Consider the following 71,771-nt stretch of genomic DNA (forward strand, 5'->3'; position numbering starts at 1 on the left):
TCATGTCTATCTGTATCTGGTCACTGAGGTGGTCATGTCTATCTGGTCACTGAGGTGGTCATGTCTATCTGTATCTGGTCACTGAGGTGGTCATGTCTATCTGGTCACTGAGGTGGTCATGTCTATCTGGTCACTGAGGTGGTCATGTCTATCTGTATCTGGTCACTGAGGTGGTCATGTCTATCTGGTCACTGAGGTGGTCATGTCTATCTGGTCACTGAGGTGGTCATGTCTATCTGGTCACTGAGGTGGTCATGTCTATCTGGTCACTGAGGTGGTCATGTCTATCTGGTCACTGAGGTGGTCTGTCTATCTGGTCACTGAGGTGGTCATGTCTATCTGGTCACTGAGGTGGTCATGTCTATCTGGTCACTGAGGTGGTCATGTCTATCTGGTCTGAGGTGGTCATGTCTATCTGGTCACTGAGGTGGTCATGTCTATCTGGTCACTGAGGTGGTCATGTCTATCTGGTCACTGAGGTGGTCATGTCTATCTGTATCTGGTCACTGAGGTGGTCATGTCTATCTGGTCACTGAGGTGGTCATGTCTATCTGGTCACTGAGGTGGTCATGTCTATCTGTATCTGGTCACTGAGGTGGTCATGTCTATCTGGTCACTGAGGTGGTCATGTCTATCTGGTCACTGAGGTGGTCATGTCTATCTGGTCACTGAGGTGGTCATGTCTATCTGTATCTGGTCACTGAGGTGGTCATGTCTATCTGGTCACTGAGGTGGTCATGTCTATCTGTATCTGGTCACTGAGGTGGTCATGTCTGTATCTGGTCACTGAGGTGGTCATGTCTATCTGGTCACTGAGGTGGTCATGTCTATCTGGTCACTGAGGTGTCATGTCTATCTGTCACTGAGGTGGTCATGTCTATCTGGTCACTGAGGTGGTCATGTCTATCTGTATCTGGTCACTGAGGTGGTCATGTCTATCTGTATCTGGTCACTGAGGTGGTCATGTCTATCTGGTCACTGAGGTGGTCATGTCTATCTATCTGGTCACTGAGGTGGTCATGTCTATCTGTATCTGGTCACTGAGGTGGTCATGTCACTGAGGTGGTCATGTCTATCTGGTCACTGAGGTGGTCATGTCTGTATCTGGTCACTGAGGTGGTCATGTCTATCTGGTCACTGAGGTGGTCATGTCTATCTGTATCTGGTCACTGAGGTGGTCATGTCTATCTGTATCTGGTCACTGAGGTGGTCATGTCTATCTGGTCACTGAGGTGGTCATGTCTATCTGTATCTGGTCACTGAGGTGGTCATGTCATCTGGTCACTGAGGTGGTCATGTCTATCTGGTCACTGAGGTGGTCATGTCTATCTGGTCACTGAGGTGGTCATGTCATCTGGTCACTGAGGTGGTCATGTCTATCTGGTCACTGAGGTGGTCATGTCTATCTGTATCTGGTCACTGAGGTGGTCATGTCTATCTGGTCACTGAGGTGGTCATGTCTATCTGGTCACTGAGGTGGTCATGTCATCTGGTCACTGAGGTGGTCATGTCTATCTGGTCACTGAGGTGGTCATGTCTATCTGTATCTGGTCACTGAGGTGGTCATGTCTATCTGGTCACTGAGGTGGTCATGTCTATCTGGTCACTGAGGTGGTCATGTCTATCTGTATCTGGTCACTGAGGTGGTCATGTCATCTGGTCACTGAGGTGGTCATGTCTATCTGGTCACTGAGGTGGTCATGTCTATCTGTATCTGGTCACTGAGGTGGTCATGTCTATCTGGTCACTGAGGTGGTCATGTCTATCTGGTCACTGAGGTGGTCATGTCTATCTGTATCTGGTCACTGAGGTGGTCATGTCTATCTGGTCACTGAGGTGGTCATGTCTATCTGTATCTGGTCACTGAGGTGGTCATGTCTATCTGGTCACTGAGGTGGTCATGTCTATCTGTATCTGGTCACTGAGGTGGTCATGTCTATCTGGTCACTGAGGTGGTCATGTCTATCTGTATCTGGTCACTGAGGTGGTCATGTCTATCTGGTCACTGAGGTGGTCATGTCTATCTGGTCACTGAGGTGGTCATGTCTATCTGTATCTGGTCACTGAGGTGGTCATGTCTATCTGGTCACTGAGGTGGTCATGTCTATCTGGTCACTGAGGTGGTCATGTCTATCTGTATCTGGTCACTGAGGTGGTCATGTCTATCTGGTCACTGAGGTGGTCATGTCTATCTGGTCACTGAGGTGGTCATGTCTATCTGGTCACTGAGGTGGTCATGTCTATCTGGTCACTGAGGTGGTCATGTCTATCTGGTCACTGAGGTGGTCATGTCTATCTGGTCACTGAGGTGGTCATGTCTATATCTGGTCACTGAGGTGGTCATGTCTATCTGGTCACTGAGGTGGTCATGTCTATCTGTATCTGGTCACTGAGGTGGTCATGTCTATCTGGTCACTGAGGTGGTCATGTCTATCTGGTCACTGAGGTGGTCATGTCTATCTGGTCACTGAGGTGGTCATGTCTATCTGTATCTGGTCACTGAGGTGGTCATGTCTATCTGGTCACTGAGGTGGTCATGTCTATCTGTATCTGGTCACTGAGGTGGTCATGTCTATCTGGTCACTGAGGTGGTCATGTCTATCTGGTCACTGAGGTGGTCATGTCTATCTGTATCTGGTCACTGAGGTGGTCATGTCTATCTGGTCACTGAGGTGGTCATGTCTGTATCTGGTCACTGAGGTGGTCATGTCTATCTGAGGTGGGTCATCTGGTCACTGAGGTGGTCATGTCTATCTGTATCTGGTCACTGAGGTGGTCATGTCTATCTGGTCACTGAGGTGGTCATGTCACTGAGGTGGTCATGTATCTGGTCACTGAGGTGGTCATGTCTATCTGGTCACTGAGGTGGTCATGTCTATCTGGTCACTGAGGTGTCATGTCATGTCACTGAGGTGGTCATGTATCTGGTCACTGAGGTGGTCATGTCTATCTGGTCACTGAGGTGGTCATGTCTATCTGGTCACTGAGGTGGTCATGTCTATCTGTATCTGGTCACTGAGGTGGTCATGTCTATCTGGTCACTGAGGTGGTCATGTCTATCTGGTCACTGAGGTGGTCATGTCTATCTGGTCACTGAGGTGGTCATGTCTATCTGTATCTGGTCACTGAGGTGGTCATGTCTATCTGGTCACTGAGGTGGGTCATCTGGTCACTGAGGTGGTCATGTCTATCTGGTCACTGAGGTGGTCATGTCTATCTGTATCTGGTCACTGAGGTGGTCATGTCTATCTGGTCACTGAGGTGGTCATGTCTATCTGGTCACTGAGGTGGTCATGTCTATCTGTATCTGGTCACTGAGGTGGTCATGTCTATCTGGTCACTGAGGTGGTCATGTCTATCTGGTCACTGAGGTGGTCATGTCTGAGGTGGTCATGTCTATCTGGTCACTGAGGTGGTCATGTCTGTATCTGGTCACTGAGGTGGTCATGTCTATCTGGTCACTGAGGTGGTCATCTGGTCACTGAGGTGGTCATGTCTATCTGGTCACTGAGGTGGTCATGTCTATCTGGTCACTGAGGTGGTCATGTCTATCTGGTCACTGAGGTGGTCATCTGGTCACTGAGGTGGTCATGTCTATCTGGTCACTGAGGTGGTCATGTCTATCTGGTCACTGAGGTGGTCATGTCTATCTGGTCACTGAGGTGGTCATGTCTATCTGTATCTGGTCACTGAGGTGGTCATGTCTATCTGGTCACTGAGGTGGTCATGTCTATCTGGTCACTGAGGTGGTCATGTCTGTATCTGGTCACTGAGGTGGTCATGTCTATCTGGTCACTGAGGTGGTCATGTCTATCTGGTCACTGAGGTGGTCATGTCTATCTGTATCTGGTCACTGAGGTGGTCATGTCTATCTGGTCACTGAGGTGGTCATGTCTATCTGGTCACTGAGGTGGTCATGTCTATCTGTATCTGGTCACTGAGGTGGTCATGTCTATCTGGTCACTGAGGTGGTCATGTCTATCTGGTCACTGAGGTGGTCATGTCTATCTGGTCACTGAGGTGGTCATGTCTATCTGTATCTGGTCACTGAGGTGGTCATGTCTATCTGGTCACTGAGGTGGTCATGTCTATCTGTATCTGGTCACTGAGGTGGTCATGTCTATCTGGTCACTGAGGTGGTCATGTCTATCTGTATCTGGTCACTGAGGTGGTCATGTCTATCTGGTCACTGAGGTGGTCATGTCTATCTGTATCTGGTCACTGAGGTGGTCATGTCTATCTGGTCACTGAGGTGGTCATGTCTATCTGGTCACTGAGGTGGTCATGTCATCTGGTCACTGAGGTGGTCATGTCTATCTGGTCACTGAGGTGGTCATGTCTATCTGGTCACTGAGGTGGTCATGTCTATCTGTATCTGGTCACTGAGGTGGTCATGTCTATCTGGTCACTGAGGTGGTCATGTCTATCTGGTCACTGAGGTGGGTCTATCTGGTCACTGAGGTGGTCATGTCTATCTGGTCACTGAGGTGGTCATGTCTATCTGGTCACTGAGGTGGTCATGTCTATCTGTATCTGGTCACTGAGGTGGTCATGTCTATCTGGTGGTCACTGAGGTGGTCATGTCTATCTGGTCACTGAGGTGGTCATGTCTGTATCTGGTCACTGAGGTGGTCATGTCTATCTGGTCACTGAGGTGGTCATGTCTATCTGTATCTGGTCACTGAGGTGGTCATGTCTATCTGTCTGGTCACTGAGGTGGTCATGAGGTGGTCATGTCTATCTGTATCTGGTCACTGAGGTGGTCATGTCTATCTGGTCACTGAGGTGGTCATGTCTATCTGGTCACTGAGGTGGTCATGTCTATCTGTATCTGGTCACTGAGGTGGTCATGTCTATCTGGTCACTGAGGTGGTCATGTCTATCTGTATCTGGTCACTGAGGTGGTCATGTCATCTGTCACTGAGGTGGTCATGTCTATCTGGTCACTGAGGTGGTCATGTCTATCTGTATCTGGTCACTGAGGTGGTCATGTCTATCTGGTCACTGAGGTGGTCATGTCTACTGAGGTGGTCATGTCTATCTGGTCACTGAGGTGGTCATGTCTATCTGGTCACTGAGGTGGTCATGTCTATCTGTATCTGGTCACTGAGGTGGTCATGTCTATCTGGTCACTGAGGTGGTCATCTGGTCACTGAGGTGGTCATGTCTATCTGGTCACTGAGGTGGTCATGTCTATCTGGTCACTGAGGTGGTCATGTCTATCTGGTCACTGAGGTGGTCATGTCTATCTGGTCACTGAGGTGGTCATGTCTATCTGGTCACTGAGGTGGTCATGTCTATCTGGTCACTGAGGTGGTCATGTCTATCTGTATCTGGTCACTGAGGTGGTCATGTCTATCTGGTCACTGATCTGGTGGTCATGTCTATCTGTATCTGGTCACTGGTCACTGTCAGGTGGTCATGTCTATCTGTATCTGGTCACTGAGGTGGTCATGTCACTGAGGTGGTCTATCTGGTCACTGAGGTGGTCATGTCTGTATCTGGTCACTGAGGTGGTCATGTCTATCTGGTCACTGAGGTGGTCATGTCTATCTGGTCACTGAGGTGGTCATGTCTATCTGGTCACTGAGGTGGTCATGTCTATCTGGTCACTGAGGTGGTCATGTCTATCTGTATCTGGTCACTGAGGTGGTCATGTCACTGAGGTGGTCATGTCTATCTGGTCACTGAGGTGGTCATGTCTATCTGGTCACTGAGGTGGTCATGTCTGGTCTGAGGTGGTGTCTATCTGGTCACTGAGGTGGTCATGTCTATCTGGTCACTGAGGTGGTCATGTCTATCTGTATCTGGTCACTGAGGTGGTCATGTCTATCTGGTCACTGAGGTGGTCATGTCTATCTGGTCACTGAGGTGGTCATGTCTATCTGTATCTGGTCACTGAGGTGGTCATGTCTATCTGGTCACTGAGGTGGTCATGTCTATCTGGTCACTGAGGTGGTCATGTCTATCTGTATCTGGTCACTGAGGTGGTCATGTCTATCTGGTCACTGAGGTGGTCATGTCTATCTGGTCACTGAGGTGGTCATGTCTATCTGTATCTGGTCACTGAGGTGGTCATGTCTATCTGGTCACTGAGGTGGTCATGTCTATCTGGTCACTGAGGTGGTCATGTCTATCTGTATCTGGTCACTGAGGTGGTCATGTCTATCTGGTCACTGAGGTGGTCATGTCACTGAGGTGGTCATGTCTATCTGGTCACTGAGGTGGTCATGTCTATCTGTATCTGGTCACTGAGGTGGTCATGTCTATCTGGTCACTGAGGTGGTCATGTCTATCTGTATCTGGTCACTGAGGTGGTCATGTCTATCTGGTCACTGAGGTGGTCATGTCTATCTGGTCACTGAGGTGGTCATGTCTATCTATCTGGTCACTGAGGTGGTCATGTCTATCTGGTCACTGAGGTGGTCATGTCTATCTGGTCACTGAGGTGGTCATGTCTATCTGTATCTGGTCACTGAGGTGGTCATGTCTATCTGGTCACTGAGGTGGTCATGTCTATCTGTATCTGGTCACTGAGGTGGTCATGTCTATCTGGTCACTGAGGTGGTGGTCATCTGGTCACTGAGGTGGTCATGTCTATCTGGTCACTGAGGTGGTCATGTCTATCTGGTCACTGAGGTGGTCATGTCTATCTGGTCACTGAGGTGGTCATGTCTATCTGTATCTGGTCACTGAGGTGGTCATGTCTATCTGGTCACTGAGGTGGTCATGTCTATCTGGTCACTGAGGTGGTCATGTCTATCTGTATCTGGTCACTGAGGTGGTCATGTCTATCTGGTCACTGAGGTGGTCATGTCTATCTGTATCTGGTCACTGAGGTGGTCATGTCTATCTGGTCACTGAGGTGGTCATGTCTATCTGGTCACTGAGGTGGTCATGTCTATCTGGTCACTGAGGTGGTCATGTCTATCTGTATCTGGTCACTGAGGTGGTCATGTCTATCTGGTCACTGAGGTGGTCATGTCTATCTGTATCTGGTCACTGAGGTGGTCATGTCTATCTGTATCTGGTCACTGAGGTGGTCATGTCTATCTGGTCACTGAGGTGGTCATGTCTATCTGGTCACTGAGGTGTCATGTCATCTGTCACTGAGGTGGTCATGTCTATCTGGTCACTGAGGTGGTCATGTCTATCTGTATCTGGTCACTGAGGTGGTCATGTCTATCTGGTCACTGAGGTGGTCATGTCTATCTGGTCACTGAGGTGGTCATGTCTATCTGGTCACTGAGGTGGTCATGTCTATCTGGTCACTGAGGTGGTCATGTCTATCTGTATCTGGTCACTGAGGTGGTCATGTCTATCTGGTCACTGAGGTGGTCATGTCTATCTGGTCACTGAGGTGGTCATGTCTGTATCTGGTCACTGAGGTGGTCATGTCTATCTGGTCACTGAGGTGGTCATGTCTATCTGTATCTGGTCACTGAGGTGGTCTATCTGGTCACTGAGGTGGTCATGTCTATCTGTCACTGAGGTGGTCATGTCACTGAGGTGGTCATGTCTATCTGGTCACTGAGGTGGTCATGTCTATCTGGTCACTGAGGTGGTCATGTCTATCTGGTCACTGAGGTGGTCATGTCTATCTGTATCTGGTCACTGAGGTGGTCATGTCTATCTGGTCACTGAGGTGGTCATGTCTATCTGTATCTGGTCACTGAGGTGGTCATGTCTATCTGGTCACTGAGGTGGGTCATCTGGTCACTGAGGTGGTCATGTCTATCTGGTCACTGAGGTGGTCATGTCTATCTGGTCACTGAGGTGGTCATGTCTATCTGTATCTGGTCACTGAGGTGGTCATGTCTATCTGGTCACTGAGGTGGTCATGTCTATCTGGTCACTGAGGTGGTCATGTCTATCTATCTGGTCACTGAGGTGGTCATGTCTATCTGGTCACTGAGGTGGTCATGTCTATCTGGTCACTGAGGTGGTCATGTCTATCTGTATCTGGTCACTGAGGTGGTCATGTCTATCTGGTCACTGAGGTGGTCATGTCTATCTGGTCACTGAGGTGGTCATGTCTATCTGTATCTGGTCACTGAGGTGGTCATGTCTATCTGGTCACTGAGGTGGTCATGTCTATCTGTATCTGGTCACTGAGGTGGTCATGTCTATCTGGTCACTGAGGTGGTCATGTCTATCTGGTCACTGAGGTGGTCATGTCTATCTGTATCTGGTCACTGAGGTGGTCATGTCTATCTGGTCACTGAGGTGGTCATGTCTATCTGTATCTGGTCACTGAGGTGGTCATGTCTATCTGGTCACTGAGGTGGTCACTGAGGTGGTCATGTCTATCTGTATCTGGTCACTGAGGTGGTCATGTCTATCTGGTCACTGAGGTGGTCATGTCTATCTGGTCACTGAGGTGGTCATGTCTATCTGTATCTGGTCACTGAGGTGGTCATGTCTATCTGGTCACTGAGGTGGTCATGTCTATCTGGTCACTGAGGTGGTCATGTCTGTATCTGGTCACTGAGGTGGTCATGTCTATCTGGTCACTGAGGTGGTCATGTCTGTATCTGGTCACTGAGGTGGTCATGTCTATCTGGTCACTGAGGTGGTCATGTCTATCTGTATCTGGTCACTGAGGTGGTCATGTCTGTATCTGGTCTGGTCATGTCTCTGGTCAGGTGGTCATGTCTATCTGGTCACTGAGGTGGTCATGTCTATCTGGTCACTGAGGTGGTCATGTCTATCTGGTCACTGAGGTGGTCATGTCTATCTGGTCACTGAGGTATCTATCTGGTCACTGAGGTGGTCATGTCTATCTGTATCTGGTCACTGAGGTGGTCATGTCTATCTGTATCTGGTCACTGAGGTGGTCATGTCTATCTGGTCACTGAGGTGGTCATGTCAGTATCTGGTCACTGAGGTGGTCATGTCTATCTGGTCACTGAGGTGGTCATGTCTATCTGTATCTGGTCACTGAGGTGGTCATGTCTATCTGGTCACTGAGGTGGTCATGTCTATCTGTATCTGGTCACTGAGGTGGTCATGTCTATCTGGTCACTGAGGTGGTCATGTCTATCTGGTCACTGAGGTGGTCATGTCTATCTGTATCTGGTCACTGAGGTGGTCATGTCTATCTGGTCACTGAGGTGGTCATGTCTATCTGGTCACTGAGGTGGTCATGTCTATCTGGTCACTGAGGTGGTCATGTCTATCTGGTCACTGAGGTGGTCATGTCTATCTGGTCACTGAGGTGGTCATGTCTATCTGTATCTGGTCACTGAGGTGGTCATGTCTATCTGGTCACTGAGGTGGTCATGTCTATCTGGTCACTGAGGTGGTCATGTCTATCTGGTCACTGAGGTGGTCATGTCTATCTGGTCACTGAGGTGGTCATGTCTATCTGGTCACTGAGGTGGTCATGTCTATCTGTATCTGGTCACTGAGGTGGTCATGTCTATCTGGTCACTGAGGTGGTCATGTCTATCTGGTCACTGAGGTGGTCATGTCTATCTGTATCTGGTCACTGAGGTGGTCATGTCTATCTGGTCACTGAGGTGGTCATGTCTATCTGGTCACTGAGGTGGTCATGTCTATCTGTATCTGGTCACTGAGGTGGTCATGTCTATCTGGTCACTGAGGTGGTCATGTCTATCTGGTCACTGAGGTGGTCATGTCTATCTGTATCTGGTCACTGAGGTGGTCATGTCTATCTGGTCACTGAGGTGGTCATGTCTATCTGGTCACTGAGGTGGTCATCTGTCACTGAGGTGGTCATGTCTATCTGGTCACTGAGGTGGTCATGTCTATCTGGTCACTGAGGTGGTCATGTCTATCTGGTCACTGAGGTGGTCATGTCTATCTGTATCTGGTCACTGAGGTGTCATGTCATCTGGTCACTGAGGTGGTCATGTCTATCTGTATCTGGTCACTGAGGTGGTCATGTCTATCTGGTCACTGAGGTGGTCATGTCTGGTCACTGAGGTGGTCATGTCTATCTGTATCTGGTCACTGAGGTGGTCATGTCTATCTGGTCACTGAGGTGGTCATGTCTATCTGGTCACTGAGGTGGTCATGTCTATCTGGTCATGTATCTGGTCACTGAGGTGGTCATGTCTATCTGGTCACTGAGGTGGTCATGTCTATCTGGTCACTGAGGTGGTCATGTCACTGAGGTGGTCATGTCTGGTCACTGAGGTGGTCATGTCTATCTGGTCACTGAGGTGGTCATGTCTATCTGGTCACTGAGGTGGTCATGTCTATCTGGTCACTGAGGTGGTCATGTCTGGTCACTGAGGTGGTCATGTCTATCTATCTGGTCACTGAGGTGGTCATGTCTATCTGGTCACTGAGGTGGTCATGTCTATCTGGTCACTGAGGTGGTCATGTCTATCTGTATCTGGTCACTGAGGTGGTCATGTCTATCTGGTCACTGAGGTGGTCATGTCTATCTGTATCTGGTCACTGAGGTGGTCATGTCTATCTGGTCACTGAGGTGGTCATGTCTATCTGGTCACTGAGGTGGTCATGTCTATCTGGTCACTGAGGTGGTCATGTCTATCTGTATCTGGTCACTGGTCATGTCTATCTGGTCACTGAGGTGGTCATGTCTATCTGTATCTGGTCACTGAGGTGGTCATGTCTATCTGTATCTGGTCACTGAGGTGGTCATGTCTATCTGGTCACTGAGGTGGTCATGTCTATCTGTATCTGGTCACTGAGGTGGTCATGTCTATCTGGTCACTGAGGTGGTCATGTCTATCTGGTCACTGAGGTGGTCATGTCTATCTGTATCTGGTCACTGAGGTGGTCATGTCTATCTGTATCTGGTCACTGAGGTGGTCATGTCTATCTGTATCTGGTCACTGAGGTGGTCATGTCTATCTGGTCACTGAGGTGGTCATGTCTATCTGGTCACTGAGGTGGTATGTCTATCTGTATCTGGTCACTGAGGTGGTCATGTCTATCTGGTCACTGAGGTGGTCATGTCTATCTGGTCACTGAGGTGGTCATGTCTATCTGTATCTGGTCACTGAGGTGGTCATGTCTATCTGGTCACTGAGGTGGTCATGTCTATCTGTATCTGGTCACTGAGGTGGTCATGTCTATCTGTATCTGGTCACTGAGGTGGTCATGTCTATCTGGTCACTGAGGTGGTCATGTCTATCTGTATCTGGTCACTGAGGTGGTCATGTCTGGTCACTGAGGTGGTCTGTCTATCTGGTCACTGAGGTGGTCATGTCTATCTGGTCACTGAGGTGGTCATGTCTATCTGGTCACTGAGGTGGTCATGTCTATCTGGTCACTGAGGTGGTCATGTCAGTATCTGGTCACTGAGGTGGTCATCTGGTCACTGAGGTGGTCATGTCTATCTGGTCACTGAGGTGGTCATGTCTATCTGGTCACTGAGGTGGTCATGTCTATCTGGTCACTGAGGTGGTCATGTCTATCTGTATCTGGTCACTGAGGTGGTCATGTCTATCTGGTCACTGAGGTGGTCATGTCTATCTGGTCACTGAGGTGGTCATGTCTATCTGTATCTGGTCACTGAGGTGGTCATGTCTATCTGGTCACTGAGGTGGTCATGTCTATCTGGTCACTGAGGTGGTCATGTCTATCTGGTCACTGAGGTGGTCATGTCATGTCTATCTGTATCTGGTCATTGAGGTGGTCTATCTGGTCACTGAGGTGGTCATGTCTATCTGTATCTGGTCACTGAGGTGGTCATGTCTATCTGGTCACTGAGGTGGTCATGTCTATCTGTATCTGGTCACTGAGGTGGTCATGTCTATCTGGTCACTGAGGTGGTCATGTCTATCTGGTCACTGATCTGGTCACTAGGTGGTCATGTCTGTATCTGGTCACTGAGGTGGTCATGTCTATCTGGTCACTGAGGTGGTCATGTCTATCTGGTCACTGAGGTGGTCATGTCTATCTGGTCACTGAGGTGGTCTGTATCTGGTCACTGAGGTGGTCATGTCTATCTGGTCACTGAGGTGGTCATGTCTATCTGGTCACTGAGGTGGTCATGTCTATCTGTATCTGGTCACTGAGGTGGTCATGTCTATCTGGTCACTGAGGTGGTCATGTCTATCTGGTCACTGAGGTGGTCATGTCTATCTGTATCTGGTCACTGAGGTGGTCATGTCTATCTGGTCACTGAGGTGGTCATGTCTATCTGGTCACTGAGGTGGTCATGTCTATCTGTATCTGGTCACTGAGGTGGTCATGTCTATCTGGTCACTGAGGTGGTCATGTCTATCTGGTCACTGAGGTGGTCATGTCTATCTGTATCTGGTCACTGAGGTGGTCATGTCTATCTGGTCACTGAGGTGGTCATGTCTATCTGGTCACTGAGGTGGTCATGTCTATCTGTATCTGGTCACTGAGGTGGTCATGTCTATCTGGTCACTGAGGTGGTCATGTCTATCTGGTCACTGAGGTGGTCATGTCTATCTGGTCACTGAGGTGGTCATGTCTATCTGGTCTGGTCACTGAGGTGGTCATGTCTATCTGGTCACTGAGGTGGTCATGTCTATCTATCTGGTCACTGAGGTGGTCATGTCTATCTGGTCACTGAGGTGGTCATGTCTATCTGGTCACTGAGGTGGTCATGTCTATCTGTATCTGGTCACTGAGGTGGTCATGTCTATCTGGTCACTGAGGTGGTCATGTCTATCTGGTCACTGAGGTGGTCATGTCTATCTGGTCATCTGGTCACTGGTGAGGTGGTCATGTCTATCTGGTCACTGAGGTGGTCATGTCTGGTCACTGAGGTGGTCATGTCTATCTGGTCACTGAGGTGGTCATGTCTATCTGGTCACTGAGGTGGTCATGTCTATCTGTATCTGGTCACTGAGGTGGTCATGTCTATCTGGTCACTGAGGTGGTCATGTCTATCTGGTCACTGAGGTGGTCATGTCTATCTGGTCACTGAGGTGGTCATGTCTATCTGTATCTGGTCACTGAGGTGGTCATGTCTATCTGGTCACTGAGGTGGTCATGTCTATCTGGTCACTGAGGTGGTCATGTCTATCTGTATCTGGTCACTGAGGTGGTCATGTCTATCTGGTCACTGAGGTGGTCATGTCTATCTGTATCTGGTCACTGAGGTGGTCATGTCTATCTGGTCACTGAGGTGGTCATGTCTATCTGGTCTGAGGTGTCATGTCTATCTGGTCACTGAGGTGGTCATGTCTATCTGTATCTGGTCACTGAGGTGGTCATGTCTATCTGGTCACTGAGGTGGTCATGTCTATCTGTATCTGGTCACTGAGGTGGTCATGTCTATCTGTATCTGGTCACTGAGGTGGTCATGTCTATCTGGTCACTGAGGTGGTCATGTCTATCTGTATCTGGTCACTGAGGTGGTCATGTCTATCTGGTCACTGAGGTGGTCATGTCTATCTGGTCACTGAGGTGGTCATGTCTATCTGTATCTGGTCACTGAGGTGGTCATGTCTATCTGTATCTGGTCACTGAGGTGGTCATATCTGTATCTGGTCACTGAGGTGGTCATGTCTATCTGGTCACTGAGGTGGTCATGTCTATCTGGTCACTGAGGTGGTCATGTCTATCTGTATCTGGTCACTGAGGTGGTCATGTCTATCTGGTCACTGAGGTGGTCATGTCTATCTGGTCACTGAGGTGGTCATGTCTATCTGTATCTGGTCACTGAGGTGGTCATGTCTATCTGGTCACTGAGGTGGTCATGTCTATCTGGTCACTGAGGTGGTCATGTCTATCTGGTCACTGAGGTGGTCATGTCTATCTGTATCTGGTCACTGAGGTGGTGGTCTGTATCTGGTCACTGAGGTGGTCATGTCTATCTGGTCACTGAGGTGGTCATGTCTATCTGGTCACTGAGGTGGTCATGTCTATCTGGTCACTGAGGTGGTCATGTCTATCTGGTCACTGAGGTGGTCATGTCTATCTGGTCACTGAGGTGGTCATGTCTATCTGGTCACTGAGGTGGTCATGTCTATCTGGTCACTGAGGTGGTCATGTCTATCTATCTGGTCACTGAGGTGGTCATGTCTATCTGGTCACTGAGGTGGTCATGTCTATCTGGTCACTGAGGTGGTCATGTCTATCTGTATCTGGTCACTGAGGTGGTCATGTCTATCTGGTCACTGAGGTGGTCATGTCTATCTGGTCACTGAGGTGGTCATGTCTATCTGTATCTGGTCACTGAGGTGGTCATGTCTATCTGGTCACTGAGGTGGTCATGTCTATCTGGTCACTGAGGTGGTCATGTCTGTATCTGGTCACTGAGGTGGTCATGTCTATCTGGTCACTGAGGTGGTCATGTCTATCTGGTCACTGAGGTGGTCATGTCTATCTGTATCTGGTCACTGAGGTGGTCATGTCTATCTGGTCACTGAGGTGGTCATGTCTATCTGGTCACTGAGGTGGTCATGTCTATCTGGTCACTGAGGTGGTCACTGAGGTGGTCACTGAGGTGGTCATGTCTATCTGGTCACTGAGGTGGTCATGTCTATCTGTATCTGGTCACTGAGGTGGTCATGTCTATCTGGTCACTGAGGTGGTCATGTCTATCTGGTCACTGAGGTGGTCATGTCTGTATCTGGTCACTGAGGTGGTCATGTCTATCTGGTCACTGAGGTGGTCATGTCTATCTGTATCTGGTCACTGAGGTGGTCATGTCTATCTGGTCACTGAGGTGGTCATGTCTATCTGGTCACTGAGGTGGTCATGTCTATCTGTATCTGGTCACTGAGGTGGTCATATCTGGTCACTGAGGTGGTCATGTCTATCTGTATCTGGTCACTGAGGTGGTCATGTCTATCTGGTCACTGAGGTGGTCATGTCTATCTGGTCACTGAGGTGGTCATGTCTATCTGGTCACTGAGGTGGTCATGTCTATCTGGTCACTGAGGTGGTCATGTCTATCTGGTCACTGAGGTGGTCATGTCTATCTGGTCACTGAGGTGGTCATGTCTATCTGGTCACTGAGGTGGTCATGTCTATCTGTATCTGGTCACTGAGGTGGTCATGTCTATCTGGTCACTGAGGTGGTCATGTCTATCTGGTCACTGAGGTGGTCATGTCTATCACTGAGGTGGTCATGTCTATCTGGTCACTGAGGTGGTCATGTCTGTATCTGGTCACTGAGGTGGTCATGTCTATCTGGTCACTGAGGTGGTCATGTCTATCTGGTCACTGAGGTGGTCATGTCTATCTGTATCTGGTCACTGAGGTGGTCATGTCTATCTGGTCACTGAGGTGGTCATGTCTATCTGGTCACTGAGGTGGTCATGTCTATCTGGTCACTGAGGTGGTCATGTCTATCTGGTCACTGAGGTGGTCATGTCTATCTGTATCTGGTCACTGAGGTGGTCATGTCTATCTGGTCACTGAGGTGGTCATGTCTATCTGGTCACTGAGGTGGTCATGTCTATCTGTATCTGGTCACTGAGGTGGTCATGTCTATCTGGTCACTGAGGTGGTCATGTCTATCTGGTCACTGAGGTGGTCATGTCTATCTGGTCACTGAGGTGGTCATGTCTATCTGGTCACTGAGGTGGTCATGTCTATCTGTATCTGGTCACTGAGGTGGTCATGTCTATCTGGTCACTGAGGTGGTCATGTCTATCTGGTCACTGAGGTGGTCATGTCTATCTGTATCTGGTCACTGAGGTGGTCATGTCTATCTGGTCACTGAGGTGGTCATGTCTATCTGTATCTGGTCACTGAGGTGGTCATGTCTATCTGGTCACTGAGGTGGTCATGTCTATCTGGTCACTGAGGTGGTCATGTCTATCTGTATCTGGTCACTGAGGTGGTCATGTCTATCTGGTCACTGAGGTGTCTATCTGGTCACTGAGGTGGTCATGTCTATCAGTATCTGGTCACTGAGGTGGTCATGTCTATCTGGTCACTGAGGTGGTCATGTCTATCTGGTCACTGAGGTGGTCATGTCTATCTGGTCACTGAGGTGGTCATGTCTATCTGGTCACTGAGGTGGTCATGTCTATCTGTATCTGGTCACTGAGGTGGTCATGTCTATCTGGTCACTGAGGTGGTCATGTCTATATCTGGTCACTGAGGTGGTCATGTCATGTCTAGGTGGTCTGTATCTGGTCACTGAGGTGGTCATGTCTATCTGTATCTGGTCACTGAGGTGGTCATGTCTATCTGGTCACTGAGGTGGTCATCTGGTCACTGAGGTGGTCATGTCTATCTGTATCTGGTCACTGAGGTGGTCATGTCTATCTGGTCACTGAGGTGGTCATGTCTATCTGGTCACTGAGGTGGTCATGTCTATCTGGTCACTGAGGTGGTCATGTCTATCTGGTGACTGAGGTGGTCATGTCTATCTGTATCTGGTCACTGATATCAAACATATCCAATAAAAAAAATCATCAATCTCCACATAATCACTAGTTAACTACACATGGTTGATGATATTACTAGTTTATCTAGCTTGTCCTGCGTTGCATATAATCGATGCGGTGCCTGTTAATTTACCATTGAATCATAGACTACTTCGCCAAATGGTTATTTAACAAGCGCATTTGCTAAAAAAAGCAGTGGTTGCACCAATGTGTACCTAACCATAAACATCAACGCCTTTCTTAAAATCAATACACAAGTATATATTTTTAAACCTGCATATTTAGTTAAAATTGCCTGCTAACATGAATTTATTTTAACTAGGGAAATGGTGTCACTTCTCTTGCAACAGAGTCAGGGTGTATGCAGCAGTTTGGGCCGCCTGGCTCGTGGTCATGTCTATCTGGACAATGACCCTAAGCATACTGCTAAAGCAAAGGCCGAGTGGTTAAAGGGGAAACAATGAAATGTCTTGGAATGGCCTAGTCAAATCCCAGACCTCAATACAATTGAGAATCTGTGGTATGTGTGAGCTGACCAAGTAATTTGGTGTCACTCTAAAGCGGAAAGGTGGAATAAACGAGTCAGGAAAAGGTTCTCTTGATTGAACACAGTTCTCTATTGAGAGTGTCATGTTTTGTCATAGATTGTCATGTCTTGTCCCTGTGCTTTCTCTTCTATTCGTTTCCCCCTGCTGGTCTTATTAGGTTCTTTCCCTCTCTCTATCTCTCTCTATCCCTCTCTCTCTCTCTCCCTATCTTCCGTTCCTGCTCCCAGCCGTTCCTCATTCTCCTAACTACCTCGTTTACTCTTTCACACCTGTCCCTTATTTTGCCCTCTGATTAAAGTCCCTATTTCTCCCTCTGTTTCCGCTTCTGTCCTTGTCGGATCCTTGTTTGCTGTACTGTGTTCTTGTTCCGTCCTGTCGTGTTTTTTGCCTTCATCAGATGCTGCGTGTGAGCAGGTGTCTCTGTCAGCTACGGCCTGCGCCTACCCGAAGCGACCTGCAGTCTGTGGCCGCTTCTCCTGTTATTCCCCTCTACAGACTAGAGGATTTCTGTTATTCCCTGTTTGGACATTTTCTGTTAAGGATTCAGGATTTGTCATTTTCTGTTTGGACTTGAATAAACTCTGTTTCTGTTAAGTCGCTTTTGGGTCCTCACTCACCTGCATAACAGAGAGATTTCTGACAATACAAACACTCCAACACAATCAATGAAAAACATACAGCTTCTTCTTTAGATGACACAGAAACACAAGACGATTATCTTTAAACTATAACACAGGTTTGTCACCGTCTTAATGGTTGTTCGTGGTTAGCTCCCCTCTCTTGGTGGCCATTCTCCAGAGATAGTTTATCTTCTTCTCCTCACCTTCCAAAAGATACCTCCTCTCCTTTGGTGGAGCAACCACTCTTATACTTTCTTTTCCCTCCTTCCCTGCTGGTTCACTCCTCTCTCTTGTAGGGGAAAGAGACATTAGTACCATCAGCTGTGCTTAATTGCCTCTGGTTACCATGTCTCAAATGCCTTGTTGGGCTGCTATCCGTGAGCCCAGCCTGCCCTCTGGTGGTCCTTCCTCATACCTTCCCCCTCAGGACCGAACCGGAGGGAGGGTTGTCTTGGTCGCGTCGGGACAGCGTGTCTGAGTTCCAGTTCCTCGATCCGGCCATGTGGATGACATGGAAAGAGAATGGTTGTAAAGCAAGAAACTATCTTGTTATTGTTTCTCTTACCAGCCATCCACGTGAGGTGCGCATGGTCAGTAACTAATGCAAACCTACGACCCAGTAGGTAGAACCGGAGATAACCGAGGGCCCACTTAATGGCTAAGGCCTCTTTCTCTTCCCGATCCCTGAGCTAGGATGGTCCCGAGCCCCGTATCCGAGGCGTCTACCTGCACAATGAACTCTTGTGAGAATTCCGGAGCTTGTAGGACGCGATCAGAACGCAGGCCATCTTTTAGAAATTAAAAGGCATCTTCCATCTCGTCCTTCTACTTTACCCAGTTTGGCAGGTTTTTCTTGATGAGGTTTGTGAGGGTGTTGGTTGCATATCCTGGGATGAAACGGCGATAGTATCCCGTTATCCCCAAGAAGGACCGAACGTCACACTTTGTCCTGGGTCGGGGCCAGTCCTGAATTGCCCTGGTCTTCTCTGCCTGTGAGCGTATTTTCCCATTCCCCACAGTGTACCCCAGGTATTCCGCAGGTGTAATGAACGTGTGCAATGAACACTGAACAGGTTTAACAGGTGTAATGCACATTGAACAGGTGTTATGAACGCGTGTAGAAATGACCATAACAAGCGTTCTAATCACACACTAGACAGGCAAAAAAAAAAAATGTACAAAAAATTATAATTTCAAGTGTTAAGACATGTATTAGGTAACACTATTTGAACCTTTTGGCCTTCCATACGTTTGGACCAATACTGGTTGTATCCAAGGCTCAGCCAATCGTTCACATACAAAAAGACAGAATGAAGCACCCGATTGAGGAGAGAAGAGAGAACCGATGTGCCGGTTACAGCATCAGGGCGCTCTGGAAAGACAGAGTGGAAAGGCAGTTTACCAGTTACGTCCCCTGAAAGGTAACGGAGAGGTAACGGTAGGTGAGAAGCCTGACCTCGGAGACCGGGGTGATAAAGCATAGTTCATGAGCTGTATCCAAAAAACAAGTGGCATTTGGAAATTTTGAGGTGAGGGAGAAAGCATGGTGGAATAAGTTTTGTTAGCGTTGTTAAGTATCTTACTATAGTAGCTGGATCTAATGATCTGTTAGCTAACCAGAGAAATGCTGAGCAACATTAATGTAAACTCACCCCATTCTGTACAAATGTGCGCAACCGCAAGGCTACAAAGAAAACTAATGGGACTGTAGCGACTGTGTTGACTTCAAAATCTGGGGTGTGAACTAGGTTTCTATTCAAGAGTTGATCGACATGGTAATGGCTCTATAGTATTGGAGAAAAGTTGAAAAAACTGACCCTCCGTTACATGTAGACGTGTCATGTCGTAAGGTACAGCATAAAGCAACTATTTCTGTCTGACAATCTCTGTCCTCCAGGTGTAGCACTTCTCTCATCGTTTAAAAACAAGAAATGGACAGTGACGGGGTAAGGGGAGATACCTAGTCATTTTTTGCTTCATCATTGCTTACTTCTAAGATCACTTTAGCACCGCCCTAAAAACACGATTCAAATTCGACACAAACCTTCAAATAGTTATGTAATGACACATTATATAAACTCTTTATAGTGTTTTATTTACATTTTAGAGGCGATAAGTTGAGAAGTTGGACAGATCGAGGGGATAAAAAAGCAATTCTCCTACACAACATCTCTCCTTCTCACTATCACGCATTAGTTTCGCTTCCCCACCTGCCATTTTTAAAAAGACCCGACGGGGCTCATTGCCTGCTTGAATTATGCAGAAACGGGCAGCGTTTAGGTCATGTAATTGATTCTGTTGGAAAGGGGAGAAATTGTGCTTTACAATGGTATTAACATTACAGTTGATCTGGAAGTATTACGTTTTGGGGCGCTAAAATAAGGGCAATTGTACGGACCAAGGCGATGTACATGTTTCCATTAGCCTACTCATCTGATCAAATAATTGAGTTTATGGTGAGAAAATTGGCTGGCAAATAAAGTCAGACAGCGAACATTACAACATCAGATGAGCTGAACCAATTCGCTATAGTATTAACTGGTAGCATTATATGACTCCTTGCCGTTCCTTGCCTCCTTTGAATTCCATGCTGTCACAGTTACCAGCCCTTTCAAGCTTAACATCCTTATCATTTATCGCCCTCCAGGTTCCCTCGGAGAGTTCATCAATGAGCTTGATGCCTTGATAAGCTCCTTTCCTGAGGACAGCTCACCTCTCACAGTTCTGGGCGCCTTTAACCTCCCCACGTCTACCTTTGACTCATTCCTCTCTGCCTCCTTCTTTCCACTCCTCTCCTCTTTTGACCTCACCCTCTCACCTTCCCCCCCTACTCACAAGGCAGGCAATACGCTCGACCTCATCTTTACTAGATGCTGTTCTTCCACTAACCTCATTGCAACTCCCCTCCAAGTCTCCGACCACTACCTTGTATCCTTTTCCCTCTCGCTCTCATCCAACACCTCCCACACTGCCCCTACTCGGATGGTATCGCACCGTCCCAACCTTCGCTCTCTCTCACCCGCTACTCTCTCCTCTTCCATCCTATCATCTCTTCCCTCTGCTCAAACCTTCTCCAACCTATCTCCTGATTCTGCCTCCTCAACCCTCCTCTCCTCCCTCTCTGCATCCTTTGACTCTCTATGTCCCCTATCCTCCAGGCCGGCTCGGTCCTCCCCCTCCCGCTCCGTGGCTCGATGACTCATTGCGAGCTCACAGAACAGGGCTCCGGGCAGCCGAGCGGAAATGGAGGAAAACTCGCCTCCCTGCGGACCTGGCATCCTTTCACTCCCTCCTCTCTACATTTTCCTCCTCTGTCTCTGCTGCTAAAGCCACTTTCTACCACTCTAAATTCCAAGCATCTGCCTCTAACCCTAGGAAGCTCTTTGCCACCTTCTCCTCCCTCCTGAATCCCCCCCCCCCCTCTTCCCTCTCTGCAGATGACTTCGTCAACCATTTTGAAAAGAAGGTCGACGACATCCGATCCTCGTTTGCTAAGTCAAACGACACCGCTGGTTCTGCTCACACTGCCCTACCCTGTGCTCTGACCTCTTTCTCCCCTCTCTCTCCAGATGAAATCTCGCGTCTTGTGACGGCCGGCCGCCCAACAACCTGCCCGCTTGACCCTATCCCCTCCTCTCTTCTTCAGACCATTTCCGGAGACCTTCTCCCTTACCTCACCTCGCTCATCAACTCATCCCTGACCGCTGGCTACGTCCCTTCCGTCTTCAAGAGAGCGAGAGTTGCACCCCTTCTGAAAAAACCTACACTCGATCCCTCCGTTGTCAACAATTACAGACCAGTATCCCTTCTTTCTTTTCTCTCCAAAACTCTTGAACGTGCCGTCCTTGGCCAGCTCTCCCGCTATCTGTCTCTGAATGACCTTCTTGATCCAAATCAGTCAGGTTTCAAGACTAGTCATTCAACTGAGACTGCTCTCCTCTGTATCACGGAGGCGCTCCGCACTGCTAAAGCTAACTCTCTCTCCTCTGCTCTCATCCTTCTAGATCTATCGGCTGCCTTCGATACTGTGAACCATCAGATCCTCCTCTCCACCCTCTCTGAGTTGGGCATCTCCGGCGCGGCCCACGCTTGGATTGCGTCCTACCTGACAGGTCGCTCCTACCAGGTGGCGTGGCGAGAATCTGTCTCCTCACCACGCGCTCTCACTACTGGTGTCCCCCAGGGCTCTGTTCTAGGCCCTCTCCTATTCTCGCTATACACCAAGTCACTTGGCTCTGTCATAACCTCACATGGTCTCTCCTATCATTGCTATGCAGACGACACACAATTAATCTTCTCCTTTCCCCCTTCTGATGACCAGGTGGCGAATCGCATCTCTGCATGTCTGGCAGACATATCAGTGTGGATGACGGATCACCACCTCAAGCTGAACCTCGGCAAGACGGAGCTGCTCTTCCTCCCGGGAAGGACTGCCCGTTCCATGATCTCGCCATCACGGTTGACAACTCCATTGTGTCCTCCTCCCAGAGCGCTAAGAACCTTGGCGTGATCCTGGACAACACCCTGTCGTTCTCAACCAACATCAAGGCGGTGGCCCGTTCCTGTAGGTTCATGCTCTACAACATCCGCAGAGTACGACCCTGCCTCACACAGGAAGCGGCGCAGGTCCTAATCCAGGCACTTGTCATCTCCCGTCTGGATTACTGCAACTCGCTGTTGGCTGGGCTCCCTGCCTGTGCCATTAAACCCCTACAACTCATCCAGAACGCCGCAGCCCGTCTGGTGTTCAACCTTCCCAAGTTCTCTCACGTCACCCCGCTCCTCCGTTCTCTCCACTGGCTTCCAGTTGAAGCTCGCATCCGCTACAAGACCATGGTGCTTGCCTACGGAGCTGTGAGGGGAACGGCACCTCAGTACCTCCAGGCTCTGATCAGGCCCTACACCCAAACAAGGGCACTGCGTTCATCCACCTCTGGCCTGCTCGCCTCCCTACCACTGAGGAAGTACAGCTCCCGCTCAGCCCAGTCAAAACTGTTCGCTGCTCTGGCCCCCCCAATGGTGGAACAAACTCCCTCACGACGCCAGGACAGCGGAGTCAATCACCACCTTCCGGAGACACCTGAAACCCCACCTCTTTAAGGAATACCTAGGATAGGATAAGTAATCCCTCTCACCCCCCCCCCCTTTAAGATTTAGATGCACTATTGTAAAGTGACTGTTCCACTGGATGTCATAAGGTGAATGCACCAATTTGTAAGTCGCTCTGGATAAGAGCGTCTGCTAAATGACTTCAATGTAAATGTAAATGTTATAACGTGTTAGTTGCTTACTGGACCCTGCACTGTGTGAAATGTTAACTAGTTATAGTTAGCTAACGAACTAACTACTATCTGTGAACTAATGTTTTCCCTCTACACTATGTGGTTAATTTTCAGAATGAGAGGATTAGGTGAAAATGAGGAGTTGCTTGTTAAACAGGTGGATTCAGGGACCAAGTGTAGCTGGAGCCTCACCTGGTTTAAGCTGGATGCCTCTATAGAGGTGAAAGGAACAACACACACGTTCCCTCTTTCTCACTTCTTCAATACAGTGGATAAAAGGGTTGTCAGGTGTTACTCTCTGCCTGAAAGAGATCAATTATGCCAACAAAGGGTCTCATGCTCTGCTGGCACGTTGTAGAACAGATGTGCACAGACAGAAAGTGTACAATGTAATAATGTGTAGCCCAAAGATATTGCTTTTGTTATGTTGAACTTAACAGTAACACGTGTGTGTGTGTGTGTGTGTGAATGGGGGGGATTATTACATTTTTTTACTCAGTGAATGTTATTTTTGCACACATGTAGCCTTGTGCACCTGATCGATGTCGACTATCGTGGCCACTATAATGGAGCAACAATAGAAAGCCTGTTTGTTTCATTATATTTCTACTTTAAGATGGTTTCCCCCCAAGTGCAACATTTTGTAACGGTGTGAAGGAGAGTCGGACCAAAATGCAGCGTGTAGATTGCGATCCATGTTTTAATAAACAAACGTAACACGAATCTAAATACAAACACTACAAAAAACGTAACGAAAACCGAACCAGCCTATACTTGTGTACACTAACACATAGCCAGGAACAAGGACACTAAGGACAATCACCCACGACAAACTCAAAGAATATGGCTGCCTAAATATGGTTCCCAATCAGAGACAACGATAAACACCTGCCTCTGATTGAGAACCACTTCAGACAGCCATAGACTTTGCTAGATCACCCCACTAGCTACAATCCCACTATATACACACCACATACAAAACCCCATGCCACACCCTGGCCTGACCCAATACATGAAGATAAACACATAATACTTCGACCAGGGCGTGACACATTTAGATGTGTGTGTGTGTGTGGTCACAAGCGTTCTATTATAAAGGCTGGTAACTCCAATATTAGTGTATTGTATTTTCTCAAGACTTGTGTCATTTGCAGTAAAGTTTAGGTAACAAATAACATTGGATTGTTTTCTTTACATTGTTTTAGCTGTGAGTTCGGTTCACATGAACCACTTTTTATTTGACACACAGAGACTGATCATGTAGATTATATTCTGTGTTTAATTAGTTAAAACCTGCATTTCCCCCTAGCAGGGATTTAGTGTCATGTTTCAGCAGTTGCATCCCTGGAAAAGAAAGTGTCACAGGAATAGGTCTTTTTTGGGCCCTCAGCAGTTTGCATCCCTGGAAAAGGAATAGGTCTTCTGAGCAGAGGGCGAGTGCAGAGAAATACAGGAATAGGTCTTCTGAGCAGAGGGCGAGTGCAGAGAAATACAGGAATAGGTCTTCTGAGCAGAGAAATACAGGAATAGGTCTTCTGAGCAGAGGGCGAGTGCAGAGAAATACAGGAATAGGTCTTCTGAGCAGAGGGCGAGTGCAGAGAAATACAGGAATAGGTCTTCTGAGCAGAGGGCGAGTGCAGAGAAATACAGGAATAGGTCTTCTGAGCAGAGGGCGAGTGCAGAGAAATACAGGAAAGGTCTTCTGAGCAGAGGGCGAGTGCAGAGAAATACAGGAATAGGTCTTCTGAGCAGAGGGTAATGTGCAGCAGAATAGAGCAGAGGGTGCAGAGAAATACAGGAATAGGTCTTCTGAGCAGAGGGCGAGTGCAGAGAAATACAGGAATAGGTCTTCTGAGCAGAGGGCGAGTCAGAGAAATACAGGAATAGGTCTTCTGAGCAGAGGGCGGTGCAGTGAAATACAGGAATAGGTCTTCTGAGCAGAGGGCGAGTGCAGAGAAATACAGGAATAGGTCTTCTGAGCAGAGGGCGAGTGCAGAGAAATACAGGAATAGGTCTTTCGAGTGAGCAGAATAGGTCTTCTGAGCAGAGGGCGAGTGCAGAGAAATACAGGAATAGGTCTTCTGAGCAGAGGGCGAGTGCAGAGAAATACAGGAATAGGTCTTCTGAGCAGAGGGCGAGTGCAGAGAGAGAGTTGATTTCAGTTGCAAAAGCAGCAAGGACTTTTCACAAAACTGCATTCAGCAAACGACGGAATTGCGAGAGCTAGCTATGTAATGCCCCGCAAAATTGCTCAACATAGCAAGCTATTCACTGAGGGCGAATTCATTAAAGAATGTTTAATTGACTCTGCAGCAATAATTTGCCACAACAAGAAAGAGCCGTTTGAAAATGTTTCTGTCGAGACGAACAGTGACACGGAACAACAGTTGAAAGACGAGGTAAAGGATTTCATGTATTTCTCCTTGACCCTGGATGAGAGCAGGGATGCACGTGACACGGCTCAGTTGTTGATATTCTTTACGAGGCGTAACCCTACACTTTGAAATGACAGAGGAGCTTGCTTCAGTGCAGTCAATGAAGAGCACCACCACAGGGAAATGTTGATTGGAGGAGGTTAATAAGTTTGTGGCAAAGCTGGGACTGAGTTTTGAAAAGTTATCCAGTGGGACCACTGATGGGGGCCCAAACTTGACAGGAAAAAACATTGTCCTTTGGAAGAGGATACATGATCAAGTAGCTGAGCTGAACCCAGATCAGAAAGTGATTTTCCTGCACGGCATTATTCATCAGGAGGTGTTCTGAAAATGAGCCATGTTGTGGATACAGTCACTAAAGTGGTAAACTTTATAAGAGCAAAATCTTAAAACCACAGGCAGTTTGTCTCACTGTTGGAAGAGACAGAGTCGGGTCATGGAGATCTCCCGTACCACACAAACGTGATATGGGAAGGTGCTTAGCAGGGTTTGGGACCTGAAGTCTGAGATGGCTGAGTTTGGGGAAGGTGCTTTAAAGGATGTGGGACCTGAAGTGGGAGATTGCAGAGTTTTTGCAAATGAAAAGAAAATATGTGGATTTCCCTCAACTGCAAGATGAAGAATGGTTGGCTGATTTTTCCTTCACCGTGGACATCATGGTCCTCATGAATGAACTGAATTCCAGACTACAAGGGAAGGGCCTTTTTGCACATCAGATGTACAGCCTATAAGGGCACAGGGTGAGGCCCAGCCTTGTCAAAGCCTTCAAGGGAAAATTACTCCTCCTGACCCATCAAGTAGATGACAACAATCTCCTTCTGACACTACTAGTCTGTTCCCTATCAGATGACACTACTAGTCTGTTCCCTATCAGATAACACTACTAGTCTGTTCCCTATCAGATGACACTACTAGTCTGTTCCCTATCAGATGACACTACTAGTCTGTTCCCTATCAGATGACACTACTAGTCTGTTCCCTATCAGATGACACCACTAGTCTGTTCCCTATCAGATGACACTACTAGTCTGTTCCCTATCAGATGACACTACTAGTCTGTTCCCTATCAGATGACACTACTAGTCTGTTCCCTATCAGATGACACTACTAGTCTGTTCCCTATCAGATGACACTACTAGTCTGTTCCCTATCAGATAACACTACTAGTCTGTTCCCTATCAGATGACACTACTAGTCTGTTCCCTATCAGATGACACTACTAGTCTGTTCCCTATCAGATGACACCACTAGTCTGTTCCCTATCAGATGACACTACTAGTCTGTTCTCTATCAGATGACACTACTAGTCTGTTCCCTATCAGATAACACTACTAGTCTGTTCCCTATCAGATGACACTACTAGTCTGTTCCCTATCAGATAACACTACTAGTCTGTTCCCTATCAGATGACACTACTAGTCTGTTCCCTATCAGATGACACTACTAGTCTGTTCCCTATCAGATGACACTACTAGTCTGTTCCCTATCAGATAACACTACTAGTCTGTTCCCTATCAGATGACACTACTAGTCTGTTCCCTATCAGATGACACTACTAGTCTGTTCGCTCCTACTGTTTCCTCTCCTTTCACCTTCAATGTGGATAACTCTCCCACTGTTTCCTCTCCTTTCACCTTCAATGTGGATAACACTCCTACTGTTTCCTCTCCTTTCACCTTCAATGTGGATAACGCTCCTACTGTTTCCTCTCCTTTCACCTTCAATGTGGATAACACTCCCACTGTTTCCTCTCCTTTCACCTTCAATGTGGATAACGCTCCTACTGTTTCCTCTCCTTTCACCTTCAATGTGGATAACGCTCCTACTGTTTCCTCTCCTTTCACCTTCAATGTTGATAACACTCCCACTGTTTCCTTTCACCTTCAATGTGGATAACACTCCTACTGTTTCCTCTCCTTTCACCTTCAACGTGGATAACACTCCTGTTTCCTCTCCTTTCACCTTCAATGTGGATAACACTCCTACTGTTTCCTCTCCTTTCACCTTCAACGTGGATAACACTCCTGTTTCCTCTCCTTTCACCTTCAACGTGGATAACACTCCTACTGTTTCCTCTCCTTTCACCTTCAATGTGGATAACTCTCCTACTGTTTCCTCTCCTTTCACCTTCAATGTGGATAACACTCCTACTGTTTCCTCTCCTTTCACCTTCAATGTTGATAACACTCCTACTGTTTCCTCTCCTTTCACCTTCAATGTGGATAACACTCCTGTTTCCTCTCCTTTCACCTTCAATGTGGATAACACTCCTACTGTTTCCTCTCCTTTCACCTTCAATGTGGATAACACTCCTACTGTTCTCTCCTTTCACCTTCAATGTGGATAACACTCCTACTGTTTCCTCTCCTTTCACCTTCAACGTGGATAACACTCCTACTGTTTCCTCTCCTTTCACCTTCAATGTGGATCACGCTCCCACTGACCTGCAACTTGAGCTGATCGATCTTCAGTCTGATGCAGTGATTGGAGAACTATTCAAAACAATGTCACTGACAAGGTTCTATGAGTCTCTCGATGAACAAAGCTTTCCAAAGATTAGGAGTCATGCTCAGAAGATGTTTGTACTGTTTGGGTCAACCTATGTATGTGAAGACATTTTCAGTGATGAAACATAAGTCAAGGCACAGATCATCTCTTACCGACTCACCTCTCAGTAATCCTGAGCAGTTTCAGAAACTATACCTGCCTTCACTGCTCTAGTCAATGCCCATCAGAGACTTAACACCTCACACTGATTGAGTAGTTTAAATGTAATGTTGAGCTTCTCTCTCTCCTGTGTTTTTGTGCATACCAACCCGTTAACATGAGTTCTGTCCGTGGTGCTGAATGCACAGTGTACTTTGCCTCCCATGTAGTTCATTGCATGTTTAATAATAAATACCTACCAAAAGGAGAACATGGTTTATTTCTGTGCATGTTAAGAGCGTCTGCTAAATGACTTAAATGTAAATGTAATGTTAAAAAGTCAAATAAGTAGCATATCTGGACGTGATTTACAGTAGATATATCTGTCACAGTCATACACATGATGTATAATCCTGTAATATGATTTTTTAAATGTATTTTTATTTAACGAGGCAAGTTAGTTAAGAACACATTGAAAATAACAATGACGGCCTAGGAACAGTGGGTTAACTAGCCTAGGAACAGTGGGTTAACTAGCCTAGGAACAGTGGGTTAACTGGCCTAGGAACAGTGGGTTAACTGGCCTAGGAACAGTGGGTTAACTAGCCTAGGAACAGTGGGTTAACTAGCCTAGGAACAGTGGGTTAACCAGCCTAGGAACAGTGGGTTAACCAGCCTAGGAACAGTGGGTTAACCAGCCTAGGAACAGTGAGTTAACCAGCCTAGGAACAGTGGGTTAACCAGCCTAGGAACAGTGGGTTAACCAGCCTAGGAACAGTGGGTTAACCAGCCTAGGAACAGTGGGTTAACTAGCCTAGGAACAGTGGGTTAACTAGCCTAGGAACAGTGGGTTAACTAGCCTAGGAACAGTGGGTTAACTAGCCTAGGAACAATGGGTTAAACCAGCCTAGGAACAGTGGGTTAACCAGCCTAGGAACAGTGGGTTAACTAGCCTAGGAACAGTGGGTTAACCAGCCTAGGAACAGTGGGTTAACCAGCCTAGGAACAGTGGGTTAACCAGCCTAGGAACAGTGGGTTAACTAGCCTAGGAACAGTGGGTTAACTAGCCTAGGAACAGTGGGTTAACTAGCCTAGGAACAGTGGGTTAACTAGCCTAGGAACAGTGGGTTAACTAGCCTAGGAACAGTGGGTTAACTAGCCTAGGAACAATGGGTTAACTAGCCTAGGAACAATGGGTTAACTAGCCTAGGAACAGTGGGTTAACCAGCCTAGGAACAGTGGGTTAACTGCCTTGTTCAGGGGCAGAACAAAAGATTTGTACCATGTCAGCTCGGGGACTCGATCTTTCGGTTACTAGTCCATTCTCTAACCACTAGGCTACCTGCCGCGCGATTCTGGGCAAAAATACATTCTAATGTGGCCCTCCATGGAAAATAATTACCAGGCGTGCTATAGAACAACAGTGCATATTTCTATACTATAGAACGTTTAACTTTATACTTAGAACATTTAAGTCTAAGATTCAAGACTAATTTCAAGTCAAAGAACTGACAGGAAAACTTATTTTCTTCAATGTTTTAATAAAAATGTGTAACATCAGAAAGACAAAAACAAAAAAAGGGGAAAACCACAAACTCAACGACGGAGTTGTTTTATCAAAAGATTAAAGAAACGTATTAATGAGCATGTTGCTCACGGTCTTCAAAATATCTAGAAGATTAGTTAATGATTACTATTCCCAACAACGCTGTTCATGTAATCAGCCAGCCAATCAGCTGTGTTCTCTACCAACATGGCTCCCCACCATGGTGAAACCAGGCCCAGATAGAAACTCACTGGTCAAACACGGCCGCCTGGCTGTCATACCTGGGTACTACAGTCATGACAAGCCATTACAGAGTCATCAGAAAGACTCCACTAGCGCCACTGAAATCCAGTCCAAGATGGAGGCAGGGTAGTCAACTCAGACACGGTTTGTTGTAACGTCTGAGGCTGCAGGACCCCGATGCTGTTCAGTGTCAGGTAAGGAGCGGTTTGGCTGTGGAGTCGTCGTCAATGGGGGCTTCCTCAGTGGCGAGGGATTTTGTTTGGGCTCTGTGGTAGTGTGTTGGTACAGAGGGGTCAGAGGTACAACAGAGGGGTCTCAGTCGGTGGTAGTACGTCTGTACCAGAAGCGGGCCCTGAAGTCATCACTACAGGTCATGAACCCTGGGTTGGTGGGGGAGTGGACGATACAGCGGACTATGTTGTTGTGACCCAGGGACAGAAGGTTCTTCCTCTCTGCAGATCGGGAGTCCCAGCAGCATAGAGAGATGGTTCTCTCATCAGGCAGCAGAACATAGTCCTCTGTGTGGTTGAACACACCCTGGGTACGATGCATCTGACGACCACTCAGACCAGCACCTGACGGGAGGAAGACACACACGGATAAGTTATGGGCAAGAATGATTCCACATCAGAGTAACTTTGTCCTGACTCAAACAAAACACCACCCCAGAACTCCTCTCTCTTTGTCCTGACTCAACCCACCCCAGACCTCTCTCTTTGTCCTGACTCAACCCACCCCAGACCACCTCTCTCTTTGTCCTGACTCAACCCACCCCAGACCTCCTCTCTCTTTGTCCTGACTCAACCCACCCCCCAGAACTCCCCTCTCTTTGTCCTGACTCAACCCACCCCAGACCTCCTCTCTCTTTGTCCTGACTCAACCCACCCCAGACCTCCTCTCTCTTTGTCCTGACTCAACCCACCCCAGACCTCCTCTCTCTTTGTCCTGACTCAACCCACCCCAGACCTCCTCTCTCTTTGTCCTGACTCAACCCACCCCAGACCTCTCTTTGTCCTGACTCAACCCACCCCAGAACTCCCCTCTCTTTGTCCTGACTCAACCCCTCCCAGACCTCCTCTCTCTTTGTCCTGACTCAACCCACCCCAGACCTCCTCTCTCTGTCCTGACTCAACACCACCCCAGACCTCTCTTTGTCCTGACTCAACCCACCCCAGACCTCTCTCTTTGTCCTGACTCAACCCACCCCAGACCTCTCTCTTTGTCCTGACTCAACCCACCCCAGAACTCCCCTCTCTTTGTCCTGACTCAACCCACCCCAGACCTCCTCTCTCTTTGTCCTGACTCAACCCACCCCAGAACTCCCCTCTCTTTGTCCTGACTCAACCCACCCCCCAGAACTCCCCTCTCTTTGTCCTGACTCAACCCACCCCAGAACTCCCCTCTCTTCGTCCTGACTCAACCCACCCCAGAACTCCCCTCTCTTCGTCCTGACTCAACCCACCCCAGAACTCCCCTCTCTTCGTCCTGACTCAACCCACCCCAGAACTCCCCTCTCTTCGTCCTGACTCAACCCATCCCAGAACTCCCCTCTCTTTGTCCTGACTCAACCCATCCCAGACCTCCTCTCTCTTTGTCCTGACTCAACCCATCCCAGACCTCCTCTCTCTTTGTCCTGACTCAACCCACCCCAGACCTCTCTCTTTGTCCTGACTCAACCCACCCCAGACCTCCTCTCCCTTTGTCCTGACTCAACCCACCCCAGACCTCCTCTCTCTTTGTCCTGACTCAACCCACCCCAGAACTCCCCTCTTTGTCCTGACTCAACCCACCCCAGACCTCCTCTCCCTTTGTCCTGACTCAACCCACCCCAGACCTCTCTCTTTGTCCTGACTCAACCCACCCCAGAACTCCTCTCTCTTTGTCCTGACTCAACCCACCCCAGACCTCTCTCTTTGTCCTGACTCAACCCACCCCAGACCTCCTCTCTCTTTGTCCTGACTCAACCCACCCCAGAACTCCCCTCTCTTTGTCCTGACTCAACCCACCCAAGAACTCCCCTCTCTTTGTCCTGACTCAACCCACCCCAGACCCCTCTCTTTGTCCTGACTCAACCCACCCCAGAACTCCCCTCTCTTTGTCCTGACTCAACCCACCCCAGAACTCCCCTCTCTTTGTCCTGACTCAACCCACCCCAGAACTCCCTCTCTTTGTCCTGACTCAACCCACCCCAGACCTCCTCTCTCTTTGTCCTGACTCAACCCACCCCAGACCTCCCTCTCTTTGTCCTGACTCAACCCACCCCAGACCTCCTCTCTCTTTGTCCTGACTCAACACCACCCCAGACCTCTCTCTTTGTCCTGACTCAACCCACCCCAGAACTCCCCTCTCTTTGTCCTGACTCAACCAACACCACCCCAGAACTCCTCTCTCTTTGTCCTGACTCAACCCACCCCCAGAACTCCCCCCTTTGTCCTGACTCAACCCACCCCAGAACTCCCCTCTCTTTGTCCTGACTCAACCCACCCCAGAACTCCCCTCTCTTCGTCCTGACTCAACCCACCCCAGACCTCCCTCTCTTTGTCCTGACTCAACCCACCCCAGAACTCCCCTCTCTTTGTCCTGACTCAACCCACCCCAGACCTCCTCTCTCTTTGTCCTGACTCAACCCACCCCAGAACTCCTCTCTCTTTGTCCTGACTCAACCCACCCCAGACCTCCTCTCTCTTTGTCCTGACTCAACCCACCCCAGAACTCCCTCTCTTTGTCCTGACTCAACCCACCCCAGACCTCCCTCTCTTTGTCCTGACTCAACCCACCCCAGACCTCCTCTCTCTTTGTCCTGACTCAACCCACCCCAGAACTCCCCTCTCTTTGTCCTGACTCAACCCACCCCAGACCTCCTCTCCCTTTGTCCTGACTCAACCCACCCCAGACCTCCTCTCTCTTTGTCCTGACTCAACCCACCCCAGACCTCCTCTCTCTTTGTCCTGACTCAACCCACCCCAGACCTCCTCTCTCTTTGTCCTGACTCAACCCACCCCAGACCTCCTCTCTCTTTGTCCTGACTCAACCCACCCCAGACCTCCTCTCTCTTTGTCCTGACTCAACCCACCCCAGACCTCCTCTCTCTTTGTCCTGACTCAACCCACCCCAGAACTCCCCTCTCTTTGTCCTGACTCAACCCACCCCAGACCTCTCTCTTTGTCCTGACTCAACCCACCCCAGAACTCCCCTCTCTTTGTCCTGACTCAACCCACCCCCCAGAACTCCCTCTCTTTGTCCTGACTCAACCCACCCCCCAGAACTCCCCTCTCTTTGTCCTGACTCAACCCACCCCCAGAACTCCCTCTCTTTGTCCTGACTCAACCCACCCCAGACCTCCTCTCTCTTTGTCCTGACTCAACCCACCCCAGACCTCCCCTCTCTTTGTCCTGACTCAACCCACCCCAGACCTCCCCTCTCTTTGTCCTGACTCAACCCACCCCAGACCTCCTCTCCCTTTGTCCTGACTCAACCCACCCCAGACCTCCTCTCTCTTTGTCCTGACTCAACCCATCCCAGAACTCCCCTCTCTTTGTCCTGACTCAACCCACCCCAGACCTCCTCTCTTTGTCCTGACTCAACCCACCCCAGACCTCTCTCTCTTTGTCCTGACTCAACCCACCCCAGACCTCCTCTCTTTGTCCTGACTCAACCCACCCCAGACCTCCTCTCTCTTTGTCCTGACTCAACCCACCCCAGAACTCCTCTCTTTGTCCTGACTCAACCCACCCCCAGAACTCCCCTCTCTTTGTCCTGACTCAACCAACACCACCCCAGAACTCCCTCTCTTTGTCCTGACTCAACCCACCCCAGAACACCCCTCTCTTTGTCCTGACTCAACCCATCCCAGAACTCCTCTCTCTTTGTCCTGACTCAACCCACCCCAGAACTCCCCTCTCTTTGTCCTGACTCAACCCACCCCCCAGAACTCCCATCTCTTTGTCCTGACTCAACCCACCCCAGACCTCCCCTCTCTTTGTCCTGACTCAACCAACACCACCCCAGAACTCCCCTCTCTTTGTCCTGACTCAACCAACACCACCCCAGAACTCCCCTCTCTTTGTCCTGACTCAACCCACCCCCCAGAACTCCCATCGCTTTGTCCTGACTCAACCCACCCCAGAACTCCCCTCTCTTCGTCCTGACTCAACCCACCCCAGAACTCCCCTCTCTTCGTCCTGACTCAACCCACCCCAGAACTCCCCTCTCTTCGTCCTGACTCAACCCATCCCAGAACTCCCCTCTCTTTGTCCCGACTCAACCCACCCCAGACCTCCTCTCTCTTTGTCCTGACTCAACCCACCCCAGACCTCCCTCTCTTTGTCCTGACTCAACCCACCCCAGACCTCTCTCTTTGTCCTGACTCAACCCACCCCAGACCTCCTCTCTCTTTGTCCTGACTCAACCCACCCCAGACCTCCTCTCTCTTTGTCCTGACTCAACCCACCCCAGAACTCCTCTCTTTGTCCTGACTCAACCCACCCCCCAGAACTCCCCTCTCTTTGTCCTGACTCAACCAACACCACCCCAGAACTCCCCTCTCTTTGTCCTGACTCAACCCACCCCAGAACTCCCCTCTCTTTGTCCTGACTCAACCCATCCCAGAACTCCTCTCTCTTTGTCCTGACTCAACCCACCCCAGACCTCTCTCTTTGTCCTGACTCAACCCACCCCAGACCTCCTCTCTCTTTGTCCTGACTCAACCCATCCCAGACCTCCTCTCTCTTTGTCCTGACTCAACCCACCCCAGACCTCTCTCTTTGTCCTGACTCAACCCACCCCAGACCTCTCTCTTTGTCCTGACTCAACCCACCCCAGAACTCCCTCTCTTTGTCCTGACTCAACCCACCCCAGACCTCCTCTCTTTGTCCTGACTCAACCCACCCCAGAACTCCCCTCTCTTTGTCCTGACTCAACCCACCCCCAGAACTCCTCTCTTTGTCCTGACTCAACCCACCCCAGAACTCCCCTCTCTTGTCCTGACTCAACCCACCCCAGAACTCCCCTCTCTTCGTCCTGACTCAACCCACCCCAGAACTCCCCTCTCTTCGTCCTGACTCAACCCATCCCAGACCTCCTCTCTCTTTGTCCTGAATCAACCCATCCCAGACCTCCTCTCTCTTTGTCCTGAATCAACCCATCCCAGACCTCCTCTCACTTTGTCCTGACTCAACCCACCCCAGACCTCTCTCTTTGTCCTGACTCAACCCACCCCAGACCTCCTCTCCCTTTGTCCTGACTCAACCCACCCCAGACCTCCTCTCTCTTTGTCCTGACTCAACCCACCCCAGAACTCCCCTCTCTTTGTCCTGACTCAACCCACCCCAGACCTCCTCTCCCTTTGTCCTGACTCAACCCACCCCAGACCTCCCTCTCTTTGTCCTGACTCAACCCACCCCAGAACTCCTCTCTTTGTCCTGACTCAACCCACCCCAGACCTCCTCTCTCTTTGTCCTGACTCAACCCACCCCAGAACTCCCTCTCTTTGTCCTGACTCAACCCACCCCAGAACTCCCCTCTCTTTGTCCTGACTCAACCCACCCCAGAACTCCCCTCTCTTTGTCCTGACTCAACCCACCCCAGAACTCCCCTCTCTTTGTCCTGACTCAACCCACCCCAGACCCCTCTCTTTGTCCTGACTCAACCCACCCCAGAACTCCCCTCTCTTTGTCCTGACTCAACCCACCCCAGACCTCCTCTCTCTTTGTCCTGACTCAACCCACCCCAGACCTCCTCTCTCTTTGTCCTGACTCAACACCACCCCAGACCTCTCTCTTTGTCCTGACTCAACCCACCCCATAACTCCTCTCTCTTTGTCCTGACTCAACCAACACCACCCCAGAACTCCCCTCTCTTTGTCCTGACTCAACCCACCCCCCAGAACTCCCCTCTCTTTGTCCTGACTCAACCCACCCCAGAACTCCCCTCTCTTCGTCCTGACTCAACCCACCCCAGAACTCCCCTCTCTTTGTCCTGACTCAACCCACCCCAGACCTCCTCTCTCTTTGTCCTGACTCAACCCACCCCAGAACTCCCCTCTCTTTGTCCTGACTCAACCCACCCCAGAACTCCCCTCTCTTTGTCCTGACTCAACCCACCCCAGACCTCCCCTCTCTTTGTCCTGACTCAACCCACCCCAGACCTCCTCTCTCTTTGTCCTGACTCAACCCACCCCAGACCTCCTCTCTCTTTGTCCTGACTCAACCCACCCCAGAACTCCCCTCTCTTTGTCCTGACTCAACCCACCCCAGACCTCCCTCTCTTTGTCCTGACTCAACCCACCCCAGACCTCCTCTCTCTTTGTCCTGACTCAACCCACCCCAGAACTCCCCTCTCTTTGTCCTGACTCAACCCACCCCAGACCTCCTCTCCCTTTGTCCTGACTCAACCCACCCCAGACCTCCTCTCTCTTTGTCCTGACTCAACCCACCCCAGACCTCTCTCTTTGTCCTGACTCAACCCACCCCAGACCTCCTCTCTCTTTGTCCTGACTCAACCCACCCCAGACCTCCTCTCTCTTTGTCCTGACTCAACCCACCCCAGACCTCCTCTCCCTTTGTCCTGACTCAACCCACCCCAGACCTCCTCTCTCTTTGTCCTGACTCAACCCACCCCAGAACTCCTCTCTTTGTCCTGACTCAACCCACCCCAGAACTCCCCTCTCTTTGTCCTGACTCAACCCACCCCAGAACTCCCCTCTCTTTGTCCTGACTCAACCAACACCACCCCAGAACTCCCCTCTCTTTGTCCTGACTCAACCCACCCCCCAGAACTCCCATCTCTTTGTCCTGACTCAACCCACCCCAGAACTCCCCTCTCTTCGTCCTGACTCAACCCACCCCAGAACTCCCCTCTCTTCGTCCTGACTCAACCCACCCCAGAACTCCCCTCTCTTCGTCCTGACTCAACCCATCCCAGAACTCCCCTCTCTTTGTCCCGACTCAACCCACCCCAGACCTCCTCTCTCTTTGTCCTGACTCAACCCACCCCAGACCTCCTCTCTCTTTGTCCTGACTCAACCCACCCCAGACCTCTCTCTTTGTCCTGACTCAACCCACCCCAGACCTCCTCTCTCTTTGTCCTGACTCAACCCACCCCAGACCTCCTCTCTCTTTGTCCTGACTCAACCCACCCCAGACCTCCTCTCTCTTTGTCCTGACTCAACCCACCCCAGAACTCCTCTCTTTGTCCTGACTCAACCCACCCCCAGAACTCCCTCTCTTTGTCCTGACTCAACCAACACCCCCAGAACTCCCTCTCTTTGTCCTGACTCAACCCACCCCAGAACTCCCCTCTCTTTGTCCTGACTCAACCCACCCCAGAACTCCCCTCTCTTTGTCCTGACTCAACCCATCCCAGAACTCCCCTCTCTTTGTCCTGACTCAACCCACCCCAGAACTCCCCTCTCTTTGTCCTGACTCAACCCACCCCAGACCTCCCCTCTCTTTGTCCTGACTCAACCAACACCACCCCAGACCTCCCCTCTCTTTGTCCTGACTCAACCAACACCACCCCAGAACTCCCCTCTCTTTGTCCTGACTCAACCCACCCCCCAGAACTCCCATCGCTTCGTCCTGACTCAACCCACCCCAGAACTCCCCTCTCTTCGTCCTGACTCAACCCACCCCAGAACTCCCCTCTCTTCGTCCTGACTCAACCCATCCCAGAACTCCCCTCTCTTTGTCCCGACTCAACCCACCCCAGACCTCCTCTCTCTTTGTCCTGACTCAACCCACCCCAGACCTCCTCTCTCTTTGTCCTGACTCAACCCACCCCAGACCTCCTCTCTCTTTGTCCTGACTCAACCCACCCCAGACCTCCTCTCTCTTTGTCCTGACTCAACCCACCCCAGACCTCCTCTCTCTTTGTCCTGACTCAACCCACCCCAGAACTCCTCTCTTTGTCCTGACTCAACCCACCCCCCAGAACTCCCCTCTCTTTGTCCTGACTCAACCAACACCACCCCAGAACTCCCCTCTCTTTGTCCTGACTCAACCCACCCCAGAACTCCCCTCTCTTTGTCCTGACTCAACCCATCCCAGAACTCCTCTCTCTTTGTCCTGACTCAACCCACCCCAGACCTCTCTCTTTGTCCTGACTCAACCCACCCCAGACCTCCTCTCTCTTTGTCCTGACTCAACCCATCCCAGACCTCCTCTCTCTTTGTCCTGACTCAACCCACCCCAGACCTCCTCTCTCTTTGTCCTGACTCAACCCACCCCAGACCTCCTCTCTCTTTGTCCTGACTCAACCCACCCCAGAACTCCTCTCTTTGTCCTGACTCAACCCACCCCCCAGAACTCCCCTCTCTTTGTCCTGACTCAACCAACACCACCCCAGAACTCCCCTCTCTTTGTCCTGACTCAACCCACCCCAGAACTCCCCTCTCTTTGTCCTGACTCAACCCACCCCAGAACTCCCCTCTCTTTGTCCTGACTCAACCCATCCCAGAACTCCCCTCTCTTTGTCCTGACTCAACCCACCCCAGAACTCCCCTCTCTTTGTCCTGACTCAACCCACCCCAGACCTCCCCTCTCTTTGTCCTGACTCAACCAACACCACCCCAGACCTCCCCTCTCTTTGTCCTGACTCAACCAACACCACCCCAGAACTCCCCTCTCTTTGTCCTGACTCAACCCACCCCCCAGAACTCCCATCGCTTCTTGTCCTGACTCAACCCACCCCAGAACTCCCCTCTCTTTGTCCTGACTCAACCCACCCCAGAACTCCCCTCTCTTCGTCCTGACTCAACCCATCCCAGAACTCCCCTCTCTTTGTCCCGACTCAACCCACCCCAGACCTCCTCTCTCTTTGTCCTGACTCAACCCACCCCAGACCTCCTCTCTCTTTGTCCTGACTCAACCCACCCCAGACCTCTCTCTTTGTCCTGACTCAACCCACCCCAGACCTCCTCTCTCTTTGTCCTGACTCAACCCACCCCAGACCTCCTCTCTCTTTGTCCTGACTCAACCCACCCCAGACCTCCTCTCTCTTTGTCCTGACTCAACCCACCCCAGAACTCCTCTCTTTGTCCTGACTCAACCCACCCCCCAGAACTCCCCTCTCTTTGTCCTGACTCAACACCACCCCAGAACTCCCCTCTCAACCCACCCCAGAACCCTCTTTGTCCTGACTCAACCCACCCCAGAACTCCCCTCTCTTTGTCCTGACTCAACCCATCCCAGAACTCCTCTCTCTTTGTCCTGACTCAACCCACCCCAGACCTCTCTCTTTGTCCTGACTCAACCCACCCCAGACCTCCTCTCTCTTTGTCCTGACTCAACCCATCCCAGACCTCCTCTCTCTTTGTCCTGACTCAACCCACCCCAGACCTCCTCTCTCTTTGTCCTGACTCAACCCACCCCAGACCTCCTCTCTCTTTGTCCTGACTCAACCCACCCCAGACCTCCTCTCTCTTTGTCCTGACTCAACCCACCCCAGAACTCCTCTCTTTGTCCTGACTCAACCCACCCCAGAACTCCCCTCTCTTTGTCCTGACTCAACCCACCCCAGACCTCCTCTCTCTTTGTCCTGACTCAACCCACCCCAGACCTCCTCTCTCTTTGTCCTGACTCAACCCACCCCAGAACTCCTCTCTCTTTGTCCTGACTCAACCCACCCCCCAGAACTCCCCTCTCTTTGTCCTGACTCAACCCACCCCAGACCTCCTCTCTCTTTGTCCTGACTCAACCCACCCCAGACCTCCTCTCTCTTTGTCCTGACTCAACCCACCCCAGACCTCTCTCTTTGTCCTGACTCAACCCACCCCAGACCTCCTCTCTCTTTGTCCTGACTCAACCCACCCCAGACCTCCTCTCTCTTTGTCCTGACTCAACCCACCCCAGAACTCCTCTCTTTGTCCTGACTCAACCCACCCCAGAACTCCCCTCTCTTTGTCCTGACTCAACCCACCCCAGACCTCCTCTCTCTTTGTCCTGACTCAACCCACCCCCAGAACTCCCCTCTCTTTGTCCTGACTCAACCCACCCCCAGAACTCCCTCTCTTTGTCCTGACTCAACCCACCCCAGACCTCCTCTCTCTTTGTCCTGACTCAACCCACCCCAGACCTCCTCTCTCTTTGTCCTGACTCAACCCACCCCCCAGAACTCCCCTCTCTTTGTCCGGACTCAACCCATCCCAGACCTCCTCTCTCTTTGTCCGGACTCAACCAACACCACCCCAGACCTCCTCTCTTTGTCCGGACTCAACCAACAACACCCCAGATAAATAAATAATGAAACATGTTCAATTTGGTTTAAATAATACAAAAACAAAGTGTTGGAGAAGAAAGTAATAAGTGCCATGTAAGAAAGCTAACGTTTCAGTTCCTTGCTCAGAACATGAGAACATATGAAAGTTGGTTTCTTTTAACATGAGACTTCAATATTCCAAGGTAAGAGGTTTTAGGTTGAAGTTAATATAGTATTTACAGGACTATTTCCCTCTATACCATTTGTATTTCATTAACCTTTGACTATTGGATGTTCTTATAGGCACTATAGTATTGCCAGTGTAACAGTATAGCTTCCGTCCCTCTCCTCCCTGGGCTCGAAACAGGAACACATCGACAACAGCCACACTCGAAGCATCGTTACCCATCGCTCCACAAAGCAGCGGCCCTTGCAGCGCAAGGGGAATAACTACTCCAAATCTAAAAGGGAGTGACGTTTGAAACAGTATTAGCGCACACCCAGCTAACTAGCTAGCCATTTCACATTGGTTACACCAGCCATTAGGCTGATAGGCTTGAAGTCATAAACAGCGCTGTGCTTGAGAAGAGCTGCTGGCGAAACGCACAAAAGTGTTGTTTATTACGGGCCTGCTGCTGCTCAGTCAGACTGCTCTATCAAATCAGACTTAATAACATAATAACACACAGAAATACGAGCCTTTGGTCATTAATATGGTCGAATCCGGAAACTATCATTTCGAAAACAAAACTTTTATTATTTCAGTGAAATACGGAACCGTTCGGTATTTTATCTAACGGATGGGCATCCCTAAGTCTAAATATACCCGTGACATTACACAACCAATGTAGGTCATATTTACGTGAGATTCTGGCAAATTAGTTTGCAATAAGCCAGGCAGCCCAAACTGTTGCATATACACTGACTGCGTGCAATGAACGCAAGAGAAATGACAATTTCACCTGGTTGATATTGCCTGCTAAACTGGATTAGTAGTAAGTAGTGATTATGATTGATATGATAAGTTTAATGCTAGCTAGCAATTTACCTTGGCGTCTACTACGTTCGCGTAACAGGCAGGCTACTCGTGGAGTGCAATGGTTAGAGCGTTGGACTAGTTAACTGTGCGGTTGCAAGACTGGAACCCCTGAGCTGACAAGGTAATAATCTGTCGTTCTGCCCCTGAACAAGGCAGTTAACCCACTGTTCCTAGGCTGGTTAACCCACTGTTCCTAGACCAGTTAACCCACTGTTCCTAGACCAGTTAACCCATTGTTCCCAGGCCGTCATTGAAAATAAGAATTTGTTCTTAACCGACTTGCCTCGTTAAATAACAGATAAAAATAAATAAATATATATATAAAAAATATTTAAAAAACGGAAATCGGCGCCGCAAAATACCGATTGTTATGAAAACTTGAAATCGTCCCTAATTAAATCGGCCATACCAATTAATCAGTGGACACCACCCCAGAACACCTCAGCCCCTCTCCCTGTCTATTCCTCAATAACACACTCATCTTAGGGGGAGATAGGTAAGGGTTTAACGCTAGTGTCTGGGGGGGTTGGGCTAGTGTCTGGGGGGGGGGGGGTTGAGGCTAGTGTCTGGGGGGAGGGGGGGGGGTTGAGGCTAGTGTCTGAGGCTAGTGTCTGGGGGGAGGGGGTTGAGGCTAGTGTCTGGGGGGGGGGGGTTGGGGCTAGTGTCTGGGGGGGGGGTTGAGGCTAGTGTCTGGGGGGGGAGGGGGGTTGAGGCTAGTGTCTGGGGGGGGGGGGGGGGGGGGTTGAGGCTAGTGTCTGGGGGGGGGGGGGGGGGGTTGAGGCTAGTGTCTGGGGTGAGGGGGTTGAGGCTAGTGTCTGGGGTGAGGGGGTTAAGGCTAGTGTCTGGGGGGAGGGGGATTAAGGCTAGTGTCTGGGGGGGGAGGGGGTTGAGGCTAGTGTCTGGGGGGAGGGGGTTGAGGCTAGTGTCTGGGGTGAGGGGGTTAAGGCTAGTGTCTGGGGGGGGGAGGGGGTTAAGGCTAGTGTCTGGGGGGAGGGGGTTAAGGCTAGTGTCTGGGGGGGGGGGGGTTAAGGCTAGTGTCTGGGGGGGGGGGTTAAGGCTAGTGTCTGGGGGGAGGGGGTTGAGGCTAGTGTCGGGGGGGGGGGGGGTTGAGTCTAGTGTCTGGGGGGGGGGGGGTTGAGTCTAGTGTCTGGGGGAGGGGGGGTTGAGGCTAGTGTCTGGGGGGAGGGGGGGTTGAGGCTAGTGTCTGGGGGGAGGGGGGTTGAGGCTAGTGTCTGGGGGAGGGGGTTGAGGCTAGTGTCTGGGGGGGGGGGGTTGAGGCTAGTGTCTGGGGGTTGAGGCTAGTGTCTGGGGGAGGGGGGTTGAGGCTAGTGTCTGGGGGGTTGAGGCTAGTGTCTGGGGGGGGGGTTGAGGCTAGTGTCTGGGGGGGTTGAGGCTAGTGTCTGGGGGGGGGGTTGAGGCTAGTGTCTGGGGGGGGAGGGGGTTGAGACTAGTGTCTGGGGGGGAGGGGGTTGAGACTAGTGTCTGGGGGAGGGAGGGGGTTGAGACTAGTGTCTGGGGGAGGGGGGTTGAGGCTAGTGTCTGGGGGGAGGGGGAGTTGAGGCTAGTGTCTGGGGGAGGGGGTTGAGGCTAGTGTCTGGGGGGAGGGGGTTAAGGCTAGTGTCTGGGGGAGGGGGTTGAGGCTAGTGTCTGGGGGGAGGGGGGTTGAGGCTAGTGTCTGGGGGAGGGGGTTGAGGCTAGTGTCTGGGGGGAGGGGGTTGAGGCTAGTGTCTGGGGGAGGGGGTTGAGGCTAGTGTCTGGGGGGGGGGGTTGAGGCTAGTGTCTGGGGGGGGGGGGGGGGGGTTGAGGCTAGTGTCTGGGGGGAGGGGGGGGTTGAGGCTAGTGTCTGGGGGGAGGGGGAGTTGAGGCTAGTGTCTGGGGGGAGGGGGAGTTGAGGCTAGTGTCTGGGGGAGGGGGTTAAGGCTAGTGTCTGGGGGGGGGGTTGAGGCTAGTGTCTGGGGGGAGGGGGTTGAGGCTAGTGTCTGGGGGAGGGGGTTAAGGCTAGTGTCTGGGGGAGGGGGTTAAGGCTAGTGTCTGGGGGGGGGGGGGGTTAAGGCTAGTGTCTGGGGGGGGGGGGGGTTAAGGCTAGTGTCTGGGGGGGGGGGTTAAGGCTAGTGTCTGGGGGGAGGGGGTTAAGGCTAGTGTCTGGGGGGAGGGGTTATGGCTAGTGTCTGGGGGGAGGGGTTATGGCTAGTGTCTGGGGGAGGGGGTTGAGGCTAGTGTCTGGGGGGAGGGGGGTTGAGGCTAGTGTCTGGGGGGTTGAGGCTAGTGTCTGGGGGGGGGTTATGGCTAGTGTCTGGGGGGAGGGGGTTGAGGCTAGTGTCTGGGGGGGGGGTTGAGGCTAGTGTCTGGGGGAGGGGGTTGAGGCTAGTGTCTGGGGGAGGGGGTTGAGGCTAGTGTCTGGGGGAGGGGGTTGAGGCTAGTGTCTGGGGGAGGGGGTTGAGGCTAGTGTCTGGGGGAGGGGGGTTGAGGCTAGTGTCTGGGGGAGGGGGTTAAGGCTAGTGTCTGGGGGGGTTGAGGCTAGTGTCTGGGGGGAGGGGGTTGAGGCTAGTGTCTGGGGGGGGGGTTAAGGCTAGTGTCTGGGGGAGGGGGTTGAGGCTAGTGTCTGGGGGAGGGGGTTGAGGCTAGTGTCTGGGGGAGGGGGGTTGAGGCTAGTGTCTGGGGGGAGGGGGTTGAGGCTAGTGTCTGGGGGAGGGGGTTGAGGCTAGTGTCTGGGGGAGGGGGTTAAGGCTAGTGTCTGGGGGAGGGGGTTGAGGCTAGTGTCTGGGGGGGGGGGGGGTTATGGCTAGTGTCTGGGGGGGTTATGGCTAGTGTCTGGGGAGGGGGTTGAGGCTAGTGTCTGGGGGGGGGGTTAAGGCTAGTGTCTGGGGGGGGGGGTTAAGGCTAGTGCCTGGGGGGGGGGGTTAAGGCTAGTGTCTGGGGGGAGGGGGTTAAGGCTAGTGTCTGGGGGGGGGGTTGAGGCTAGTGTCTGGGGGGGGGGGGTTGAGGCTAGTGTCTGGGGGGGGGGGGTTGAGGCTAGTGTCTGGGGGGGGGGGGGTTGAGGCTAGTGTCTGGGGGAGGGGGTTAGGGCTAGTGTCTGGGGGGGGGGGGGGTTAAGGATAGTGTCTGGGGGGAGGGGGTTGAGGCTAGTGTCGGGGGGGGGGGGGGTTAAGGATAGTGTCTGGGGGGAGGGGGGGGGGTTGAGGCTAGTGTCTAGGGGGGGGGGGTTGAGGCTAGTGTCTGGGGGGGGGAGGGGGGTTGAGGCTAGTGTCTGGGGGGAGTGTCTGGGGGGGGGGTTGAGGCTAGTGTCTGGGGGGAGGGGGGTTGAGGCTAGTGTCTGGGGGTTGAGGCTAGTGTCTGGGGGTTGAGGCTAGTGTCTGGGGGTTGAGGCTAGTGTCTGGGGGGGGGGGTTGAGGCTAGTGTCTGGGGGTTGAGGCTAGTGTCTGGGGGGGGTTGAGGCTAGTGTCTGGGGGGTTGAGGCTAGTGTCTGGGGGGGTTGAGGCTAGTGTCTGGGGGGGGGGGTTGAGACTAGTGTCTGGGGGGGGGGAGGGGGTTGAGACTAGTGTCTGGGGGAGGGAGGGGGGTTGAGACTAGTGTCTGGGGGGGGGGTGAGGCTAGTGTCTGGGGGGAGGGGGTTGAGGCTAGTGTCTGGGGGAGGGGGTTGAGGCTAGTGTCTGGGGGAGGGGGTTAAGGCTAGTGTCTGGGGGGAGGGGGTTAAGGCTAGTGTCTGGGGGAGGGGGTTGAGGCTAGTGTCTGGGGGGGGGGGTTGAGGCTAGTGTCTGGGGGAGGGGGTTGAGGCTAGTGTCTGGGGGGGGGAGGGGGTTGAGGCTAGTGTCTGGGGGGGGGGTTGAGGCTAGTGTCTGGGGGGGGGGGGTTGAGGCTAGTGTCTGGGGGGGGGGGTTGAGGCTAGTGTCTGGGGGGGGGGGGAGTTGAGGCTAGTGTCTGGGGGAGGGGGAGTTGAGGCTAGTGTCTGGGGGGGGGGGGGAGTTGAGGCTAGTGTCTGGGGGGGGGGGGGGTTAAGGCTAGTGTCTGGGGGAGGGGGTTAAGGCTAGTGTCTGGGGGGGGGGGGTTGAGGCTAGTGTCTGGGGGGAGGGGGGTTGAGGCTAGTGTCTGGGGGAGGGGGTTAAGGCTAGTGTCTGGGGGAGGGGGTTAAGGCTAGTGTCTGGGGGGAGGGGGTTAAGGCTAGTGTCTGGGGGAGGGGTTAAGGCTAGTGTCTGGGGGGAGGGGTTATGGCTAGTGTCTGGGGGGAGGGGGTTGAGGCTAGTGTCTGGGGGGAGGGGGTTGAGGCTAGTGTCTAGTGGGGGAGGGGGTTGAGGCTAGTGTCTGGGGGGGGTTGAGGCTAGTGTCTGGGGGGGGGGTTATGGCTAGTGTCTGGGGGGGGAGGGGGTTGAGGCTAGTGTCTGGGGGGAGGGGGTTGAGGCTAGTGTCTGGGGGGAGGGGGTTGAGGCTAGTGTCTGGGGGAGGGGGTTGAGGCTAGTGTCTGGGGGAGGGGGTTGAGGCTAGTGTCTGGGGGAGGGGGTTGAGGCTAGTGTCTGGGGGGAGGGGGTTGAGGCTAGTGTCTGGGGGAGGGGGTTGAGGCTAGTGTCTGGGGGAGGGGGTTGAGGCTAGTGTCTGGGGGGAGGGGGTTGAGGCTAGTGTCTGGGGGAGGGGGTTGAGGCTAGTGTCTGGGGGAGGGGGTTAAGGCTAGTGTCTGGGGGGGGGGGGGTTGAGGCTAGTGTCTGGGGGGGGAGGGGGGTTGAGGCTAGTGTCTGGGGGGAGGGGGTTAAGGCTAGTGTCTGGGGGGAGGGGGTTGAGGCTAGTGTCTGGGGGAGGGGGTTGAGGCTAGTGTCTGGGGGGAGGGGGTTGAGGCTAGTGTCTGGGGGGAGGGGGTTGAGGCTAGTGTCTGGGGGGGGGGTTGAGGCTAGTGTCTGGGGGGGAGGGGGTTAAGGCTAGTGTCTGGGGGGAGGGGGGTTGAGGCTAGTGTCTGGGGGGAGGGGGGGTTATGGCTAGTGTCTGGGGGGGGGGTTATGGCTAGTGTCTGGGGAGGGGGGTTGAGGCTAGTGTCTGGGGGGGGGTTAAGGCTAGTGTCTGGGGGAGGGGGTTAAGGCTAGTGCCTGGGGGAGGGGGTTAAGGCTAGTGTCTGGGGGAGGGGGTTAAGGCTAGTGTCTGGGGGGGGGGGGTTGAGGCTAGTGTCTGGGGGGGGGGTTGAGGCTAGTGTCTGGGGGGGGGGGGGTTGAGGCTAGTGTCTGGGGGGGTTGAGGCTAGTGTCTGGGGGGAGGGGGTTAGGGCTAGTGTCTGGGGGGGGGGGTTAAGGATAGTGTCTGGGGGGGGGGGGTTAAGGCTAGTGTCTGGGGGAGGGAGGTTAGGGCTAGTGTCTGGGGGAGGGAGGTTAGGGCTAGTGTCTGGGGGAGGGAGGTTAGGGCTAGTGTCTGGGGGGAGGGGGTTAAGGCTAGTGTCTGGGGGGGGGGGTTGAGGCTAGTGTCTGGGGGGAGGGGGGGGTTGAGGCTAGTGTCTGGGGGGAGGGGGGTTGAGGCTAGTGTCTGGGGGGAGGGGGTTGAGGCTAGTGTCTGGGGGGGGGGGGGTTGAGGCTAGTGTCTGGGGGGAGGGGGGTTAAGGCTAGTGTCTGGGGGAGGGGGTTGAGGCTAGTGTCTGGGGGAGGGGGTTGAGGCTAGTGTCTGGGGGAGGGGGTTGAGTCTAGTGTCTGGGGGAGGGGGTTGAGGCTAGTGTCTGGGGGAGGGGGTTGAGTCTAGTGTCTGGGGGAGGGGGTTGAGGCTAGTGTCTGGGGGAGGGGGTTAAGGCTAGTGTCTGGGGGAGGGGGTTGAGGCTAGTGTCTGGGGGAGGGGGTTATGGCTAGTGTCTGGGGGGTTATGGCTAGTGTCTGGGGAGGGGGGTTGAGGCTAGTGTCTGGGGGGGGGGGGGTTAAGGCTAGTGTCTGGGGGGAGGGGGATTAAGGCTAGTGTCTGGGGGAGGGGGTTAAGGCTAGTGTCTGGGGGAGGGGGTTAAGGCTAGTGTCTGGGGGGGGGTGAGGCTAGTGTCTGGGGGGGGGGTTGAGGCTAGTGTCTGGGGGGGGGAGGGGGTTAGGGCTAGTGTCTGGGGGGAGGGGGTTAGGGCTAGTGTCTGGGGGTTAAGGCTAGTGTCTGGGGGAGGGAGGTTAGGGCTAGTGTCTGGGGGAGGGAGGTTAGGGCTAGTGTCTGGGGGGGGTTAAGGCTAGTGTCTGGGGGGGTTAAGGCTAGTGTCTGGGGGGTTAAGGCTAGTGTCTGGGGGGGGGGGGGTTAAGGCTAGTGTCTGGGGGGGGGGGTTAAGGCTAGTGTCTGGGGGGTTAAGGCTAGTGTCTGGGGGGGGGGGGTTAAGGCTAGTGGGGGGGGTTAAGGCTAGTGTCTGGGGGAGGGGGTTAAGGCTAGTGTCTGGGGGGAGGGGGTTGAGGCTAGTGTCTGGGGGGAGGGGGGTTGAGGCTAGTGTCTGGGGGGGGGTTAAGGCTAGTGTCTGGGGGGAGGGGGTTAAGGCTAGTGTCTGGGGGGAGGGGGTTAAGGCTAGTGTCTGGTAAGGGGTTTGGGTAAGAGGTTACCTGTGTATTTGACCAGGGGGCGCCCGGTGGAGATCTCCCACAGTTTGGCGACAGAGTCTTTCCCGGTGGAGAGGACGTACTTGGAGTTCTTCGAGAAGACAGCGGAGCAGACCTCCGCCCCATCATGGGCCTTATCAAACGTCATCACACAGCGGTTAGACACGCCGTCCCACAGCTTGATACTGCCGTCCTTACTGCACGTCACATAGCTGGAGACACAGAATGAGCAGAGGGTTAAGGTCATGGGTCAGGGACTGAGCCAGTCTAGTGAACCCACCTGTTGACACTGTCAGGGTTAAGGTCACGGTCAGGGACTGAGCCAGTCTAGTGAACCCACCTGTTGACACTGTCAGGGTTAAGGTCACGGTCAGGGACTGAGCCAGTCTAGTGAACCCACCTGTTGACACTGTCAGGGTTAAGGTCACGGTCAGGGACTGAGCCAGTCTAGTGAACCCACCTGTTGACACTGTCAGGGTTAAGGTCACGGTCAGGGACTGAGCCAGTCTAGTGAACCCACCTGTTGACACTGTCAGGGTTAAGGTCACGGTCAGGGACTGAGCCAGTCTAGTGAACCCACCTGTTGACACTGTCAGGGTTAAGGTCATGTGTTGGGGACCTAAGGACTGTGGCAGTTATATTCTGTCAGGGTTAAGGTCATGGGTCAGGGACTGAGCCAGTCTAGTGAACCCACCTGTTGACACTGTCAGGGTTAAGGTCATGTGTTGGGGACCTAAGGGCTGTGGCAGTTATATTCTGTCAGGGTTAAGGTCATGGGTCAGGGACCTAAGGGCTGTGGTAGTTCTATTCTGTCAGGGTTAAGGTCATGGGACCTAAGGGCTGTGGCAGTTATATTCTGTCAGGGTTAAGGTCATGTGTTGGGGACCTAAGGACTGTGGCAGTTATATTCTGTCAGGGTTAAGGTCATGGGTCAGGGACCTAAGGGCTATGGCAGTTATATTCTGTCAGGGTTAAGGTCATGGGTCAGGGACTGAGCCAGTCTAGTGAACCCACCTGTTGACACTGTCAGGGTTAAGGTCATGTGTTGGGGACCTAAGGGCTGTGGCAGTTATATTCTGTCAGGGTTAAGGTCATGGGTCAGGGACCTAAGGGCTGTGGTAGTTCTATTCTGTCAGGGTTAAGGTCATGGGACCTAAGGGCTGTGGCAGTTATATTCTGTCAGGGTTAAGGTCATGGGTCAGGGACCTAAGGGCTATGGCAGTTATATTCTGTCAGGGTTAAGGTCATGGGTCAGGGACTGAGCCAGTCTAGTGAACCCACCTGTTGACACTGTCAGGGTTAAGGTCATGTGTTGGGGACCTAAGGGCTGTGGCAGTTATATTATGTCAGGGTTAAGGTCATGGGTCAGGGACCTAAGGACTGTGGCAGTTATATTCTGTCAGGGTTAAGGTCATGGGTCAGGGACCTAAGGGCTATGGCAGTTATATTCTGTCAGGGTTAAGGTCATGGGTCAGGGACTGAGCCAGTCTAGTGAACCCACCTGTTGACACTGTCAGGGTTAAGGTCATGTGTTGGGGACCTAAGGGCTGTGGCAGTTATATTCTGTCAGGGTTAAGGTCATGGGTCAGGGACCTAAGGGCTGTGGCAGTTCTATTCTGTCAGGGTTAAGGTCATGGGACCTAAGGGCTGTGGCAGTTATATTCTGTCAGGGTTAAGGTCATGGGTCAGGCACCTAAGGGCTGTGGCATTTATATTCTGTCAGGGTTAAGGTCATGGGTCAGGGACCTAAGGGCTGTGGCAGTTATATTCTGTCAGGGTTAAGGTCATGGGTTAGGGACTGAGCCAGTCTAGTGAACCCACCTGTTGACACTGTCAGGGTTAAGGTCATGTGTTGGGGAGCTAAGGGCTGTGGCAGTTATATTCTGTCAGGGTTAAGGTCATGGGTGACAGGGACCTAAGGGCTGTGGCAGTTATATTCTGTCAGGGTTAAGGTCATGGGTCAGGGACCTAAGGGCTGTGGCAGTTATATTCTGTCAGGGTTTAGGTCATGGGTCAGGGACCTAAGGGCTGTGGCAGATATATTCTGTCAGGGTTAAGGTCATGGGTCAGGGACCTAAGGGCTGTGGCAGTTATATTCTGTCAGGGTTAAGGTCATGGGTCAGGGACCTAAGGGCTGTGGCAGTTATATTCTGTCAGGGTTAAGGTCATGTGTCAGGGACCTAAGGGCTGTGGCAGTTATATTCTGTCAGGGTTAAGGTCATGGGTCAGGGACCTAAGGGCTGTGGCAGTTATATTCTGTCAGGGTTAAGGTCATGGGTCAGGGACCTAAGGGCCGTGGCAGTTATATTCTGTCAGGGTTAAGGTCATGGGTCAGGGACCTAAGGGCTGTGGCAGTTATATTCTGTCAGGGTTAAGGTCATGGGTCAGGGACCTAAGGGCTGTGGCAGTTATATTCTGTCAGGGTTAAGGTCATGGGTCAGGGACCTAAGGGCTGTGGCAGTTATATTCTGTCAGGGTTAAGGTCATGGGTCAGGGACCTAAGGGCTGTGGCAGTTATATTCTGTCAGGGTTAAGGTCATGGGTCAGGGACCTAAGGGCTGTGGCAGATATATTCTGTCAGCTGGTTATTGTCAAGCAGAAGACTGCCGGTCTCACGGTAATTGACCGTTAATGAACATAAGCTGATGATGCACCTTATAAACATCTTATAAACATTTTATTTTTATATCCTCGCTTGTTGTCCTGGTGTCCAGAAGAGGATGTCTTCCTTAATTGACTCCCCATAAACGTAACAGACACCAGGAGCTGTGCCAGGCCCACCATGTCTGTTGACTCATCCAGCTGTAACAGACATATACCAGGAGCTGTGTCAAGCCCTCCACGTCTGTTGACTCATCCAGCTGTAACACGTATAATTCACTGGCTTGTAATCAACTGTACATTTCGGTGTTCCTCAAGGTTCTGTTTTAGGACCACTATTGTTTTCACTATATATTTTACCTCTTGGGGATGTTATTCGAAAACATAATGTAAACTTTCACTGCTATGCGGATGACACACAGCTGTACATTTCAATGAAACATGGTGAAGCACCAAAATTGCCTTCGCTAGAAGCATGTGTTTCAGACATAAGGAAGTGGATGGCTGCAAACTTTCTACTATTAAACTCGGACAAAACAGAGATGCTTGTTCTAGGTCCCAAGAAACAAAGAGATCTTCTGTTGAATCTGACAATTAATCTTAATGGTTGTACAGTCGTCTCAAATAAAACTGTGAAGGACCTCGGCGTTACTCTGGACCCTGATCTCTCTTTTGAAGAACATATCAAGACCATTTCGAGGACAGCTTTTTTCCATCTACGTAACATTGCAAAAATCAGAAACTTTCTGTCCAAAAATGATGCAGAAAAATTAATCCATGCTTTTGTCACTTCTAGGTTAGACTACTGCAATGCTCTATTTTCCGGCTACCCGGATAAAGCACTAAATAAACTTCAGTTAGTGCTAAATACGGCTGCTAGAATCCTGACTAGAACCAAAAAATTTGATCATATTACTCCAGTGCTAGCCTCTCTACACTGGCTTCCTGTCAAAGCAAGGGCTGATTTCAAGGTTTTACTGCTAACCTACAAAGCATTACATGGGCTTGCTCCTACCTACCTCTCTGATTTGGTCCTGCCGTACATACCTATACGTACGCTACGGTCACAAGACGCAGGCCTCCTAATTGTCCCTAGAATTTCTAAGCAAACAGCTGGAGGCAGGGCTTTCTCCTATAGAGCTCCATTTTTATGGAACGGTCTGCCTACCCATGTCAGAGACGCAAACTCGGTCTCAACCTTTAAGTCTTTACTGAAGACTCATCTCTTCAGTGGGTCATATGATTGAGTGTAGTCTGGCCCAGGAGTGGGAAGGTGAACGGAAAGGCTCTGGAGCAACGAACCGCCCTTGCTGTCTCTGCCTGGCCGGTTCCCCTTTTTCCACTGGGATTCTCTGCCTCTAACCCTGTTACGGGGCTGAGTCACTGGCTTGCTGGGGCTCTCTCGTGCCGTCCCTGGGGGGGGATGCGTCACCTGGGTGGGTTGATTCACTGTTGTGGTCGGCCTGTCTGGGTTCCCCCCACCCCTTGGGTTGTACCGTGTCGGAGATCTTTGTGGGCTATACTCGGCCTTGTCTCAGGATGGTAAGTTGGTGGTTGAAGATTTCCCTCTAGTGGTGTGGGGGCTGTGCTTTGGCAAAGTGGGTGGGGTTATATCCTTCCTGTTTGGCCCTGTCCGGGGTGTCCTCGGATGGGGCCACAGTGTCTCCTGACCCCTCCTGTCTCAGCCTCCAGTATTTATGCTGCAGTAGTTTATGTGTCGGGGGCTAGGGTCAGTTTGTTTATCTGGAGTACTTCTCCTGTCCTATTCGGTGTCCTGTGTAAATCTAAGTGTGCGTTCTCTAATTCTCTCCTTCTCTCTTTCTTTCTCTCTCTCGGAGGACCTGAGCCCTAGAACCATGCCCCAGGACTACCTGACATGATGACTCCTTGCTGTCCCCAGTCCACCTGGCCATGCTGCTGCTCCAGTTTCAACTGGCCTGGGCCCTAGGACCATGTCCCAGGACTACCTGACATGAGGACTCCTTGCTGTCCCCAGTCCACCTGGCCATGCTCCTGCTCCAGTTTCAACTGTTCTGCCTTACTATTATTCAACCATGCTGGTCATTTATGAACATTTGAACATCTTGGCCACGTTCTGTTATAATCTCCACCTGGCACAGCCAGAAGAGGACTGGCCACCCCACATATGCTCTCTCTAATTCTCTCTTTCTTTCTCTCTCTCGGAGGACCTGAGCCCTAGGACCGTGCCCCAGGACTACCTGACATGATGGCTCCTTGCTGTCCCCAGTCCATCTGACTGTGCTGCTGCTCCAGTTTCAACTGTTCTGCCTTATTATTATTTGACCATGCTGGTCATTTATGAACATTTGAACATCTTGGTCATGTTCTGTTATAATCTCTACCCGGCACAGCCAGAAGAGGACTGGCCACCCCACATAGCCCGGTTCCTCTCTAGGTTTCTTCCTAGGTTTTGGCCTTTCTAGGGAGTTTTTCCTAGCCACCGTGCTTTTACACCTGCATTGTTTGCTGTTTGGGGTTTTAGGCTGGGTTTCTGTACAGCACTTTGAGATATCAGCTGATGTACGAAGGGCTATATAAATAAATTTGATTTGATTTGATTTGTATGCGAAGCAGTAATTGTTTCAAACATATCCTACCATGTCACTGATGCGTCATGAAATAGTGTTGTTTGATGAAGACATAGTCCGTATAGTTTATTTGGGCCTTTTCCCCCAGTATTGCCCCAGCTATATCCTCAGCAGCAGGAAGAATGAAGTCCTCCACAATAGTATGGGTCTTGCCCGTCCTAGCCATATCCACAATAGTATGGGTCTTGCCCGTCCTAGCCATATCCACAATAGTATGGGTCTTGCCCGTCCTAGCCATATCCACAATAGTATGGGTCTTGCCCGTCCTAGCCATATCCACAATAGTATGGGTCTTGCCCGTCCTAGCCATATCCACAATAGTATGGGTCTTGCCCGTCCTAGCCATATCCACAATAGTATGGGTCTTGCCCGTCCTAGCCATATCCACAATAGTATGGGTCTTGCCCGTCCTAGCCATATCCACAATAGTATGGGTCTTGCCCGTCCTAGCCATATCCACAATAGTATGGGTCTTGCCCGTCCTAGCCATATCCACAATAGTATGGGTCTTGCCCGTCCTAGCCATATCCACAATAGTATGGGTCTTGCCCGTCCTAGCCATATCCACAATAGTATGGGTCTTGCCCATCCTAGCCATATCCACAATAGTATGGGTCTTGCCCGTCCTAGCCATATCCACAATAGTATGGGTCTTGCCTGTTCTAGCCATATCCACAATAGTATGGGTCTTGCCCGTCCTAGCCATATCCACAATAGTATGGGTCTTGCCTGTTCTAGCCATATCCACAATAGTATGGGTCTTGCCTGTCCTAGCCACACAGTAGCTCACCATATAAGATGCTTCTAGCCCCTTATTAATGGTATCTGTTGCTTTTATACATATCTTACTACTCAAAAATCATACTTATTCACATTCGAAAAACTCCAGTGGCTTGTTTTTCAAGTTGTCATGTTTCTTTTCTAAATGTCTGAGCAAGAGTGAAGGTTTCCTGTGAGAGAGTAACGGTTAATGTGATTGGATGAGTAACGGTTAATGTGATTGGATGAGTAACGGTTAATGTGATTGGATGAGTAACGGTTAATGTGATTGGATGAGTAACGGTTAATGTGATTGGATGAGTGCGGTTAATGTGATTGGATGAGTAACGGTTAATGTGATTGGATGAGTAACGGTTAATGTGATTGGATGAGTAACGGTTAATGTGATTGGATGAGTAACGGTTAATGTGATTGGATGAGCGGTTAATGTGATTGGATGATAACGGTTAATGTGATTGGATGAGTAACGGTTAATGTGATTGGATGAGTAACGGTTAATGTGATTGGATGAGTAACGGTTAATGTGATTGGATGAGTAACGGTTAATGTGATTGGATGAGTAACGGTTAATGTGATTGGATGAGTAACGGTTAATGTGATTGGATGAGTAACGGTTAATGTGATTGATGAGTGAGTAACGGTTAATGTGATTGGATGAGTAACGGTTAATGTGATTGGATGAGTAACGGTTAATGTGATTGGATGAGTAACGGTTAATGTGATTGGATGAGTAACGGTTAATGTGATTGGATGAGTAACGGTTAATGTGATTGGATGAGTAACGGTTAATGTGATTGGATGAGTAACGGTTAATGTGATTGGATGAGTAACGGTTAATGTGATTGGATGAGTAACGGTTAATGTGATTGGATGAGTAACGGTTAATGTGATTGGATGAGTAACGGTGATTCCGGTTAATGTGATTGGATGAGTAACGGTTAATGTGATTGGATGAGTAACGGTTAATGTGATTGGATGAGTAACGGTTAATGTGATTGGATGAGTAACGGTTAATGATTGATTAACGTTAATGTGGATGAGTAACGGTTAATGTGATTGGATGAGTAACGGTTAATGTGATTGGATGAGTAACGGTTAATGTGATTGGATGAGTAACGGTTAATGTGATTGGATGAGTAACGGTTAATGTGATTGGATGAGTATTGGGTTAATGTGATTGGATGAGTAACGGTTAATGTGATTGGATGAGTGACGGTTAATGTGATTGGATGAGTAACGGTTAATGTGATTGGATGAGTAACGGTTAATGTGATTGGATGAGTAACGGTTAATGTGATTGGATGAGTAACGGTTAATGTGATTGGATGAGTAACGGTTAATGTGATTGGATGAGTAACGGTTAATGTGATTGGATGAGTAACGGTTAATGTGATTGGATGAGTAACGGTTAATGTGATTGGATGAGTAACGGTTAATGTGATTGGATGAGTGGTTAATGTGATTGGATGAGTAACGGTTAATGTGATTGGATGAGTAACGGTTAATGTGATTGGATGAGTAACGGTTAATGTGATTGGATGAGTATGTGATTGGATGAGGTTAATGTGATTGGATGAGTAACGGTTAATGTGATTGGATGAGTAACGGTTAATGTGATTGGATGAGTAACGGTTAATGTGATTGGATGAGTAACGGTTAATGTGATTGGATGAGTAACGGTTAATGTGATTGGATGAGTAACGGTTAATGTGATTGGATGAGTAATGTGGTTAATGTGATTGGATGAGTAACGGTTAATGTGATTGGATGAGTAACGGTTAATGTGATTGGATGAGTAACGGTTAATGTGATTGGATGAGTAACGGTTAATGTGATTGGATGAGTACGGTTAACGTGATTTAATGTGATTGGATGAGTAACGGTTAATGTGATTGGATGAGTAACGGTTAATGTGATTGGATGAGTAACGGTTAATGTGATTGGATGAGTAATGTGATTGGATGAGTAACGGTTAATGTGATTGGATGAGTAACGGTTAATGTGATTGGATGAGTAACGGTTAATGTGATTGGATGAGTAACGGTTAATGTGATTGGATGAGTGTTAATGTGATTGGATGAGTAACGGTTAATGTGATTGGATGAGTAACGGTTAATGTGATTGGATGAGTAACGGTTAATGTGATTGGATGAGTAACGGTTAATGTGATTGGATGAGTAACGGTTAATGTGATTGGATGAGTAACGGTTAATGTGATTGGATGAGTAACGGTTAATGTGATTGGATGTTAATTATTTAATGTGATTGGATGTTAATTATTTAATGTGATTGGATGTTAATTATTTAACTTGGTTACCCGTTTTTGACATTGTGTTGTTGAACACTGGATGGTTTAACTGTATTTTTGGCAGTGAAACGAAGTTACTCAGGCGAGAAAAAAACCTCACCCAGATGTATAGCCCCGTTGGAAAATATCAATGGACTTTCTGAACACGTGAAGATGAACCATTTTTTTTTTAGAGAAAAAACAAAAAAAAGTTAATCACATTTTTATTTGGCGTACCCACGACAGCATTGCATCCAGTTTGGGAATACCTGATCTAGAGGGTTAGAGGTCAGGGGTTACCTGTTAGCATTAGGGTTGTAGTTGACTCCACTGATGGTGTCAGTATGCTGGTCTAGAGGGTTGCAGGAGACGAAGCATTGGAAGGTGTTAACGTCGTAGAGGCGGAGGGTCGGGTGCTGTGTCCCCACCAAAAGGAAGTCACCTGACGGGTGGAAGGAGATGGCACGCAGCATCTCTGCTTCCTGTGGGGAGCAGACACAGAGACACACTACTGTTAGTATATCTAATCCAGGGTTGCTAACTGCTGGGCTCAAAAAGGTGACAATTACATTATTTTCAGAGGAGAATTGTCACAATACCAACATTTTACTAACTATGTGATAAAAAGCCAATTCTCACCAAGTAGTAATATGATACCACAGGTTTGCCCCACCAGGCCAGCACGCCTGTTCCCGTTTTCTATAGGTTCTGCCCAAACCCCTGATCTCTACTCAACACAACTTCCTGTTTTCTAATGGTTCTGCACCCCCCCCCCAATCGACATCTACACCCCCCCAGCTCCCATCACTGTCTACACAAACAGACAATCTGAGAGGAGAACGTTGTTACCTGTACCCGTCCAAAGGCCCCGCCCCCGTTGCTACCCGTCCAAAGGCCCCGCCCCCGTTGCTACCCGTCCAAAGGCCCCGCCCCCGTTGCTACCCGTCCAAAGGCCCCGCCCCGTTGCTACCCGTCCAAAGGCCCCGCCCCGTTGCTACCCGTCCAAAGGCCCCGCCCCGTTGCTACCCGTCCAAAGGCCCCCGCCCCGTTGCTACCCGTCCAAAGGCCCCGCCCCGTTGCTACCCGTCCAAAGGCCCCGCCCCGTTGCTACCCGTCCAAAGGCCCCGCCCCGTTGCTACCCGTCCAAAGGCCCCGCCCCCGTTGCTACCCCGCCCAAAGGCCCCGCCTCCGTTGCTACCCCGCCCAAAGGCCCCGCCTCCGTTGCTACCCGTCCAAAGGCCCCGCCTCTGTTGCTACCCGTCCAAAGGCCCCGCCTCTGTTGCTACCCGTCCAAAGGCCCCGCCTCTGTTGCTACCTGTACATGTTTGAAGGCTCTCTTGGCAGAGGGCTTGGAGTAGTCAAACAGTTTGAGGGTGTAGTCACGTGACCCAGACGCCAGGATCTGTTCCGTGGGGTGGAATGCCAGACACGTGACCTCATCCACGTGGTCGTACAGTGTTCTGATCACAGGGTGGTTCTCCATGTTCTGCTGGGCTGTCTCATTCATCATCACCTAGAACACACAGGAACATTAATGTTCTGATCACCTAGGTCTTATTACAGCACACCGTTCTTATTAGACAAATACAGGTAGGTCTCTATCATAGCGTTGCATGGTATACCAAAACTTCTGTACCCTCCTGCGATACAAAAAACAAAGTTTCGGTGCTAAAATTTGTTACATTCGGTCTGTCAAATGTCTCGAGAGGCTCAAGTCTGTCTATCAGAGCAGCCCCTTTATAAAACGAAGTGCAGAGCCTGCTCCACTTCCTCATTCATCACCATCTGTCTGGCTACATTATCTCCCCACTCATGTTGCACACAAGTTGACCTACTTGAATAATGCAACATGGCAGGTAAATATGTTCAAACTGTTTGCAAAACAATGTCCATACGGGCTACAACACTTTACAATTCAAGTCCATACCACTATGTCAGCCCCCTGTCTCACCTCTATGGGCATGGCACTCTTGGCCAGCATACGTTCTGTGTCCAAGACTTTGATGGAGGCGTCTGCGGAGCCCGTAGCAATGAGCTGCCCGTCCCGGCTGTAGGTGGCCACGCGACAGGGACCCTTATGAGACGTCACGTAACAAGTCTCGTACTCAGACGCCTCGGGGGACATGGACTGGACATCAGCGTCAAACTCCAGGTCGATGCCAACGCCTGGTGCCACTGTGTCAGACCGCCCGATGGCATACTGCACCGCACTGTCATCATTCTCCATGCCTGGAGAGAGGAGGTTGGATGGAGAGATACAGTTTTACAACCAATCAAACTGCACCGCACTGTCATCATTCTCCATGCCTGGAGAGAGGAGGTTGGATGGAGAGATACAGTTTTACAACCAATCAAACTGCACCGCACTGTCATCATTCTCCATGCCTGGAGAGAGGAGGTTGGATAGAGAGATACAGTTTTACAACCAATCAAACTGCACCGCACTGTCATCATTCTCCTTGCCTGGAGAGAGGAGGTTGGATAGAGAGATACAGTTTTACAACCAATCAAACTGCACCGCACTGTCATCATTCTCCTTGCCTGGAGAGAGGAGGTTGGATGGAGAGATACAGTTTTACAACCAATCAAACTGCACCGCACTGTCATCATTCTCCTTGCCTGGAGAGAGGAGGTTGGATGGAGAGATACAGTTTTACAACCAATCAAACTGCACCGCACTGTCATCATTCTCCATGCCTGGAGAGAGGAGGTTGGATGGAGAGATACAGTTTTACAACCAATCAAACTGCACCGCACTGTCATCATTCTCCATGCCTGGAGAGAGGAGGTTGGATGGAGAGATACAGTTTTACAACCAATCAAACTGCAGACATTGAGCCATCTTGTGCACCACAGTCATCATTCTCCTTGCCTGGGGGTGAATAGAGCAATACAGTTGATTAAAACAGTGACACAACACATTACATTACATTTAAGTCATTTAGCAGACGCTCTTATCCAGAGCAACACTGCAGACATTGAGCTAGCAAACTACACTGTCGCCATTCGCTATGTCTTGGGAGGAAGGGATGGATGAATCAGTGGAGCAGTATAGTTCCAAAACAACCACACTGCAGACATGTAGTTAGTATTCTCCTACGAGCTAGTCCACTACCCACTCACCTATCTTGGCCAGCTGCATGAGGTTCTCAGAGGGCGACACGACGCTCTGTGGCTTCACCTCCGTGATGAGGTTGTTGGCGATGTTGGTGTAACCGTCATACAGCAACTGGCTGATGATCAGCCGGTACAGGTGCTGTCGGTCCCGCAGCGTCGGTTTGGGACGGTACATCTCCGCTCAGGCTTCTTCAACGAACTTGGCTGAAATCGATCAAAACATGGTCATCATTATTTGCTACAAATCAAAAACGTTGTTATTATGGACTTTTAACTTCTATAACTTCAACTAGCTAGCAAAGAAAGCTCAACTATCATGCGAATACTATGGAAGCCCACTGGCTGGTTAAGTAACTAACGTTAGCATACCAACGGGACCTACAATGCAAGATTAGCTGCTGTAGCTAGCTACGACAAAACCATTCGTAACATTCACATTACAAACATAAATCGTAGACCGTACAAACTGTTAACAAGCACCTTATGTTTGCAATAATAACCAACCGAGTTTAGGGAAGTAAAATCAAATAACGTTAAATGAAAATGCATTGATTGAACTTATCTACTGCTAGCTAGCTAGCCCAACATTGTGCAAGCAACGACTGCACCAAACGGGTTAAAAACTTGGTTCAATTGGTTGCGATCATGTATAACACAACAATAATATCAAGAAAATGTATCAAACTTAAAGAAACGTTAGCTACATACATAAAACCTTTCAAATGTTGCAAAAATACCTTTGCCTTGGTTCAAGGGACGATTGGGGTTACAAAGCATGCGCTGCGTAACTGCGTCATTGCGTCACTTGCATCACGTAACACATCTTTGCGTCGGTACGTAACGGGGCGTGGGTTTTGACCATAGAAATTACAATGAATAGAACGTATTAGAAGCTCTTACCCTGGCTGGTAAACAAACGGGTACACTCAAAATGGCTGCCTGGTAATGTGTTGCAATCATTTCCATGGTATGGTTTGGAATGTTCTATCAACTGATGTTGGATTTACCTGGTAATGTAGAATGTTCATTCAAAGGATGCTAACTGATGGCTCATGCAATGACATTTTTGTTTTATTTAATATAAATTGTGTTAACTCAACAAATCACACAGCACAGATTGAAGGGTGCAATTCCTGCTTTTACTTTCTGGCATGGGTACACTCAAAATGGCTGCCAGTCCACCCATTATGCCATCACTGACTTGAATGGAGATGGCCTTTCTATTCATTCTTATTTCTGTTTTTGCTGTGCTCCAAACAACTGGCAACTAAAAAAAAACAAACATCAGCCATACATCAGCCATTCATCAGCCATTCATCAGCCATTCATCAGCCATCTCCAACTGGGAAAACTAGTTTTGAACTGTCATCCAACTCGGAGTTCCAAGTCAGAAACTCTGGCATCTTTCTAGCGCTCCGACTTTCCGACCTGAAGATCACTGACGTCATGATTTGACCTCAGGTTTCTTTCAGAGTTCCCAGTTGTCTTGAAAGCACCATTTTGTTCCCGAGCTTCCCCAGGTAACACAAATGTCTGGCCCACATTTGGCCTGATTACGGCATGCCAGATCTAAATCTGCTGGCCTGGGTCTGGCTGCCGGATCCGTCCCGAGTCCGAAATGAATGACGGTACAGACTAGGCCGATCTGGCAGCCTGAACGGAGACAGAATTGGCCCAGCAATGGCCTAAATTCACTAGATTCTACCCCCCAACCACTAAAAAAAGATTTATATTACATGCAAGTAGTAATATTTTATTAAATGTAAATAGTAATATTTTTAAATGTAAGTAGTAATATTTTTAAATGTAAGTAGTAATATTTTATTAAATGTAAATAGTAATATTTTATTAAATGCAAGTAGTAATATTTTATTAAATGCAAGTAGTAATATTTTATTAAATGAAAGTAGTAATATTTTATTAAATGTAAGTAGTAATATTTTATTAAATGTAAGTAGTAATATTTATATTACATGCAAGTAGTAATATTTTATTAAATGTAAATAGTAATATTTTATTAAATGTAAATAGTAATATTTTTAAATGTAAGTAGTAATATTTATATTACATGTAAGTAGTAATATTTGTATTAAATGTGGGTAGTAATATTGCAGCTATCAACTGAACTATGAATGAACATAAACATAAAAAATAAATTCTCATTTTAAAACTTTTACTTAAATAGATGGAATTGACTTTGTGTGGGTGTCATCCCTCCACAGGCAACATCTGTAGCATGGATGTATCCAAATAAATGTCACTAGAAAACAGCTCAGTCAAATGCAAATGCAGCTACTTAGAATAAAATCAATATGCAGAGTTGACACGACTATGTCAGCCATGGTTGACAAGCTAACCAGCAAGGGATCAGAACATTGCCAGCCTGCCCAGCAATCAAATAAATAGAATGAACAACATGTCCACTTCTCTAGCAACCTAACCGATACAACTAACAACAAGGTATAGTGGAATGATGAAATAGTATACACATTTACTGGTAAAAATGTGTGATTGTTTTCTTTGGAAACGGTGGTATAAGTGGGATAAAACCCTCTGTTCTGTACATTATCTTGAACTAGTAAACACGGTACCAAGTACAAAGTCGTCCATTATTTCCAGATAATGTACAAAGCGTCAGTGTTTATCTCTTACATGTATGTGTGTATGGAAATGCATCTACAGTTGAAGTCAGAAGTTTTCATACACTTAGGCTGGAGTCATTAAATCTTGTTGTTCAACCACTCCACACATTTCTTGTTAATAACAAACTATAGTTTTGGCAAGTCGGTTAGGACATCTACTTTGTGCATGACACAAGTCATTTTTCCCAAAAATGTTTACAGACAGATTATTTAACTTATAATTCACTGTATCACAATTCCAGTGGGTCAGAAGTTTACATACACTAAGTTGACTGTGCCTTTAAACAGCTTGGAAAATTCCAGAAAAATATGTCATGGCTTTAGAAGCTTCTGATAGGCTAATTGACATAATTTGAGTCAATTGGAGGTGTACCTGTGAATGTTTTTCAAGGCCTACCTTCAAACTCAGGGAAAATCAAAAGACCCAGGAACCATGTTCATCTGTACAAACAATAGTATGCAAGTACAAACACCATGGGACCACGCAGCCGTCCTACCGCTCAGGAAGGAGACACATTCTGTCTCCTAGAGATTAACACCACGGGACCACGCAGCCGTCTTACCGCTCAGGAAGGAGACACATTCTGTCTCCTAGAGATTAACACCACGGGACCACGCAGCCGTCCTACCGCTCAGGAAGGAGACACATTCTGTCTCCTAGAGATTAACACCACGGGACCACGCAGCCGTCCTACCGCTCAGGAAGGAGACACATTCTGTCTCCTAGAGATTAACACCACGGGACCACGCAGCCGTCCTACCGCTCAGGAAGGAGACACATTCTGTCTCCTAGAGATTAACACCACGGGACCACGCAGCCGTCCTACCGCTCAGGAAGGAGACACATTCTGTCTCCTAGAGATTAACGTACTTTGGTGCGGAAAGTGCAAATCAATCCCAGAACAGCAGCAAAGGACCTTGTGAAGATGCTGAATGAAACCGGTACAAAGTATCTAAATCCACAGTAAAACGAGTCCTATATAGACATAACCTGAAAGGCTGCTCAGCAAGGAAGAAGCCACTGATCCAAAACCACCATATAAAAGCCAGACTACGGTTTGCAACTGCACATGGGGACAAAGGTAGTACTTTTTGGAGAAATGTCCTCTGGTCTGATGAAACAAAAATATAACTGTTTGGCCATATTGACCATTGTTATGTTTGGAGGAAAAAGGGGGAGGCTTGCAAGCCAAAGAACACCATCCCAACCATGAAGCATGGGGGTGGCAGCATCATGTTGTGGGGGTGCTTTTTTAACCGATGTGAAATGGCCAGCTAGTTAGTGGTGGTGCGCGCTAATAGCTTTTCAATCGGTGACGTCACTTGCTCTGAGACCTTGAAGTAGTTGTTCCCCTTGCTCTGCAAGGGCTGCGGCTTTTGTGGAGTGATGGGTAGCGATACTTCGTGGGTGTCAGTTGTTGATGTGTGCAGAGGGTCTCTGGTTCGTGCCCAGGTTGGAGCGAGGAGAGGGACAGAAGTTATACTGTTACATTGGTGCTGTTAACACGGATCACTGGTTGCTGCGGAAAAGGAGGAGGTCAAACCGAGTGTAACCGATGTGAAATGGCTAGCTAGTTAGCGGTGGTGCACGCTAAATAGCGTTTCAATTGGTGACGTCACGATGCTTCCAGGGTGGCTGTTGTACCTGTTAGGGATGTCGAGAATTTAAGCAGCTTTTCGCAGCTTTTTGTTAAAAATCGCGCAACATTTCAGCGCCCAGCTATTCATGCCAGGAATATAGTATATGCATATGATTAGTATGTGTGGATAGAAAACACTCAGACGGTTCTAAAACTGGTTAAATCACGGCTGTGACTATAACAGAACGTGCGTTTCATCGAAAAGTGCAGGAAAATCTGATCACTGAAAATGGAAAACAATATCCATGCGCAACTTCCAGGAATTGTTATAGGTGAACCAGATTAAATAGTGCTGAGGTTGCAGTACCTACAGCTTCCACACGTTGTCTAGAGTCTTGTCATTTGCCTGGGCTTTGTTTCTTGGTCAAACCGAATCAAGGGAACCGATTCCCTTCGGTCTCCGACCGGATGTTTTGGTTGAGATTTCTCAGGATAGTATTTCAATAAGGACACCTATAGAATTGACATCGCCTCGTGATCAATTGTATCACTTATTAACGTGTACTAATACCTAAAGTTGCATTACAAAAGTATTTCGAAGTGTTTTGTGAAAGTTTATCATCAACTTTTTTAATTTAAAAAATGACGTTACGTTCTAAAACGCTATTTTTTCTCCGTTGTTCACACAGTGTTCATAGATCGATATCTAGGCTATATATGGACCGATTTAATCGAAAAAAGACCCCAAATGATGTGTATGGGACATCTAGGAGTGCCAAGAAAGACGCTCGTCAAAGGTAATGAATGTTTTATATTTTATTTCTGCGTTCTGAGTAGCCCCCGGCTATCGCAAAATCTGTCGTTAGGTGACGGTGCAGTATTTGGGGGATACATGCTATCAGATAATAGCTTCTCATGCTTTCGCCGAAAAGCATTTTACAAATCTGACTCGGTAACTAGATTCACAACGAGTGTAGCTTTAATTCAGTATATTGTATGTGCATTTTAATAAAAGTTTGAGTTTTATCAAAAACTATACGTGGCGTGCTTGAAATTTCCGCTGATATATGTTAACAACTATTTCAAGGTCTCAGAGCAAGTGACATCACCGATTGAAACACTATTAGCGCGCACCACCGCTAAGTAGCTAGCCATTTCACATCGTTTACCCCCCAACAGAAGCACCCCTGGTTGGAGCCCGGGTCGGTGCGAGGGAACAGAAGGTATACTGTTACACACAGAAGGGATCATGCATCATGTTGTGGGGGTGCTTTGCCACAGGAGGGACTGGTGCACTTCACAAAACAGTGGCATCATGAGGCAGGAAAATTATGTGGATATATTGAAGCAACATCTCAAGACATCAGTCAGGAAGTTAAAGCTTGGTCGCAAATGGGTCTTCCAAATGGACAATGACTCCAAGCATACTTCCAAAGTTGTGGCAAAATGGCTGAAAGACAACAAAGTCAAGGTATTGGAGTGGCCATCACAAAGCCCTGACCTCAATCCTATAGAACATTTGTGGGCAGAACTAAAAAAGCGTGTGCGAGCAAGGAGGCCTACAAACCTGACTCAGTTACACCAGCTCTGTCAGGAGGAAAGAGCCAAAATTCACCGGCGGGCCGTGTCAGTGGCAATGTATTGTCCTCAAAACGCAGAAAGAAGTTGCTAAATTTGTCTGGGAGCAAGATGTCGATGTCCGCGAAGGGGCTGGTTTTCTTTTTGTAATCCGTGATTGTCTGTAGACCCTGCCACATATGTCTCATGTCTGAGCTGTTGAATTGCGACTCCACTTTGTTTCTATACGGACGTTTTGCCTGTTTGAATGTCTTATGTCAATGTAATTCTCTGAGGCTACCCGGAACATATCTCAGTCCACGTGATCAAAACAATCTTGAAGCGTGGAATCCGATTGGTCAGATCAGCGTTGGCTATACCTAAGCATGGGCGCTTGCTGTTTTAGTTTTTGCCTGTAGGAGGCGAGCAACAAGATGGAGTCATGGTTGGTTTAGCCTAAATCAAATCAAATCAAATCAAATCAAATTTTATTTGTCACATACACATGGTTAGCAGATGTTAATGCGAGTGTAGCGAAATGCTTGTGCTTCTAGTTCCGACAATGCAGTGATAACCAACAAGTAATCTAACTAACAATTCCAAAACTACTGTCTTATACACAGTGTAAGGGGATAAAGAATATGTACATAAGGATATATGAATGAGTGATGGTACAGAGCAGCATACAGTAGATGGTATCGAGTACAGTATATACATATGAGATGAGTATGTAGACAAAGTAAACAAAGTGGCATAGTTATAAAGTGGCTAGTGATACATGTATTACATAAGGATGCAGTCGATGATGTAGAGTACAGTATATACGTATGCATATGAGATGAATAATGTAGGGTAAGTAACATTATATAAGGTAGCATTGTTTAAAGTGGCTAGTGATATATTTACATCATTTCCCATCAATTCCCATTATTAAAGTGGCTGGAGTTGGGTCAGGGTCAATGACAGTGTGTTGGCAGCAGCCACTCAATGTTAGTGGTGGCTGTTTAACAGTCTGATGGCCTTGAGATAGAAGCTGTTCTTCAGTCTCTCGGTCCCAGCTTTGATGCACCTGTACTGACCTCGCCTTCTGGATGATAGCGGGGTGAACAGGCAGTGGTTCGAGTGGTTGATGTCCTTGATGATCTTTATGGCCTTCCTGTAACATCGGGTGGTGTAGGTGTCCTGGAGGGCAGGTAGTTTGCCCCCGGTGATGCGTTGTGCAGACCTCACTACCCTCTGGAGAGCCTTACGGTTGAGGGCGGAGCAGTTGCCGTACCAGGCGGTGATACAGCCCGCCAGGATGCTCTCGATTGTGCATCTGTAGAAGTTTGTGAGTGCTTTTGGTGACAAGCCGAATTTCTTCAGCCTCCTGAGGTTGAAGAGGCGCTGCTGCGCCTTCTTCACGACGCTGTCAGTGTGAGTGGACCAATTCAGTTTGTCTGTGATGTGCATGCCAAGGAACTTAAAACTTGCTACCCTCTCCACTACTGTTCCATCGATGTGGATAGGGGGGTGTTCCCTCTGCTGTTTCCTGAAGTCCACAATCATCTCCTTAGTTTTGTTGACGTTGAGTGTGAGGTTATTTTCCTGACACCACACTCTGAGGGCCCTCACCTCCTTCCTGTAGGCCGTCTCGTCGTTGTTGGTAATCAAGCCTACCACTGTTGTGGCGTCCGCAAACTTGATGATTGAGTTGGAGGCGTGCGTGGCCACGCAGTCGTGGGTGAACAGGGAGTACAGGAGAGGGCTCAGAATGCACCCTTGTGGGGCCCCCGTGTTGAGGATCAGCGGGGAGGAGATGTTGTTGCCTACCCTCACCACCTGGGGGCGGCCCGTCAGGAAGTCCAGTACCCAGTTGCACAGGGCGGGGTCGAGACCCAGGGTCTCGAGCTTGATGACGAGCTTGGAGGGTACTATGGTGTTGAATGCCGAGCTGTAGTCGATGAACAGCATTCTCACATAGGTATTCCTCTTGTCCAGGTGGGTTAGGGCAGTGTGCATTGTGGTTGAGATTGCATCGTCTGTGGACCTATTTGGGCGGTAAGTAAATTGGAGTGGGTCTAGGGTGTCAGGTAGGGTGGAGGTGATATGGTCCTTGACTAGTCTCTCAAAGCACTTCATGATGACGGAAGTGAGAGCTATGGGGCGGTAGTCGTTTAGCTCAGTTACCTTAGCTTTCTTGGGAACAGGAACAATGGTGGCCCTCTTGAAGCATGTGGGAACAGCAGACTGGTATAGGGATTGATTGAATATGTCCGTAAACACACCGGCCAGCTGGTCTGCGCATGCTCTGAGGGTGCGGCTGGGGATGCCGTCTGGGCCTGCAGCCTTGCGAGGGTTAACACGTTTAAATGTCTTACTCACCTCGGCTGCAGTGAAGGAGAGACCGCATGTTTTCGTTGCAGGCCGTGTCAGTGGCACTGTATTGTCCTCAAAGCGGGCAAAAAAGTTATTTAGTCTGCCTGGGAGCAAGACATCCTGGTCCGTGACTGAGCTGGGTTTCTTCTTGTAGTCCGTGATTGACTGTAGACCCTGCCACATACCTCTTGTGTCTGAGCCGTTGATGTGAGATTCTACTTTGTCTCTATACTGACGCTGAGCTTGTTTGATTGCCTTGCGGAGGGAATAGTTACACTGTTTGTATTCGGTCATGTTTCCGGTCAACTTGCCCTGATTAAAAGCAGTGGTTCGGGCTTTCAGTTTCACGCGAATGCTGCCATCAATCCACGGTTTCTGGTTAGGGAATGTTTTTATCGTTGCTATGGGAACGACATCTTCGACGCACGTTCTAATGAACTCGCACACCGAATCAGCATATTCGTCAATATTTTTATCTGACGCAATACGAAACATGTCCCAGTCCACGTGATGGAAGCAGTCTTGGAGTGTGGAGTCAGCTTGGTCTGACCAGCGTTGGACAGACCTCAGCATGGGATCCTCTTGTTTTAGTTTCTGCCTGTAGGCAGGGATCAGCAAAATGGAGTCGTGGTCAGCTTTTCCGAAAGGGGGGCCGGGCAGGGCCTTATATGCGTCGCGGAAGTTAGAGTAACAATGATCAAAGGTTTTACCACCCCTGGTTGCGCAATCGATATGCTGATAAAATTTAGGGAGTCTTGTTTTCAGATTAGCTTTGTTAAAATCCCCAGCTACAATGAATGCAGCCTCCGGATAAATGGTTTCCAGTTTGCAAAGAGTTAAATAAAGTTCGTTCAGAGCCATCGATGTGTCTGCTTGGGGGGGGATATATACGGCTGTGATTATAATCGAAGAGAATTCTCTTGGAAGATAATGCGGTCGACATTTGATTGTGAGGAATTCTAAATCAGGTGAACAGAAGGACTTGAGGAAGGCGGGGGAGGGCCTTGTATGTATCGCGGAAGTTTAGATGGTCGAGTGTGTTACTCGCTCGTGTACTGCAATCAGTATGCTGATAGAATTTAGGTAGCCTTATTCTCAAATGAGCTTAGTTAAAATCCCCAGCGACAATAAATGTAACCTCAGGATATGTGGTTTCCAGTTTGCATAAAGTCCAGTGAAGTTCCTTGATGGCCGTCTTGGTATCCGCCTGCAGGGGGACATACACAGCTGTGACGATAACCGAGGAGAGGTCTCTTGGGAGATAATACGGTCGGCATTTGATTGTGAGGAATTCTAGGTCTGGTGAACAAAAGGACTTGAGTTCTTACATGTTTTTACAATTACACTATGAGTCATTAATCACGAAACATACACCCCTATCCTTCATCTTACCAGAGAGATGTTGATGCACTGAAAATCTCATTGTCTGTACTGACTCCGACAGCATGTCCCCAGCTAGCCATGTTTCCGTGAAACAGAGTATGTTACAATCCTGAATATCTCTTTGGAAAGAGACAGGAAATAGTAGCCTATTGTTGACTTGGTGATGTGAGGTCTCAATCTTCAATTAAACTTTGTCTATGTTCGGGTTCGGCAAAAATGTGGCATGCAAACTTTGGTTATGACACAGAAAAAACTTTGGCAAAGTGACAGCTTCGGCGATATAATTCATAACCTACCTGTGTTACGTCTGCTTCCAACACACTCTCAAACACATAGATCCCCTGAACGCAGCTCACTCTCCAGCTCACTTTCCAGCTCACACTCTCAAACACATAGATCCCCTGAACGCAGCTCACTCTCCAGCTCACTTTCCAGCTCACACTCTCAAACACATAGATCCCCTGAACGCAGCTCACTCTCCAGCCCACTTTCCAGCTCACACTCTCAAACACATAGATCCCCTGAACGCGGTTCACTCTCCAGATCCCAATCATCTGAATTCTGATCACCTGTTCACACACCTGTATGTCATTATCACACACTATTAAGTTCAGTTCTTTGCACCACATCACTGTGAGGTAGTGTTTGTTTTGTGACACACGTCTATTCAGAGCGCTGGTTTGCATGTAATTTGATCCCCCCGTGTATGATAGTTTTTGCCTGCCTAACTAAAGATGCCTATTCCCTATTCCCTGCCTGTATTTTAGCCTATCGGTGTTATTACAGTGTTTAATAGTCACATGTACAGGGTTGCAGGTAATATTACAGTGTTTCATAGTCACATGTACAGGGTGGCAGGTGTTATTACAGTGTTTAATAGTCACATGTACAGGTTTACAGGTGTTATTACAGTGTTTAATAGTCACATGTACAGGGTTGCAGGTGTTATTACAGTGTTTAATAGTCACATGTACAGGGTTACAGGTGTTATTACAGGGTACAGTGTTTAATAGTCACATGTACAGGTTTACAGGTGTTATAACAGTGTTTTATAGTCACATGTACAGGGTGGCAGGTGTTATTACAGTGTTTAATAGTCACATGTACAGGGTTGCAGGTGTTATTACAATGTTTAATAGTCACATGTACAGGGTTACAGGTGTTATTACAGTGTTTAATAGTCACATGTACAGGGTTACAGGTGTTATTACAGTGTTTAATAGTCACATGTACAGGGTTACAGGTGTTATTACAGTGTTTAATAGTCACATGTACAGGGTTGCAGGTAATATTACAGTGTTTAATAGTCACATGTACAGGGTTGCAGGTGTTATTACAGGGTACAGTGTTTAATAGTCACATGTACAGGGTTACAGGTGTTATTACTGGGTACAGTGTTTTATAGTCACATGTACAGGGTTGCAGGTGTTATTACTGGGTACAGTGTTTTATAGTCACATGTACAGGGTTACAGGTGTTATAACAGTGTTTTATAGTCACATGTACAGGGTTACAGGTGTTATAACAGTGTTTTATAGTCACATGTACAGGGTAGCATGTGTTATTACAGTGTTTAATAGTCACATGTACAGGGTAGCAGGTGTTATTAGTGTTTAATAGTCACATGTACAGGGTTACAGGTGTTATTACAGTGTTTAATAGTCACATGTACAGGGTAGCAAGTGTTATTACAGTGTTTAATAGTCACATGTACAGGGTAGCATGTGTTATTACAGTGTTTAATAGTCACATGTACAGGGTTACAAGTGTTATTACAGTGTTTAATAGTCACATGTACAGGGTAGCATGTGTTATTACAGTGTTTAATAGTCACATGTACAGGGTAGCATGTGTTATTACAGTGTTTAATAGTCACATGTACAGGGTAGCATGTGTTATTACAGTGTTTAATAGTCACTCGTACAGGGTTACAGGTGTTATTACAGTGTTTAATAGTCACATGTACAGGGTAGCATGTGTTATTACAGTGTTTAATAGTCACATGTACAGGGTAGCATGTGTTATTACAGTGTTTAATAGTCACATGTACAGGGTAGCATGTGTTATTACAGTGTTTAATAGTCACATGTACAGGGTTACAGGTGTTATTACAGTGTTTAATAGTCACATGTACAGGGTAGCAGGTGTTATTACAGTGTTTAATAGTCACATGTACAGGGTTACATGTGTTATTACAGTGTTTAATAGTCACATGTACAGGGTTACAGGTGTTATTACAGTGTTTAATAGTCACATGTACAGGGTTACAGGTGTTATTACAGTGTTTAATAGTCACTCGTACAGGGTTACAGGTGTTATTACAGTGTTTAATAGTCACATGTACAGGGTTACAGGTGTTATTACAGTGTTTAATAGTCACATGTACAGGGTTACATGTGTTATTACAGTGTTTAATAGTCACATGTACAGGGTAGCATGTGTTATTACAGTGTTTAATAGTCACATGTACAGGGTTACAGGTGTTATTGCAGGGTACAGTGTTTAATAGTCACATGTACAGGGTTACAGGTGTTATTACAGTGTTTAATAGTCACATGTACAGGGTTACAGGTGTTATTGCAGGGTACAGTGTTTAATAGTCACATGTACAGGGTTACAGGTGTTATTACAGTGTTTAAGGATTGGCCCCTCTTTTTTAAACATTGTCACCTTTAATGACATTCCCAAATCTAACTGCCTGAAGCAATAATATGCATATTTTTGGTACCATTGCAAAGGAAACACTCTTAAATTTGTGGAAATGTGAATGGAATGTAGGAGAATATAACACAATAGATCTGGGAGAAGATAATACAAACCATTTAAACTATCATCTTTGAAATGCAGGAGAATGGCTATAATATATTTGTCCAGCCCAGGTGCAATTTAGATTTTGGCCACACGATGGCAGCAGTGTATGTGCAAAGTTTTAGACTGCTCCAATGAGCCATTGCATTTCTGTTAAAAATGTTGTGTCACGACTGCCAAAATGTGCCTTATTTGTTTATTAATAAGTTTTCATGTTCCAAACTGCACCCTCCTCAAACAATAGCATGGTATTATTTCACTGTAATAGCTACTTTAAATTGGGAGAATGGTTATTTGTTAGCCCAGGTGTTAATTTAATAATACACGATTAGCATGGTATTATTTCACTGTAACATTGCATTTCTGTTAAAAATTGGGTTAGGCCAAAATGTGGTTATTTGTTTATGAATGTGTTATTACAGTGTTAATAATAAACAATAGCATGGTATTATTTCACTGTAATAGCTACTTTAATTGGGTTGGGTTAGGGTTAGGGTAGCATGTGTTATTACAGTGTTAATAATAATAATACCTTAGCATGGTATTATTTCACTGTAACTTTAAATTGGACAGTGCATTTAGATGAACAAGAATTTAAGCATTCTGCCAATATCAGATATGTGTATGTCCTGGGAAATGTTCGTGTTACTGACAACC

General features: G+C 49.1%; 1 protein-coding gene across 2 annotated transcripts; it reads right to left on the reverse strand.

Annotated features, from left to right (window-relative positions):
* Window positions 1–29,374: 29,374 nt before the first annotated feature.
* cstf1 (cleavage stimulation factor, 3' pre-RNA, subunit 1) lies at window positions 29,375–59,668 on the reverse strand. Of its 2 annotated transcripts, none has more exons than XM_046311361.1 (7): window positions 59,524–59,668; window positions 58,793–58,990; window positions 57,621–57,898; window positions 56,985–57,182; window positions 55,970–56,151; window positions 47,396–47,604; window positions 29,375–30,217 (listed from the first exon to the last, which is right to left on the reverse strand). In XM_046311361.1, the coding sequence occupies exons 2-7, from the start codon at window positions 58,959–58,961 to the stop codon at window positions 29,958–29,960; spliced, it is 1,296 nt and encodes a 431-aa protein (XP_046167317.1). In that variant the 5' UTR covers window positions 58,962–58,990; window positions 59,524–59,668; the 3' UTR covers window positions 29,375–29,957. The 2 variants fall into 2 exon arrangements, with proteins under 2 accessions (XP_046167317.1, XP_046167318.1); XM_046311362.1 differs by having other exon boundaries at window positions 59,495–59,559.
* Window positions 59,669–71,771: the final 12,103 nt, after the last annotated feature.

The sequence above is a fragment of the Oncorhynchus gorbuscha genome, linkage group LG18 (genome assembly GCF_021184085.1).
Source record: "Oncorhynchus gorbuscha isolate QuinsamMale2020 ecotype Even-year linkage group LG18, OgorEven_v1.0, whole genome shotgun sequence".
Taxonomy (NCBI): Eukaryota; Metazoa; Chordata; class Actinopteri; order Salmoniformes; family Salmonidae; genus Oncorhynchus; species Oncorhynchus gorbuscha.

Coding starts and splice junctions, on each gene's coding strand:
- cstf1 (XM_046311361.1), bottom strand. CDS start 58,961: ATGTACCGTCCCAAACCGACGCTGCGGGACCGACAGCACCTGTACCGG. Junction 57,899..58,792: donor CATGCAGCTGGCCAAGATAG/GTGAGTGGGTAG, acceptor TCCTCTCTCCAG/GCATGGAGAATGATGACAGT. Junction 56,152..56,984: donor GAGCCTTCAAACATGTACAG/GTAGCAACAGAG, acceptor TGCTCCCCACAG/GAAGCAGAGATGCTGCGTGC.